Here is a 72,089-nt window from a genome sequence, read left to right as displayed (position 1 = left end):
TTCAATGCTCGTTTCAATAAACTCTTGAATAAAATCCCAACGGCCTCCAAACCAAGTGAGCAAATCAGAAGCGAGTGGTATATAACTGCCCTACCTGCCAATATAGCTATTTTCATAGACAGGGCTGGAAAACTAACTTTAGCTGAAAACATGAAAGAAGCACTTGCTGTGGAGAAACATATTAATGCTCTAGAGAAGAACGATGCTCTTGAAGATAGAAAATCCAAAAAAGTTTCTTTTAAAGATGATTCAAAGAAGAAAACCCCTAAAGATCCCTATGATATGGAAGGTCTGCAAAAAGTCCTTAACACTTTGTCAAATGAAATGGTAGAAATCAAAAAACAAGTAGCAAAAACCTCAACTAAAAGGCCCTTTAGAAATTTCAAGAAAACCGAATCAAAACCACCAAATGTTATATCTAATGCAGATTCAGACCCTGAGGAAGAAGAAGAAGAGGAAACAATTTCACCAACTGATGAAGAAGAGGAAGTTGTTGAATGCCATGGAATGTAGTATTTCATACTGCCTAATTCTAATACAGAAAATGAACAAGAAGCCTTCCTTGTCACCACTAGGAGTAAAGGTGCCCCTAAACCCGTCCAGGCAACTTCAAAGAAAAGAAGTGCAGGTGCTACTACTACAAAGGAAAAGGTATCCATAAAGAAGCCAGTTGCAACGGTTCCCCAAAACCAACCTTCAACTTCAAATATACCTTCAACATCTAAAACGTTGGTAGTATCCGGTTCAATGGATTACAATATTGTTGATGATATGAAGAAAACTAAGGCAAACATTACTATGTTTGAACTTAGTAAACTAAAACATCAGCAAAAATTGCTTCTCCAAGAATTAAATGTTGTTCCTTCTTCACCTCTTCCCAGTGCTAAAGCTGCAAATGATTCAGGACAACCACCTTCTAGCAGAATTGAAGCTACTGATACGATTCTGATTGGAGATAGATCCAATTCCCATACTCCTCCTTTCCTATTAACCTATGAGATTTATAATCGAAATCTGCACAATTGTTTCATTGACTCAGGGGCATCCTCAAATATAATGCCAGCTTCGGTTTGTTCCAAACTGAACATTGAGCCCCAAAATCTGCAATTCACATTGTGCAGTTAGATAGAACCAAGGTACAAGTTGTAGGAGAAATTAACTCTGTAACTATCAAGTTATCGGCTGATCCACGAGTAGTTCAAAGAATTGATATCTTAATCGCGGATATACCTGAATTTTATGGTTCAATCTTGAGTAGGGATTGGTCTGAGAAGCTCCATGGGCATATTTCTATCGATTGGTCCCACATGTGGCTACCCTATAAGGGAAAGCCAAATCAAATAAAAAATCAATCGGGAAAAGCACATGCCCACACTGTTACAGATTTTGAACAGGAAAATCAACCAATAGCATTTAATAACAATATATTGGGGAATTATTCATCTGAATCATTCTTTGGCAAATTCACAGCCCAATCATCTCCTTTCTCAGTAAACAATTTTACATCTCAGATCGAAAATTATTCACAAACAGATAGGTCAAGATGTTTTAATGATACTGAAAAAAATGTAAAGAAAATTGTTAATAATTCTTTATTTTGGTCACTATATTTCGATGGCTCTAAATCTAGCGAAGGCTTGGGAGCAAGATGTATCTTGGTTAGCCCTTAGGGAGAAAAAACAATGCTATCCTGTAGGTTGGAGTTTGAATGCACAAACAATACAGCTAAGTATGAAACCTTAGTCCAAGGACTATACAAAGCGATTGGCCTTAAGGTTCAATATTTAAAAGTGTTTGGCGATTCAGAAATTATTATCAAACAGGTGAGAAATACGATTCATTGTCTTTCAAACCACCTCAAACATTATCAGTCGCTGGTACAAGAACTCACCTCTCACTTTTCAGCATTCAATATTTCTTCTATCCCTAGGTCTCAAAATTCAGCAGCCGACTTGCTAGCCAATGTTGCTTCCAAACTCCTACCTTCCGAAGATTATAGCCCAGATAGATTTTCAGTAGAATTGCTTTTTAGACCATCAATTCTTGACAATGTCACTAATTGGAGAGTATTCAATCACGATGAAGACATTTTACAATTTTTGACTTCCGAAAAGTCCTACAATGATCAGATCATAGAGGAAAGTGAGCATGATCTTCAGATAAGAGAAACGCATGAGGAAAACTCATTAACGAAGCCTGTGGTGAAGCTTGATGATCTTTATGATATTAAAGACAGGTTTAAGCATGTGACCAATACAAAGCTCCAAAGTTCCACCTTAAGGTTTGAATTGATAAATCTTGGCACTGAGCAAAATCCTCAAAACATTAATCTAGGATTAGGACTTTCTGTGGAAGAAAAAATAGCATCCATTAGACTGTTAAGAAAAAATAAACATGTCTTCGCTTGGAAATATGATGATTTAAAGACATATGATACATCTATCATCTAGCATACCATTCCAATGCTTGCAGAACAAAAATCAGTTCAAAAAAAGCTGATGAAAATACATCCAAACTTAGAGAGTCAAATAAAATCAGAACTCAATAAACTCTTGAAAGCTAAGATTATTTTTCCTGTTTGGCACTCAAACTGGGTCTCCAATATGGTGCCTGTTAGGAAGAAAAATGGCGATATCGGGATTTGTATAGCTTTCAGAAATCTGAATAAGGCAAGCCTAAAAGATAATTTCCCATTACCTACTATGGAGCAGATACTCCATTCAGTAGCAGGCTCTGAGTTGATGTCCTTTTTAGATGGTTTTTCAGGATATAACCAAGTTTTTGTCCATCCTGATGACAGACTCAAAACTACATTCAGAACAAAATGGGGAACTTATGCTTATCAGAAAATGCCTTTTGGACTTATTAATGCAGGAGCCACGTTCCAAAGAGCGATGGATATAGCTTTCAAAGGATTGATCAATAAAACAGTAGTTTTCTACTTAGATGATATTACTGTATTTTCTAAGAAGAGATCCAATCATTTGCATGATTTAAACCAAATCTTTGAACACTGCAGAAGATATGGTATTTCACTCAACCCCAAAAAATCCTTCTTCGCTCTTAATCAAGGAAAGCTCTTGGGATTTATTGTTTCCACAGATGGAATTTATATTGATCCGGATAGGATTAAAGAAATCTCTGAAATCCCTTTTCCTCATAATAAAAAATCCATGTAGTCATTTTTAGGCCAAATCAATTTTGTCAAAAGATTTGTTCCAGACTTTTCTCACATCATTTTACCACTACAAACTATGATTAAGAAAAATTCATTGTTTAGATGGGGATCAACAGAAAAGGAAGCATTTGATTCAATCAAACAATCAATAATCAATGCCCCCGCTTTAAATACTCCTAATTTTTCTAATCACTTCACATTGTATACTATCGCATCTGATTCATCTTATGCAGCAATACTCACTCAGATTAATGATCACAACTTGGAAGCACCGATTTCATTTTATAGTTCAAACCTACAGGGTGCTGAACTGAATTATTCCGAAGTAGAAAAACAAGCCTTTGCTGTGTATAAAGCTGTCAAACATTACAGACCCTTCCTTTTAAAAGCCCATACAAAAGTTATAGTTCCTTTTCATGCAGTAAGGCAACTATTAATCCAAAGGGAATTAGGTGAAATAAGGGAAAACTGGGTTACAACACTTCAAGAATACGACTTGGAAATAAAGCCAACAAATATTGTTAGAGGCCAAGGTTTTTGCAGGTTATTGGCAGGAGCATCCAACATTCAAAAATCAGGTGATACCGAACATATCGAAGAAATAAACCAGATAAGTATTATTGATTCTGAATCACAATATGCAGACTTGATATTTTATTTAAAAAATGGATATGCACCTCCTAACCTGTCTTATAAAAACAAAAGGGCCATTAGATTAAAAGCAAGAAACTTCACAATCATTGATGATGTACTTTTTAGGCAAAATTATGATTCAATTTTATTAAGATGCCTAGAAAAACCTGAAGCACAAAAGGTTTTGCAGGAATTACATGATGGACCAGCAGGAGGACATTTTGGAGCTGACACAACAGCCCACAAAATCATTCATGCTAGATACTATTGGCCCACCCTATTTAGAGATGCTCATGAATATGTAAGGAAATGCAGAAATTGTCAAACTTCTAGTGGAAGACAAAGGAAGCCAGCTTTCCCTTTGCAACCAGTCAACATTGAACAACCACTTGACCAATGGGGATTGGACATCATTGGAGAAATCACTCCACATTCTTCCAAACAACATAAGTATATCCTTACTGCTACTGATTATTTTACTAGGTGGGTTGAAGAAATTCCTTTAAAGACAACAAATTCTGAGGCAATTATGGAATTCATAGATCAATTCATCATTACCAGGTTTGGTGTCCCAAATGCTCTTGTTTTTGATAATGCATCTTATTTCTCTGGAAATGCTATGTTTGATTTCGCTATTAAAAGAGGGTTTAAATTGAAATATTCTGCTAATTACTATCCCCAGGGTAACGATTTAGCAGAATCTACCAATAAAAATCTAGTTAAAAATATTAAGCGAACTATCGAACAGAATCATAAAAATTGGCACAAATCTTTAATATTCGCACTATGGGTTGATAGGATAACACAGAAGGCTTCCATAGGTTCTTCTCCATTCAATCTTGTATATGGGAAATAAGCAGTGCTACCAACAAATCTTGTCCTTCCTTCTCTAGCCCTAGTTCAGTTTATTGAAGAAAGCCCTTCTTCTTCTATTCAACTTAGACATGATCAAATCTTAAAATTAGAAGAGGAAAGAGAGAAGGCCAAAATTACTCATGAAAAACATCAGCAAATTATCAAGTCATCCTTTGATTCAACTTCATCCAGTTCAAAACAGTTGCAAGTCGGTGATCTAGTTCTGAAATGGGACAAAGCCCATGAGGATAAAGGAAAACACACCAAGTTCCAGAAAATGTGGCTTGGACCATTTCAGATCTGCGAGAAGATAGGCCATTCGACATTCATATTACAAGATTTATCAGGTAAGAGAGATTCTCTTCCTGTTAATGGCCTCATCTTAAAGAAATTCTTCAATTGAGGAGGTAACCCCTTCTCCCTTTTTAGTTTAGTAGAATTTGTAGTTTGTAGGACTATTAGGAAATAAAGTTGTAAGGTATCTTCCATTGACCTTTGCTGTATTTAAAAGTTGCTCAAAGAAGTAGTGTTGATATTTACTTTTAAATAATAGAAGCCTTAAACAAAAGGGACAATTTCTAGGAAACTAGGTATAATTGCATTCTGAAACCACATTTCAATTTTTGTGAACTCTTCTCAAGGTTTAGAAGTATTGTAAATCATTTTATGTTTTCAAATTGGTCACAAAAAAGGTTATCAATATCAAAACAGAAACTAATCCAACTTCAACATCTTCAACTCTTACCCTGTCATCCATTCTCTCTTAAGGAGAAAATTGTCCATCCCATGCATCAAAGTTTGTGATTACTCAGAGTGTAATTCTAAAATATTTGATATAAAAGATAAGGGGTCTTATTACAGGCCTGCTTACCATGATCATCGGGAAATAGTTTAACTGACATTACCAATACTGCATACAAAAACAGGGTAATGGCTTAGAATCATAAGGCAAGGGGTCTCATCACGAGCCAGTTTGTTCGGTTAGATTACTACCAATGAATGGCATTCTCAAAAAGCTGGCCACCAAACTAGGAAAATGGCTTTTTATCTTACAAAATAGCAGAAAAGTAAAAAGAAATACAAAATATGAAAGCATGTTTTGAATTCATTTTGTTAATCATACTCTAAAATGGATGGGATAATGGACAATAACATGGTTAAAAGGTATCCTTGTCGAAACTATGAACATTTGCTGGCAGCAGAGGCTCTACCTTTGACAAAGGAGTCAATTAAAAAGCTGATTTGGAAAGGTTTTCTGTTTTATCATTATCAACCAATAGAGGCCAATTTAAAACATAAAACGTATCTAATTTTAACAAGAGAAGAAATTAGAAAAGATAGTTTTTATTTTATTCGGAATACATATATACCTAGTTACATTAGAATTTTCCTCTTTGATGAGATTCCTATTTAAAGAAAGTTTAAGTATTTCAGTACTTCTCAGAGATAACTGTTTCTCCCAGCGATCACCAATTGTTGTGCTCTACAACAACCCCCCATTTCGTACAATTTTTATTTTTAAAACAATAATATGAAATGGGTCCCTTTTCATTTAATTTGGTATCAACATAGCATTATCCAAAAGGTCCGAAATGAAATAAAACATTATAAAACCTTTTTGATAAAACACTTAATTGGTCTTATAATAAAGAATGAGTAATCTTTTATTATTGCGATAAAGCGATCGCAAGATCGCATATCACAATGACAAAGGATGCATGACTTAAAATACCCATTGATTTTCCCTGATGCGACAATGCACAAATGGCTATCGGATATCGGGAAGGCAAGCGATCATAACAAAAGGCCCGTCCTCGCTCCGATGTGATATCGCTATCGGCGATCGGGGATGTACCATGCATGCATCTAAAGCCCTCGTTTAAATCTCCCAATGCGAATTGGCGATATCGCTATCGGCGATCGGGGATTCCGAAAGGACACCAGTTTAACAACTTAAGCTTTCCCCCGATTGCCGATTGCGATAAAGCTAAAGCGCAGATTTCAAAAAATATTGATAAAGCCGAGATATATTATGGTTATTTAGTATTAAAGGCCTTTCTCTTCCCAATAGCGATTCACTTACGCTCAACCACCAAAACATCAAAGCCACGCTTAAATGAATCATTCAGCCAATAAACGATATGATGAGCATTTAAAGGATTGACAGGTTTAAACGGCCATTTAATGAAACAGTAAGGCTAAAATCTCTTCAGAGATTGTATCCGCGGCCACCTTAAGTTAAATCCTCCATGATTCATTGATTATTATATCTCGTTCGTCTTTGGTTTGTGCTACCAATTCTCCACATTACGTTCATTTTCTCTCCTATGCAGAGCTCTTCCGAAGCAGAAAATTCAAGCCAAACGGGGAAGAAATCTAAGAAAACTACAACAACTTTTGCTTCAGCAGTTACAAGACAACACATTGTCGATCCAGGAGCAAGCAAAAAGGGACTGATATCTGACACCACATGCATAGGACTCAGTAAAACTACTTGACTGAGCATCTACAATCTGATTGAGGCTGAAGAGCCTGAGGTAACAATAGTGCAAGCCACAACAGACACGACTCGGAAGTCTGATGCTACTCTAAAGAAATTAACCGACTCTTACCTTCATCGGATAGCAGCCCGAGAACAAATTCTCCCATATACAGATGTGGTGAGTTGGGCAATTGAAGAAATCCCAATCACAAATAGGACATTTTGCACCATCGATGGGAGAGTCTTCGGCTCATTTCAACCTAATTATTTGAGGCAAATGTACCACTTGCCTGCACCGGAGAAGAAGTACAACAAGTCATTCTTAGAGAAATTCAGAAATGAAAACAACATTGAATCAGAACCCATACGAGATTGGAGGCAAAACCCAGCAAAACACAAGCATGAGTCTTCGGGTAAGTACTTTGTCGATTCCTTGTGTTCTCCTTATTGTTATGTCGAGGTAATGATGTGTATGTTGTGGGGGTTACATGATTCCGCAAACTTCACTATTGAGATGGTTCCTTTGATGGGGGCAACATGCAATAGTGAAATAATGGATTGGGGAAATATACTGTCTGATAAGCTAGCAACCATAGTTCTTGAATTTAGAAACAAATCCCGCATTACTGAAAGGTTCATTCCCCCATTTTACTATAGTGCCTACATCTTGGACACCCTGTGTTTTAATTACGATTTTCCTGTGTTGGGGTGGAGATGGACTCCACAAGACCCCATGCCCATTCATATATATCACCAGAAGTTATGGAAATCCCACTATAAACACCATTTATATCAAGTTTGCAATGGTTTTATGTTACCCATTCACTATGCCATTTTTGACGAACCTGCTCCTAAGATTTCCTACCAAGCGGAGATTGACTTGACAACCATAGGGAGATGGTTCGAAGAAGAAAAATTCACCTATGTAAGAGTTTTCGGCAGCCAGGCCAAGCCTCATGTCCTCCCTTTGTATATACCCGATAAATTGTTAGACCGAGAGGTAGCATATCAGATTACATCCGAAGGAGTTACACAGACTCTTAGGAATAAAAAGAAGCAGGTTTGGCCTTCTTTCCATCTAAGATGCAGTGTCTACGCTCTGCATGACATTAAACATGCAGAGAAAGAAGAAGATAAGATTAAGGAACTGAATCTCGCCACTCTTCCTAATAGGCGATTTGATCCAAACAAAGTCACCTACAATGAAATTGAACAGGCAAAACTAACTAAATTTGACCATAAAGATGATGATTTTGATGACCTGTTCTCCTCAGCCGAGTCACTATTCGAGGTTAAATCACTAGCCAGAATGAGATATAATGATGACGGGTTAGTTGAATTTAACAGACTTAGAGAACAGAGGTTGCAAACTATGCCTCTAGATCTGTTAGCAACGACCCCGATGACACAATCAGGTGAGCCTGAGGAGCGACACACTAATGAACCTCCTGCTACATCAGAAATTGCTGGAGAAATCCAGAGAAAAGAGCAGGAAGAAATCCAAAGAAAAGAGCAGGAAGAAGTGCAGACAAAAGAGTAGGAAGAAGTGTAGAGAAGAGAGCAAGAGGAAATACAGAGGAAAGAGCAGGAGCAGAGTAGCATGGACGTGAATGTAGATGCCCAGATTGACCCGAAATTGCTCCAGGAATGGCAGCAATTCGACTCAATCATAAGCAATCTTGAGAGCTCAAATGAAGCTGATACATCAAAAGCGGCTGACACACAGGATATAACATCTAAAGAGGTTCCAAGTGGAACCAGCGGCCTTCCCCTTTCTACAGGAATAGAGATAATTCCTAAGGATCCTTCAGATCAGATTGTTTTGCAAGTGGAGGAGATACCTCCATTGGATGTCTTTTACAGCCCAAAGCACAGGGCTGTAGTAAAATCACAGCGGAAAAGGAGAAGGACTGATCAACCTTCCCTATTCCCTAAACAAACATTGACAGCCAATGTGGTCTAGAAAGAGGAGTTTGATCCTTCTGATGACCTCACTAAATTGTCCCAATATGTTGGAGCCTATTCGGCGGCCACCATGGACAAAGCATCAGAAGTGACTAATCTGTTAAGATAAAAGGACCAAGCAATCGCCTCGCTACAAGTACAGTTATCGGATGCACGGCAGAAGGCAGAGCAACTTGAACAGCAGATGTCTACACAACAACAAATAAACAATCAACTGAATAAACAATTGCAGGAAGAAAAACAAATAATTGATTCAAGTGCCATTCAAAAGCAGAAGGACCTGTTGGAAGCACTGGAAAAATTGAAAGCAGTGCATGAACAGATGGGGAAATCTAAAGATGAGAAAATTGCTCAATTATCAACCCAATTAGAAAATTCCAAGAATCTTCCACAACCTGCAGAGTTCAGAGCCGAAGCATTACAGATTAACAAAGCATTGGTAACACAAATAAGGTTGTTATGTCAACAAATCGCTCAAGCAGAACCTTTATGTGACTTAACAGCATCAATAAGTGATAAATCGGCTGATGATAGAATAGACTTGGAGCAGACCGATGAGACCTTGACCAATTTTCTTGAGTGGCAAGACACTGATGAGGGATAGGCAGCTAATTTGCCAAAAATCTTAGAATCACATAAAGAGATCCTATTTATGGAATGGCAGTCCCAGTTAATGAAGGCAGAGAGAGAAGTTTCCAGATGCAAGTTAACCACAAGTAATTTGGTTGAATTGATTAATGATACTGTCTACTTATCTAACATGATCTCTCAATGTACCCCAGGTAAATTTCTATCGGCTAAAACATTGGAGCAGTCATGTTATCAAGAGCTGGAGAAGAATGGGAGATTGATTGCAGATATTAACAGTTTGACTTGGGACACCTATTGGTTGTTCCTAGTCAAACCATACAGCCAGAGAGCTGCCCTCAAGTGCCTGACAGATGCAATCGGGTGTATCATTCCTGATATACAAGATGCCACCTATGCTGCCCAACTCAATTCTCGTCTCAACCGACCACCAGAAGTGGAACCAATGCTTGCAATATGCCAACTCAGGTCGAAAAGCAAACAACCTAAGTGATGAATCATGCTGCCGACTGCCAGATTGCCGTGAGGAAGATACTCCAAATCAAGTTGTACCAATTAAGGAGGATTTTAATTTCATAGTTAGTTAGTTTTAGTCAAGTGTTTATAGACCCTTTCAATGCATTGGAAAGGGTCGTAAGTTTTTGTATATGACTTAAACCTGGTGTTGCACTACTGTACTTCAGGAATATTTTTTTTATAAAGACTGGGCCAATTATTCCAATTTTGATAACGAAGCTTTTATGTGAATGTGCACTACTGCCTTTATTTAAAAGTATTTCTGCGTCGGAAGAAGGAATTCAAATAGTGATTGATGTTGGGAATGATTTGCAGCTCATATGGTACTACTATCTATGTCTGAGTTCATTCTGTTTATGTGAATTGTTGTTTGATCGCTCTTGCTATTATCGGATATATGTGTTTCTTTTTAACAACATTCTTTACAATTTCCACTATTGGATGTTTACAAGATGCTTTTCTTTTATCATACATGTATCGGTAATATAAAAGGATAAGTGTAACAATGTTTTGTTAATCACTTTGTTCAACTACTTGAAAAAAGCAATAATTAAGTAAATGAATGTCTATGTTTATTGTGTAGAGTCATCTATATGCCTATCAATGAATAGAGATCATCAAGCATTGCACTTAAAATAATAGAAGCCTCCCGGGATAGAATAGTCATTTATGTTTTTGCTGTTAGATTAAGTCATCCATTCATTATCATTTATTAGAAACCAATCACTCATCCATCCCCTTTTATTCATTATTGGGAAACTGGTCCCATTATATCCAGTCAGAGCCACCATCCCAAACGGAAAAGGAGTTGTATTAAGGTCTGGACCGGGTGGTTATCCCCCAATGTTGATACAACGATTTTCGGGGCATCAACATAGACCTAGTGGTCAATTCTTTGAACCATTTCCTAGCGTCCCCATCTAGGATTTGGAAAAAAACTCTCATCAACATATCATCTTCACTAATATCGAGATTATCAGCATAGTTATAGAATGACTCAAGATGTTCTTCTACTATAACTCCTTCTGTCCCAGTGAACTTAGGCATGTATTTTTTATATTCCCCAGTAGGCATTGCATTCAAAGGAGTGGGTAGTACTAGTAGTCCATACCTAGCAGCTATGATTCTTTCCATTTTGGTGAGTGCTTGTGGGCCTACCATGGCTGTGTTGGATGGAAGAGTGCTGGCAGTCTAGATGATAGACAGCTGACGAGTGACTGACAAGACTAAAGGAATATGAGGGATAGGAGGTGAGGTTTCCTTTGGGCTTAAAGCAAGAGGAGAACCTAAAGAATAAGGAGCTTTATGAATCTCTAAAAAAATTTCTTCAATGCTAGTGCTAAAGGCTATATTCTCAACATGTATTTGTTCTATTACAAGCCTTTCTTTCAGAGATATGGAGGGTTGTTTATGTTTACTTGATCCTGATGCTCCTTTCTGTGATACCTTTCTTCCTTTGATAATCTTTTCAGGGTCAGGTACTCGGTCAGCTGGTGACTTCTAAGGATTTCTCTGAGTATGGCTCACGAGCTGAGATAGAACTATGATATGGAGTCGCCAAAATGTTCGGCCTCCAGTAGAGTCACTAGATAGATGATTACAACCAAAAATGTGTCCAGACCTTGTCTATCATCAAAGCTAGAATTGTGTCATTCTCCCAGGGAAGCTGAGCTTCAATCTCCTCTCCCCGGCAACGGCACCAATTATGTTAGGGCTCCAGGAAACTCTCCTAGGTTGTAGCTCAGAGATGCCTAGTAACATATAATCTTCAATATGGTTCTAGGAACTTATTGGGATGGGTGATGGTTTAGTTCAGACCAGATAACCACTTCTACTCTATTTTCACTCAAGACATGCATGAACACCCTCAGACTACAAGGCTTTAGACCACCACTGCTCAACAGTTTGGGAATTAGGTGAATAGATGAGGAATACTAACCACTCCAGTAGATGCATAAAGAATGTATGATGGCTAGCTACAACTAGTAAAGAAACCTACCAATCTAATCTATCGATGCAGAGATAAGATGACAATTATCTTGCATTAGATACAGAAGAAACTTGGGTGACCTACTTACTGATACATTCAACTTACTAATACAGAGATAAGATGACAGTTATCTAACATTAGGCATGGAATATGTCACGAATAAAGCACTTCAAGCACAAGCTTAGAACAAAGGAGAAATGGGCATTGAGAAATTAATAGGAAAAGAAGCTTGCATTGCTGAAAATGAAGATGAGACTGTGCAAGTTACAGAATATCTACAGTCTTTAGAAGTTGAACCAAAACACCATTTCCAACCCTGATTACATCTTTCTTCTGGCTATTTATAATCTATCATTACAATGGCTGTTAGCCATTTAGGGATGGAGGGTCTTAATTGACCACCAACTACCATTAACTATCTGATGGCATCTTTGAATGTAGCTACTTCCTCCACTATGAAAACCTGCTCAGTTCTGGTACTGTGCTATCCTCCAGGTGGTCATATTGATCATGGCAGTGGAGTTCCATGACTATTAATTCAGTTGCTGAGTCGTGTTGTGTCCTTTTCTCCCTAGCCATGCTCTTCTTTTAATTCAGTTCCATGGTCAGACTGTCGCCAAACTGATAGAGTCGTCCATCTTCTTCTTCATGTAACAGACAGGATGTGGGGTATGGAGTGCATGGGCAGATGAATAGTGGTGAGTGATCGTGAATGGTGGCTATCGGATCAAGGGAGGTGTGCGATGGAGATCATTCATTGGAGGCTAGCAGTCGTGGTGGGAGCAGAATATCTCTGGGCTGTTGGATCTTTAGGCAGGTGGATCAAACGGTTATCGGGTGGCGGAGATGTGTGGACGGTAACGTTCGGGGTGGTTTGATTTGAGTGAAAAAATGTTTTATCGAGAAAGCATCAGGAAATAAGCGGAAACTGTCAAAACTCACCCGATGCCATTCAGTGGATGACAAGTAGTGGTGGAGGAGAGAGAGAAACTTCCCTCATCGAGCGGGTATTCTTCGTGCTAATTATCCGCGTGATATGGGATCTGACCATTAGATCTGGCAGGGATGATGTAACGGTGGAGGAGCGTCGAACAAGTTGGTGTATCGAATGGGATGTGGATTGTTTGATTGACGAGGAGAGATCAACGGTGAAGATGTCGTGAAGGTACGAGATGTTTCTGGGAAATGTGCCGTAGGCACACAAGGCATATGGGTGAGGTTTTATGGGGCTTTTGGCTTTTGTGCTTGGGACTAAGCCCAAAGAGTTATCTTCGGGGCATGAAGGTTAAGTTAGGAAAGAGAAAGGGTAAAGTGTGAGTGGGGTAAGGGAAGAAGAGGAATAATGGCCCATGTGGGACACTTTTAAGGACAACGAAGTAAATTGAACCTTTCCTTCAACCTTCAAAAAGTCAACACTGCATCTCAAGGCTAATAGGACCTTGTTGCTTCAAACCATGGATTTCTTGCTTACTCTCGAAAAGCTCTTCCTGCAGTTCTTACCCTCTTAAATAAGGAATCTCTTCCAATTTCAAGAGTGGGCACCCTCTGGTGCTTTTTGGGGAGGATACCCTCCTAAATAAGGAATCTCAAATTGTCCATGTAATGGACCTTGTTGCCTCAAACCATGGATTTCTTGTTTTCTCTCAGAAAGCTCTTTTTGCAGTTCTTCCCCTCCTAAATAAGGAATATCTTCCAATTTTGAGAGTGGGCACCCTCTGGTGGTGATGGATTTTGGGGAGGAGCAATTATATGGAAAAGACATTCTAGTACCTCCATGAAAAATTCTTGGTGATGAAGGATAATTTACAAAAAAATCTTTGGAAAGAACACCATGAAATGACCCATTCAAATCCGAATGATGCCGGAAATCATTTCTTTCCTGGTAATGACCTGGGAATATAGATTGACAGAGAAAGCACGGAATTCTAGTCACTTCAGGTATTTTAGGTAGGGTATTATACCTACTTGATTTCTGAGGATCATGCATCCTACCAAAGTTCAACCCATTCTCCACATAATTCAGAGAGTCAGCAATATGCTAAAAATCTTCCTCGTACTCCACATCATCAAACTCAAACTGATTTTTTGCATGTTCCTTCTTAGGGAACTCTTATGAGAAATTAGTAATCGATTCACAACTAGTGGTATAAATTTGATGATCTGCCTCAAATTTAGCCTGCATACAAATTAGTTCTAGGTCACTCACTTCCTCTTCTACACCATGAAACTATGGGCTCGTCATTTCACCAATTTCTATAAGGTAAAGATCATCAGTGCAATAGTTTTTAAGAATGTGGCACACAATATAAGAATCCTTAAAGATGACTCCATCGACACAAAAAACTTCAATCTCAACATATCTGCATCATTATTTGCATCAAGCCTGTTTATATACTCTAACTCATCCTCTGAAAATGGAAGAGAAGCTTGAGGCCAATGAAACCACTCAAGGAAAGGATCCTCCAACATTTTTGGAAGGCAGAGACTGTCATCTATAGGTATAAGCTCAACAACATCACTCATTTGAGGATATCTGTGAAATTCTCTTTCCAACCTTTTTAAAAGGATGTTTCCAACATTTCTGTCAGTATTTAATATTCTTATATCTAAAATTCCTATCCTATGTATAGCAGCAACAGAGAAGTTGGATGTCCCATGGTCACTAGCATGACAATTATGTATAACAAACTGCTGAAATCAAGCAATTTTACTTTTTTACTTTTTGGGCTATTGTTTATGGTCATCCCATTGTTAATATTAAAAATTAGATGTGAAATCTTAACAAGCATAGTTGGAGGCACCTTTGCAAAATTTCTGTGATATAGAAGTTAAGCAGAAACTTCATGGACACTTGTCTCTCCCACATGAACTAAACTCTTTAGGTCACATTGCCCTAGAATCTTTCCAACGTAACCTTTAGCCGAATGACTGGAAATCATGTATTTCCGGGTAGTAACCTGGGAATGTAGATTGAGAGAGCAAACACAGAAGTCGAGTCACTTCAGGTATTTTAGGTAGGGTATTATACTTACTTTATTTCTGAGGATCATGCATCCTGCCAAAGTTCAACCCATTCTCCACATAATTCAGAGAGTCAACAACATGCTAAAAATCTTCCTCATACTCCATGTCATCAAAGTCAAACTAATTTTTTTCATGTTCCTTCTCAGGAAAGGCTTCTAAGAAATTAGTAATCGATTCACAACTAGTGGTAGACATTTGTTGATCTACCTCAAATTTAGCCTGCATACAAATTACAAATTAGTTCCAACTCACTCAATTCCTATTCTACACCATGAAACTATGGACTCATCATTTCACCAATTTCTACAAGGCAAAGACCAGCAACAGAATTTTTTTTAAGAATGTAGTGCAAAATATAAGAATCCTTAAAGATGACTCCCTTAGCATGGGAAACTTCAATATCAACATATCTACATATTTATTTGCATCAAGCATATTTATATACTCTAACTCATCCTCTAAAATTGGCAGAGAATCTTGAGGCCAATGAAGCCACTCAAAGAAAGTATCTTCCAACGTTTTTGGAAGGCAAAAACCATGTTTTATAGTTATAAGCTCAACAACATCACTCATTTGAAGATATCTGCCAAAATCTCTTTCCAGCCTTTTTACAAAGGGTGTTGCCAACATGTCTGTCAATGTTTAATATCCTTATCTATAAAATTCATATCCTATGTACAGTAGCAACGAAGAAGCTGGATGTCCCATGGTCACTGCCATCATAATTATGTATAACAAACTACTGAAATGAAGCAATTTTACATGTTTGCTTTTTGGGCTTTTGTTTATGGTCATCCCATTGTTAATATTAAAAATTGGATGTGAAACCTTAACAAGCACAGTTAGAGGCACCTTTGCAAAATTTCTGTGAGCTACATGGTAAGTAGAAACTTCTTGGACACCTGTCTCTCCCACACGAACTGAACTCTTTAGGTCAAGTTGCCTTATAATCTTTCCAACGTAACCTTTAGCTGAATGATGTTGGAAATCATTTCTTTCCTGGTAGTGACCTAGGAACGTAGATTGAGAGAGAAAGCATGGAACTCCAGGCACTTCAAGTATTTTCGGTAGGGTATTATACCTACTTGATTTCTGAGGATCATGCATCCTGCCAAAGTTCAACCCATTCTCCACATAATTCAAAGAGTCAGCAACATGCTAAAAGTATTCCTCATACTCCATTTCATCAAACTCAAACTGATTTTTTGGATGTTCCTTCTTAGGGAAGGCTTCTGAGAAATTAGTAACTGATTCATAATTAGTGGGAGACATTTATTGATCTGCCTCAAATTTAGCCTGCATACAAATTAGTTCTAGCTCACTCACTTCCTCTTCTACACCATGAAACTATGGACTCATCATTTCACCAATTTCTACAAGGTAAAGACCAGCAGTGGCAGTAGTTTTAAGATTGTGGTTCACAATATAAGAATCCTTAAAAACAACTCCCTTAGCATGGGCAACTTCAATCTCAACATATCTGCATCTTTATTTGCATCAAGCCTATTTATATACTCTAACTCATCCTCTAAAAATGGCAGATGATTACGAAGCTCTTGATGTCACAGTACCCTATACAACACTACCTTAAAGGATAAGACCTACCCTCTTGTTAGAGCCTACAAAGAGGAACTGATAAGCTTTTACCATTTTTCATTAATTGTCTCTTGACCTGCTTTGAATGAAACATTTTAAGCAAAATTAACTAGGAGAGTACACTGGGTCACATGGAATGTGATCATCTAAGCTTCTTCAAAGGCTGGTACATACTTCCCAACACCCATGGAGAGTATCAATGCATAATAGGCATGGAGTTATATTTGAGCTCTAAGCTTCATAAGCTGAAAACACAATGAATTTACTTCAAAATAAATAAATAAATCACATGATTTATGAAAAAAATGTCTTCACCAATTAGTACCCCGTTTTACCTTGGAATAAGGTATATGACTTACAACCCACCATTATTGGTCAAAAAATAAAACAATATATACACATAGCCTCTTAATATTCAAAACATTATTGATATGGACAAGCATGAAATTTTAAGTAATGGCCATGCATGATTCCAATACAAATCAATATAGCTCCACAAATACTGAACCCTAGTTTAATTAATGGTCACGCACAAATCCAATTTAAAGCAGTGAACCTCCAGAGTCCACACAAACTGAACCAAGGGAGTGGTAGCAGGGCCAAAGATATAAGATAAGGTCCTACAACAAAGCACTATATTTAAAAAGGAGAAGGAATGAGGGAGAAGGAGATTATTTAAGTGAACTTAGTTCAATGATTCAAAACATTGGTTATGGGTGATAACTTATGATATAAACTACAACAACATGGGAGGATCAACAAGTTCAAAGATGTAAGTATCTTATAATAAATCATAATGCTTTTAAGGGAGGAGTAGAAAGTCCAAAGATGTAAATATCTTACGATAAAGCATAATGTTTTTAAGGAGGAGAAGGAAGAATGAATGTATATTTTCACCCCAAAGTCTTCTTCCCGAGTGGTAAACCTTTCAGTATAGGATGGTACCAAAACCACTAGCAATATTACGACTAGATGCTGACACATCAAAATGGGGACTTGCATCCGAAAGTCTCCTTATAGATTACCATAGCTTTTGGTGCAGATGATACCTCATGAACTAGCTCTGTAAGATGGCATCAAAACTGCCAACAACGACTATATGCTAACACATCAACTTGGAGACTTGCATACCAAACTCCGCATATTAGGTATATATGTTAACACATCAAACCAGGAATTTGCATCCCAAAGTTTGGTTCTAGATTAGAATAGTTTTTGGAGCAGATAATGCCTCATAAACCAGCTCTGTAAGATGGCACCAAAATAGCCCAACAATGACTATATGTTGACACATCAACCTGGAGACTTGCATCCCAAAGTTAGTGTATTATGATTATATGCTGACACATCAAGCTAAGTATCTGCATCCCAAAGTCTTCTTCTAGATTAGCATAGCTTTTGGTGCAGATAACAACATATTTCAAGGGAGATGCATACAAATGGACATTGTTGAGCGTTACTTGTAAGTTGACTCTCAAAATTTAATGTTTTCGTCTTATTATTGCAAGAAAAATTGGCAGCTATCGAAGTCCTATGAGATGAATAAATTTGAAGGCAATTGATATGTCATGAATAAATCTAAAGGAAATTGATATATAAAATGAATATATACGTTATTCATGATCAAAGGAATTCTAATGTTGTGGACAATGTATGGATGTCATTAGATTTTTGAATCAAGTGGCTCTGCTTTGTAATGAAGGACCAAGTCAATGAAGGAAAAGCCAGTATGTGGTGCTTGCAGATCTTTATAAATTCTACTGCAAACAGTAAAACTACTATCATATGATACTTTTACATCCTTAAGGCTTCTCAGTTTGAGAATCTGTATTGTTAAGATTAGTAGCTAACAAGTTTGTAGATATGTCACTGGAAATCCAGCAAAATCCATTGGGTTCCGACGCAAAATTTCAGGAAAGTGGTGGAGATAGACAAATCCTTGTCAAAAATGACTGTGAGTACCCATTAGAATTCCCAAAGCCAAGTTACAGAAGATTCTGGGAAAGATTGAAGAGCAATTTGCATTTTAAAACAAGATGGGCAGAGGTGAATGGATCATTGGGAGACTTGGCTACATTCATTCCCATTGTAATTTCTCTCACATTGGTAAACGTAATCGATTTCAGCACCACATTAATATTCAAAGGGGTCTACAACATCATCACAGGCATGATTTTTAGAGTTCCCATGCCAATCCAGCCCATGAAGTCCATTACTACGGTGGCAATCCATGAAGGAAAACATTTGACCATTCCACAGATAATGGAAACAAGGATTTGCACCACAGGAACTATGTTGGTCTTGGGAGTCATAGGCCTTATGGGTATTACTTATAGGACCATTCATCTTCTAGTGATCTGGTGTTTAGGGATAAATTCCCCTAGGGTCTTGGTTTGATACCCTAGCAGATCGGGGGTTATCTACAAAGAAAAACAAGCATTCCACACAGCCATGATGGTAATATAATCAAACTACATGAATAGAGGTGCACCTGGGGGTCCTTCATTTGGGAAGATCCAGCCAAGGTCCAAATCCTCTTGGAGTTCCTTTTGGTCCTTCAACCTACAAAATCAATTCTAGAAAGCTCAGTAGTATATTGACCAAGCATCATAAATAAATCATCCTCATAGAATATTGAATGGTAGTTAGTTATACAATTAAAACAACCATCCATATGTGAATCATAACATTGATATCATAAACATGAAGAAGATTTATATTAGGAACAAGACAAGTGTTTCGTTTATGATAGATAACTAAAGTACAGAAAGGAATGGTTTCACCTAAGTCTTCCTTTCGTAAGCTCCAAGCGAAACCATCCTCTGGATTCATCCAGTCTCAAGCCTTCAACAAACTCCTTCCATGACTTACTCCAAGATATATCAAGTAGTGGAAAGACATCATAACTCAAGGAAACAAGGGTTTCCTGTGATGGGGGAAGTGCTGGAAGCACAAGGATCTTCAAACCTGGTCAGGGATATTCTCAGCAGAGTGATTTTTCTCTCTATTCTCTCTCCGTAGGCCTTCCCATTAAAGCCTTTTTATACTTCTCCCAAAGTAGTTTTCTAGTTGGGAATTTGTTGGGAATAGTTGGGCCACGGGCACTAATAGGTAATCAACAGTTAAAACCCATGATCTTTGCCCAAAATTAAGGAGATTTAATTTTTTTAAGTGTTTTAAGACATATACATGGGTTGGGTATACACAAACCCGTGTACACATGTGTTTAGCTCAGGGAAATGTCACGTATAGGGAGTAAGACACTGTTTTTTAAGTATTTGGACTAGGTTTGTAAGGAGGGGTTGCCCTAGGCCATGAGTGCAGCATTAGAAACATCATGAGTGAGATTTGGAGCTATAACAGATGCACCCTAATATATGAGGTCAAAAGTGGTGCATGATGGCCGAAATTTATTAATTAAGTACATGGAAGGGAAACCTATCAAAAACTGAGAAGGACATCACCAGAGTTCAGCCTACCAAACCACAAAAGGAGATAAAAAAGAAACATTGTCTGAGGCGGGCATACCCATGCTCAGAGAAAGTAAAGAATGTCTGCATATCAAGTACGAGCGGATCCACGAAGTACAAGTATAAAAGACTGGAAAATACATAATGGAACATCTGATCATGATCAAACAAGTACATGTCTGAATATCACATATAAGAATGTCAATGATGTTGAAGGATGAAGTGGATCACTGATATCAAAGACTGATCCCACAAGTACCAAATGAACATGATGGAGTAAGATGGTACTACACTGCAAACTCAGGTGCCAGCATATAGAATGTTGCCATAAATGATGGCAACATATAAGGTGAAGTGGTATCAAATAGCAGCAACAGGAGCGATTGTCAAGTGAACCAATGAATACTGATGCAACCTGAGGTCTTCACTAACCGCCGTGGTACATTTCTACACCATGGGAATAAATGACCTGAAGTCGACCATGTGAGAAATTATTTGATTACTGGTCATTGATGTATACTGTTAATAAATGCGAGACTACTCACTGATAATGATAATGAGCGTCAAGGTACCTGTATAATCTAGCAAGTGTGAATAGATGAGATGTAGTCGAACACCTATAAGAATCTATTGATCAGGAGACAATGATGGTTTCCCACTATCGATAGTGAAGGATCTGCCACTAATGACTACAAACCGCAAGGTACTTCCAAATGGACTCTAGATCTTTTCCCTAGAGTAATGAGTCGTAGTTGATAGGGAAAGATCTGCTAGAAGGAAGGCATTAAGGCATCCTTCATCAATATAGAACGAGTGTAACCTGTAGGCCAATAATGTGGAAGGAATCAGATGAAAAAAGATGTAGTAACCTAACCGGAGCACGTTTCCGGCCTACACAAGATGTGGCTAGCGCACGACAGAAACCCTCTCAACCAACCAATAATGAAAGCTGACATAGAGGCAAGGTATCCACCAATAGGGTCAAATGGAAACCAAGGTACTGCACAAATCGTAATGTGTGATTGTGTAAGCTGATGTGGAACACAAGGAAAACCACTCAGTCAAAGACCCATGATACTGATTGATGTTGAGCACAAGGTGACCTATCAATAATGAAAATAGGGCCAGGGTGCATCTCTAGGCCTGTCTTCAGAGTAATATGTCGTCGTCAATAAGGACAAGACCTGCCGGCAAGAAGTCAATGGAGACCTTCTCAAACTGGCACGAATAAATGAAAAACATAACTGATGTGATGATAGATAAGACATTGACAACCAGGGATGGCTGACTGAAAAATGAGTCAAGAGACACCACAGAGAGGCCGACTCAGGCTAACGTCCCTTGAACAATAAGCATGACTCAATGTGACTATGTGGCAGCATATGATGACTCTATATAAGTTCATCATGCAAGAGGCACGAACAAACCCTCCATATGATTGGAAGAGATAACCAATCGGGGGAGAACTGACTCAATAACAAGGTTAAGACATACCTAAGTCAAACTAAATCCCGCCTAAATGGAGGAAACTTTGTTTTGAGTGCTTTGTTCAAGGGCGACACGACTAACTCTAGCTACCAACAATAAGTGGAAATATTGTCCCGTTCTTGCTCTTTTTTGGAATATATATTTTTCTGTCATTTTCTTTAAGCTGAAAAAAGAATAAAAGAATGCTATAGTATAGTGGAAAGAACGAGTGTCGCTGAAACAGATGATCTAGTTCCTGGGATTGGAACAATCCTATGGTTAATGCAGGGAGGCAAAAATTAGTCAAAGACACTCAAAGGTGTGTTCCTTCCACGGGTCAAGGTGTGTCAAGTTGCATAAATCAAGGTCATGCAGGTTTGATTTTACAGTCGACATGGTCATAAGTTGGCTTAAACACGAGTCCAAATGAAGCTGGCTCAAGGATAAAAGGTGCAAATAGTCAAAATGCAATGCAGTAGTACAACTCAACACAAACGAGCCTCTAAGGTATAAGGCCAGAACAAAGAAAAGAAGCAAAGAGTAGTGAGTCTTCAACGCATAAGTCATGGCGGGAATAAAGAGGACTCCCGAGCCTAGGGACAAAAAATCAGCATGAGTGCCAAGTGACAACAAGGTACTAACTAGGGCACCCATGATAAGGTAGGCTCTACCACACAAGTCATGATACTTCTAAGCAATGAGAAGGTTTCGCACCATAACTTGGTGGGGTTGATCCTAAGGCCAAAATGGGAAAGGAAACTAATAAGTGCACAATGCAAGTGGAAAAAACTAACCTATATGCCAGTTTCGAGAACCAATACCTGTCAGAACGGACCAACCATAAACTTCCAAAGGATAAATCTTCAAAGTTCTGTAAACATAAATAGGAACACAAGACGAGAAGTTAATACATCCCACATATAAACTTCATATAAAATCTTGTGTTATAGAATACAAAACTTGAAAATGCATACATTATATATAAAATATGGTACAGGGAACCACGCAACCTTGTGGCTTACGTATAATAGTTCTTCTGGACAAACTACTTGCAGGGATCGGGCCAACGACTACTTTGGTAGTTAAAACTCTTAGCTTCAAAGAGTTCATCCTATGAAGGAAAAACAAGTTTTTAGAAATCATGAGAACTACAAGGATCAAATTAGAGGGAATTAAGGGGTCTTATGGGACGAATCTCTTGGTCAACTGCCAGGACCAAGTCCCAATAAGGAGGATAATAAGTCAAAAGATCCTTCTCAGAAGCATTTGAACATTGAGGATTCAATGTCACATAATTGACCCGTGTTGGGGTAGAGTCTACTTGAACGCTTGGAACAAACCAAGGGGTATTATGTAGTAAAGTCGAATTAGGGTGGTAATTATCAGATGCAAGCTTATCAATAGTGACAATATTCCCATTATGAGGAAAGCACATTACTCAGAAGAGTGAAGACACCATAGCATTCATAGCATAGACATAATCACGCCCAAGTAGCATATTAAAGTCTAAAGGGATATCAACCACCATCATATCGATTAAGACAATCTTCCCACCTAAAGTGATAGGAAATTGAGGAAGAACACCCATAGATTCACCAGGTCTTCTATCACAAGCTAACAACTGACTCTGAGCTATCAACAACTTTGCAGAACCCAAAGCTTTCCAAGTAAAAGAGGATATAATACTTGCATAGGATCCTTCATCCAACATACATCGATAGACATTTGTGGAATTAACCCCAACCTTTATTTGGAAAGGTGTAGCGGAAGGAAGATGAGGCTCAAGAAGATTATCCCAATCAAATGAAACACTCCTAGAACTTGGAGGGGGAACATTCGAAGAAACTGGAATGCCCCTATACCAGACGACTCTGTACTAGAAATCAAACAGACTCTTTTGTTAGGCACTTCACCCCCCAAAAGAGGAGTGTAATCGACCAGTGATTGCACTGGCTCTACCACATTATCAACCAATGGTTGATGAGATTGATGAGAAACCATATCATATCCAGGAGTAGAAGAACTTTCAGACTCGGACCATATCCTCTTAACCTCTGGAATACCAGGGCGTAAATGAGTAATATGGTCTCCCTTGCATATCTTACAAGGGAACTTAGGTTTAAAACTTCTACGTCCAGGTTTCTTATCAACCTCCAATCCACCAACATGACTAGCAGTGGTTTTCGGAGAGTCCTGAACATGACTTGTAGAGGTCGGTGACACTTTGCTAGTATGATCTGCAGTGACTAGATTTATGCCCTGAGCATGACTTGCAGTGGCTAAAGACTTATCTTCAACATGACTCGCAGAGTTTGGTGATGAAGTGCTAGTATGATTTGCAGTGACTAGACTCGTGCCTCCAACATGACTTGCAATAGATAAAAGCCCATCTTCAACATGACTAGCAGAGGTTGATGATGAAGGGATAGAATTATTCTTCTTCTTTGACTTCCTCTTTCTCCTCTTTTTAGATTTCTTATTACAAGAAGGAGGAGAAAAAGGAATCCTAGATTTCTCTTTGAAAGAAGATGAACAATTAGCACCCATGTGATGCCCCTGAAATAAAGCATTCATCTGAGAATCTTCAAGAACATCAGGAATATTCAGAGTGGACCATAGCCAAATGGGTAGTCCAACATTCAGCCCAGGAATATTCAAAGTGGCCATCAAGGGATTACATTTGTTTCGAAAGAAAGGAGAAGCAGAAGGATCCCATTTTGGAAGGGTACCTTGGTTGGTTTCTACAGGAATATTGGCCATATCTAACTAATTCACAGACCCTTCCCTTACGGGAATGTAGAAATGACTTTTCAAGGAAGATAAACACATAATCAAGACCTTTTCCCTTGTGGAGGAAACTCCACAACTTCTGAAAGAATGACCAAAAGCCTTTCAAGATAGGTGGAGTGGTAAGTTAGTCACTCAGAATACCAAGTCCAAAAAGTGACTAGACAAAAATACCTAAAACCAACTATATACAAGGAGCAAAGAACACTCAACTATAAAAGTCCCTAAAATAAGTCAGCCAATCAAACAACTTTCAAGTATTTCCTCTCTGGGTGATGAGGATTAGACACCAAAATACAAGAAAATGAAGTAAGGGGCCTTCCAAATATAGTCTAGGATAATGACGGCCCAGTCCTACCAGCGAAGGTAACAGAGGAAGTTACGCTGACCTCCTAACAACAGCATGCACCGGTGCAAGCCCCCAAGCTTCCCAAGGGTGCCCTCCAATAGTACCATTGAGAGTGATACAACATCGACCTGAGGTGCCACGGGATTCCCCTCCACAGCCACCTATGTAGATCCCTAGGAGAAGCAACTAAGGTTAGCAACTCGTGTCAGAAGCTAGGTGGAAGAGTCTTGAGGTAAGATCTGATAAGTAGGAGAGGGGATATCTCTCTTCCTTATCTTCAAAAACCCTCGTTCTTAACTCCTAGATCCGGAGATTTCCTGGTCTTCCTAATGCTATTGGATTTTTACTCACTATTCAGACTCATATGTTTGACAGTTTAAATGGCTTTGGAGAGTTTTCTCTCCACTCGCCTAATCCAAGGCCCTAAAATATCCTAAAACTTGTTGGTGTGTCTAAATTGACAATTATAAAAAAGTTCTAGTGTATTTTAGTTAGCGCTTGTTTTTAAATGGGCTATTCTTTAAGTTAAGGGATAAGCGGAAGTGAAACTTTTGGTGTTTTGATGCAAAAGAAATTAATAAAAACCAAACGATATGCAAATGCACTTGTTTTGTTCTTCGATTAAAGAAATTTCTACTAGGTTCTAAGGAACTTGTAAGAAAGCAATAAATTCTTCTTTTCTTTTCTTTTACTCAAGCTTCACACTCACAAAAATTAACAAAACTATGGATGCCCTAAAAGATGAAAAAATTTATCCTAATGCAATGAGTACATGCTGATGGAAGACTTAAGACTACTCTAAATCAAAGAATGAAAGTAACTTGTTTATCAATTGTAATTTTCCACTTAAGATGTTTAGATAGAATATAAATTTCTAATGCTCATTTTCGTCCAAACATTAAAAGCAAGTTTCAAGACAAACAAAAATGCACTTTCACCCACGAAAAGGAAACTAGATCCAAACAAGGCCAAAGAAAGCAAAAACCAAGTTTTCAAGAAGTTTTCTTCAAAAGAAAAAAAAAATGACTTTTCAAAAGTGCTCCAACTAAGACTTACAAAACAGGAAACAAAACACTTTGCAAGTTTACAACACAAAACCGGTGAAAACTCAATAGAAAGTGTGTTTCAAGATACTCTTAACAATTAGAAAGCAGCCCAAAAAGATTGGTGACAACGATCAAAAGATTAAGAAAGACAACTCTCAAAACTGTCACACAACAACTTTCAAAAAGCAAGAAAAGTAAATGGTCACAAAGATGTAGTTTTGACATGCAAACAAAAATATCACCAAAACAAGATTTGCCACAAAGATTGAGACCAATCTTTCTGTCCTGGAAGACCAGAACAGCCAAGATTCCTAGAAAGAAATCTTGTGTGTTTAAACAAAAAGTGATAATGCTTGCAACAAAATAAAACAAGACCAATACTTTCTACAACCAGAGAGAATTTGAAATCACAAACTTGCTATAGAAATAAACACTGACATATAAAAGTAACTGTTCAAGAAAGACTCAGACCAGCAGGCAGATCTTTAGAAACAAAAATATTTGAAAAACCTTGAAATTTTATGGTATACGCGACTGTGTTGATGCACAGCTACATGTATACGCTATTTAGCCTAAGTAAACCTGTGTATACACAGGTTCACTTAAGGAAACTTGCGTATATATGCTTCTGTAAACTGGAAAAACAGCGTATATAAAAGATCACAAGGAGAAACAAAAAAGTGTCTGAAGAAACTGATCAAACTTATAGTTCAAGTTCCTACAGGAACAAACTACATAGTCACAGCAAGCAAATAAACAGTTGAGCCCTGATTGGCTTGAACAAACCCAAACTAGGAACAACAATACTGTTGTCCCTAGTGGAGTCACCAATTCTGTTTAGGGATAAATTCCCCTAGGGTCTTGGGTTGATACCCTAGTAGATTGGGGGTTATCTACAAAGAAAAACAAGCATTCCACACAGCCATGATGCTAATATAATCAAACTACATGAAGAGAGGTGCACCTGGGGGTCCTTCGTTTGGGAAGATCCAGCCAAGGTCCAAACCCTCTTGGAGTTCCTATTGGTCCTTCAACCTGCAAAACAATCAATTCGAGAAAACACAGTAGTATATCGACCAAGCATCATAAAGAAATCATATTCATAGCATATTGAAAGGTAGCTAGTTATACAATTAAAACAACCATCCATATGTGAATCATAACATTGATATCATAAACATGAAGAAAATTTATATCGGGAACAAGACAAGTGTTTCTTTTATTATAGATAACTAAAGTTCAGAAAGGAATGATTTCACCTGAGTCTTCCTTTTGTAGGCTCCAAGTGGAACCGTCCTTCAAATTTGTCTAGTCTCAAGCCTTCAATAAACTCCTTCCATGACTTACTCCAAGATATCTCAAGTAGTGGAAAGACATCATAACTCAAGGAAACAAGGGTTTCTTGTGATGGGGGAAGTGCTAGAAGCACAAGGATCTTCAGACCTAGTCAGCGATAGTCTTAGTAGAGTGATTTTTCGCTCTATTCTCTCTCCTTAGGCCTTCCCATTGAAGCCTTTTTATACTTCTCCCAAAGTAGTTTTTTAGTTGGGAATTCATTGGGAACATTTGGGCCATGGGCACTAATAGGTAATCAATAGGGAAAACCCATGATCTCTGCCAGAAATTAAGGAGATTTAATTTTTTTAAGTTTTTTAAGACATATACGCTAGTTGGGTATACATAGACCCATGTACACACACGTTTAGCTTAGGGAAATGTCGCGTATAGGGAGTAAAACACTGTTTTTTAAGTATTTGGACCAAGTCTGGAAGGAGGGGTTTCCCTAGGCCATGAGTGCAGCATCACAAACATCAAGAGTGAGATTTGGAGCTATAACATCTAGGGTGTGCAACTATCATAGGGATTGTCGTTTGCATTCATTACAGTGAAATACATAAGGAATTGTTGGGCATGGAATCCCCCAACAACATGTTTTGGGGCTCAAAGTCCAAGTTTTGGTCAAAAGTTTTGTAAGACTCCGCGAATTGTGGGTGTGGAGCGCAAAGTAGAGGTTATGTCATAGGGCTATTGGCCCTAAAGTAATGTAATGTAATGCAAATTCATGTCGGCCTACCCATGATTCGCAGACCATGGGATTGTATAAATAGAGCGAGGCTCTAACTTGTAAAGGGAGTAGATGATGGAGTGAGTAGCGAAGGAATGGTTCGAGCTTAGAGTAGGATTCTAAGTGTCTTGGGTTGTAATGGTAGGAAGAGGCTCTACAGCTGAGTGCGTAGAGGCCTAGTAGAGTCCACAACTGAGTGTGTGGACCCCTGCAGCTGAGTGCGCAGGGCAGTGTCAAGTCTACAATTGGGATTGAAGCCTAATAAAGAGAAGTTGATTCTTATTTTTGTGTATTTTTTTTGCATTATCGTCTTTATGTTTTTTTATGTATCGCACGCACTGATATGATTGTTGAATATGTTGTAATAACCATAAATCTTACACACACAAGTTAAGTAATCAGTTAATTAGCAAGGGACTTGGGTAGTATATGGGTCATGCCCTGAGCAGGGCTGCATGGAAACAACAACATGGGTTGCAAAGGAATAGCAAGTGCGCATAGCGACAGGTCATACCGCAAACCTCCAAAATCTCATTAGACATCCCTAGGGTGTGGAAACCTAGTTCTAGCACCCTCCCATACTACTTTGGGTGAGACCTCAATTCGTGCTCCATGGACTGTTGCCAAAAGGGCTAGTAGTACTGGGATTTTCTTTGCTAAATCACCTCTGAACCAGGTTCGGGCCCATACAAGCCAACAAGAATAATTAGGACTTGGCAAAGAATAAGTTTGGCAATGCAAGGCCTTAGTTGGGTTTGGATGGAATTTTTTTGGCTTTGACATGTTTGTGCTTCAGTGTTCTCGTCAATGGCTCTAGTGATGATTCAAGGCAAAGGATTGAAGAGAATCCAAATTCTTCAATCCCTTCAAGTGTTGCTGTGCCAAGAAAAGATACCCTTGACACAATAAAATCACTCTGGAATTTGAGAATTCTGTATGCGCTACCATCTACTCTCGTTGTTTTTGTTCTCAGCATTGTTTTTTGCAATTTTGCACAAGCCCAGTGTTCTCAGACATCTAGAATTAGGCCCATCCAAGCCCCAACTAATCTGGATTTCAATGCATGATTGGAAAATAGGCTTTGTCTGAGCTGCAATACCCCAAATCCCTCTCTCCATTCTTAGTTCTGTGATTTTTGTCTGCAAATTGTCATCTGACCTATTTCACAACAAGGAAGTGACTATAATTACTGTGTCTGTGAGTTTGGGGATAATGAATTTAGTGGGGTGTTGGTTCGGGGCAATGCCTATTTGCCATGGAGCAGGTGGCCTTGCTGGGAAATATAAGTTTGGGGCCAGGAGTGGGGCATCTGTAGCAATCCTTGGAACTGGAAAACTGGTTTTGGAGTTGATTCTAGGAAGCAAATTGGTGAAAATCCTAAGTTGGTTCCCAATTGGGCTATTGGGTGTATTGCTGCTCTTTTCTGGTATTGATTTGCCTATGGCTTGTAGGGACATGAATTCTAAGCTAGCCTCATTTGTCATGCTCATGTGTATTGTTGATTCACTCACTGGTTCCATTGTTTCCCTGCGATTTGGTTTAAATATTGTTCTATATGTGATTCTCAGATTCAGAGACAAGGACTTTCCCAATTGCATAAACATATTCAAAGCATTGTTGAACAGAGGAAAACTCTTTGACAAAACCTAAACAGAAATTCCATGGATACAAGGGAACTTTCTTATGATTCAAATCCATTGCCCCTTTTTGTCACATATTCTAGCTTTCTATATATATTGCAAACGTTTACCTTTCCTCTGTTGTTTTATAGTCTGACCACAAGTCAAATGGTTGGGATAGTTTATGTAAATACATGGATACATAAATTTAAGAATACGTGAGAGTGAAACCTAAGATTGATCAAGGGAGAAGTTTTATCTTCATGACAACAGGCTAATAATATTACTAAATGCATGTCTTGAAGATGTATTAGGTGTGTTATGAAATTGTTGGGAAAAAAAATAAGGATTTAAGGATTTAGGCTCTTGTAATTGATATGCCAACTTCAGATTGCTTCATGGTATTACATATTCAGATGATGCAGATCGATCAGTCTGGCAAGTCTCAACTCTTGTAATAATAATCCCTTTGCTTTGGATATTGTGTTTTCTCAATGGATTTTATAGAAAGTTTTTTTAATAATCTATGTTATATATATCTAGCAGTGCTTTTCAACAATATCGGTATGTTGAATATATTTTAATAGGGAGAAATAATTTTATGAGATCATCTAGCTACTGTAATTTATTATTTTGCTGGAATAATGAATTTTGTTTAGATCCATAGAAAATACTCTTGGAATTTGCATTGATAGGTCATAGCCAAAGGTAGGTAAGTTTTCTTGTGCCTTAATGTGTAGAGGTAGACTTGGAGAAAGTTTTGTTTAAAACAATTAAATTAACTTCAGATAATTGCAACCATATTCAAAAATTAGATTATGAATAGCTTTTTTCCAAGTGCAAGAGCAACAAGAAAAAACCTAATAAAAAAAATAAAAAGATCTTCAAATCCTCTTGGATCTTCAACACCCTTGTATTTAGCAGCTCATTTTGGAAAATCCATTCCTATGACTAATGTATTCAAGGTTTTATTCCAATCACATCCTTTTATCTCTATCTCCATGAGGGAAGCATTATTGTCTTACAATCAATTCTAATCAGAAATCATTCAAAAGCATAAGCCAATGTCTGCTCATCTTCAAAATGCCCCATCTAAATCTCTTATTAAAACCTATGCACCTCCAAAATCCAACCCCAAATATTCCACTCAAAATCCTTCTAACTCAGCTACAATCCCCTTCTCTAAATCTCAATTAGTTGTTAGAAATATTGAGGGGAAGGAAGGGGGTGTTGAGTTAGTATTTCATGCGGGATGGGGACGGGGGTAGGGGGGTTAATTAGTGTTCCATTCCAAATCAAATTTTTCTTATTTTATGCTTTCATTTCAAATTTATCTAATCCATTATTTCATTCACAACATAATGTGTTGTAGATCTAGGCATATCCAGTTAACCATGAGAAACATTAAACATAAGAGCATATAAACCACAAGAATGCAACACATCATCAACACATAGGGACACCAGATTTTTAGGTGGAAACCCCATATGAGAGAAGCCATCATTGTGGTTGTTTTGTCTTCTTCTTTTATTAAGAAAATATTCTCACATCTTGCATTGGTGCGGACTCTTACCAATGTGCAGACTCCTACTCGCTGGAGGCTGCCACCTCCTCTTTTCTCCAGCTATGACTGGAAGGAAGCTACTACTCCCTAACAAATTTTATCGACCACCACCAGAATGAAGCTACCGCTTCATCAGTAAAGGCTCCAACCCTTAGTCCCCTTATGGACCTTGTTTCAAAATATTCCACACTGGATCCACCTAGCTCAATCACAAATCAAACCCTGTAGGCCACGTTTCAATCACAAATCAAAGCATAATGTTTTTAAGGAGGAGAAGGAAGAATGAATGTATATTTTCACCCCAAATTCTGCTTCTCGAGTGGCAAAGCTTTTAGTATAGGATGGTACCAAAACCGCTAGCAATATTAGGACTAGATGCTGACACATCAAACTGGGGATTTGCATCCCAAGTTCTACATCTAGATCACCATAGCTTTTGGTGCAGATGATACCTCATAAACTAGCTCTGTAAGATGGCATCAAAACTGCCAACAATGACTATATGCTGGCACATCAACTTGGATACTTGCATACCAAAGTCTGCATATTAGTTATATATGTTAACACATCAAACGGGAACTTGCATCCCAAAGTTTGCTTCTAGATTAGAATAGTTTTTGGAGCAGATAATGCATCATAAACCAGCTCTATAAGATGGCACCAAAACAACCTAACAATGACTATATGCTGACACATCAACCTGGAGACTTACATCCCAAAGTCAACATACTATGACTATATGCTGACACATCAATCTAGTGACTTGCATCCCAAAGTTCGCTTCTAGATTAGCATTGCTTTTGGTGCAAATAACACCTCATAAACCATCTTTATAAGATGGCACCAAAACAACCAGAAATGACACATTAACCTGAACACATAAACATGTTGACTTGCATTCCTAACTTTGCATATTAGGACTATATGTTGACACATCAAACTGGGGAATTGCATCTCAATGTCTGCTTCTAGATTAGCATAGATTTTGGTGCAGATAATGTCTCATAAACCATCTTTATAAGTTGGAACCAAAACAACCAACAATAACTATATGCTAACAGACACATCAACCTGGAGACTTGCATTAACGTGCATATGAGGACTATATGCTGACATATCAAACTAGGGACTTGCATCCCAAAGCCTACCTTTAGATTAGCATAGCTTTTGGTGCAAATAATAAATCATAAATCAACTCTGTAAGATGGGACCAAAACAACTAGAAATAACTATATGCTGACATATCAACCTGGAGACTATACCAAAGTCCTCTTCTACATTAGCACACCTTTTAGTGTAGATAATTCCTCATAAACCAGATCTGTAAGATGGCACCAAAACAACCAGAAAGGTTAGTAGCAGAGACCTGCAAACACATCAAACCGGAAAATTGTACTCCAAAGTGTACTTCTAGAGTAACAAATCTTTTGACATGGCTAATCCCTCGTAAACCAACTCTGCCTCACAATTGTTATCTGGTGTGGGATTATAAACAAAGACACAAGAACAATTCAAAGAAAAAGGCTTGCATTCTACTATGGTGGATAGATTCCCATGTAAAGAAATTATGATATAGTAGTACAAAGAAAACGACCCAACATGATAACCCCATAGCAGGATGGCATGATAACACCATGGCAGAATGGATAACATCATGTAGAAATACAAAGGAACCACCCTTTGATAAACACTTCAATTTAAGCAACACATCATGAGTGATCCTCGATGCTAGCAATAGTTTCAGATTAAGTAATTAACCAAGAAGTTAAACTATCAGCATACCAACCATGTCAATCTATCATACCCTCATATCTTCGCAACTTCAGAAGCCATTTTGTCAGGGTCAGTGACATTTGAACCAAAGGCATTGATGAGCTTCCCAAAGAATGTGAGCTTAGTTTCTTCAAGGAAACTACTTCTCAGGACAAGAAAGTGTCTATTTCTGATTACATTGGATTGGTATTATGATTTTGGAGAACCCCTTGTTAGTAGACAAGCTATTATCATCTAAGGTATTATGAAGGGAGTTCATTCCGTTTTGCAACTTTTCATCTCCTAGATTCATTTTATCTATTGCATTAACAATTTTAGAAACACTTTATATGCTTCATTCTATTGGAATCAAAGTGTTTGCATTTGATTCTCTAATTTGCAATAGTGGTAGTCAACTTTTATATACAGCTGGTTACAATTCATATTCATATTCACTCATATATCCAAGATCTAGACTATGATTCTCATATTGATTAACACCGTGGTGAAGAAGGACTGAGGAAAAGCATGAAAATTTGGAGAGATCCAAAGAATTCTCAGTTCCTAGTGAAATATCTTGGAGCATATGACTTCCATTGCTTGACTTATAAAGCCAAGAAAATATCCACTGTAAGTTTCAATTCTAGATATCATTTTCAATGGCTGGTGCATGTTTTATGAGTGTGATCCAACATCTTGAAAATAAAAATAAAAATTGGTTGTTGATTTAGGCACTTCTTTACTGGTTCCAATTTGATGACATTAATACCCAATTGTAAACAATTAGAATGGAGTACATGAACTAGCTTTATTTATGCTAGATATTAGGGATCCATGACAACTATTAGTAGGATAAAAACAAGATTCAGGACTATCATTGAATGTTAACTAGTCTTGTTAGTTTGTTAACATTTTACTTGTGTACTATTTTTCCAGGCTCCCAAAGTAGATGAATTGAGGTGGAAACTAAGAATGAGAGGTTTGAGATGACATGTGGCTTATGCTCAAAAATTTTCCTAGCTATGTGTGATGCCTCTTCATGCTTCGAGATATCAAGCTTTAAGGTGATAAAATTGAAGACAACTCTTTTGCCTCTGAATTTAATTTGATGATTTTTGACATATTACTAATCCTTCACCAAAATTTTCCACAATAACATATTGTATTCTTAAAATAGTGAAAACTATTACATCCCTCAAAATAATCATATAATGACTCCTCAAACAATCCTGGATACAAACTTTGTGGCACAATGACAATCACTACAAATATCAAATTCAAAGCCTGTTGGTTATGTGAATAGATGACCTATAGCTATTAAACCAAAAAAAAATGACTAAGTTCTAACTTTGGTTTCAAAATATATGCTTCTTGTCACAGTCCTTCATCATTGAATGCAACGTAAAGTTCTTGTCCATTATATTACCTTCATCATTCATTAATTGGGCCAAGCTCTCTAAAACCATGCATATTTTCTATGACTGTGGGTGTGATCTAGCTACTTCAATAGATGCACAGACCCTCTTATTGATCTCAATCCAACTGCACCCTAGATTTTTTTTTAACCCCCTGTGGTTTAATATTGTTCTCACTTTGACTACATCAACCCATCTTCCAGCTGCAACAGAGAGGTTTCATACCAATACATAGTTTCCTACATTTTTGGAGCCTAGCTCAAAACTCCATTATGATGCCCATTCTCCTAGCTCCACATTGCAATGAATGTTGCAAGCACCAAGTGAGGAGTTCCATATGGTAGAATTAGGTTCTATTGACACCATACTTATAAAATTTTGATCCTCATAAATATGTTCAACACAACCAAGAATGTCAACCATGCATGCATATTGTTCTACCCTATGGGTAATGCCATAATCTTGACTAAAGAAATGAAAACATTTCCAACCCAATTCCACTAGGCTTGCATGACATGTGTACAAAAGGAAAGTAAAAGTGATATGAGATGTTTTAACTCCCATCTATTGCATTTGGTTGAAACAACGAAGGCATCCTCACAACCATGATTCCATACCCATCAATCAGCATGTTCCATGAAACCAAATATTTTTCAGACATATTGTCGAACATCTAGTGAGCTATATATATGCTTCCACACTTGCAGTATATGGATATCTCAATAATATCTAGGGAAACATCCAATTCAATTCCATTTTTGATAATAAAATCATGATTAGACTTACCATGTTGAAGAGTTGCTAGATACACACATCCATGGCGAACACCCAAGTTTATCACTCAGTTAGGTTTCATATCTCTCAATTTAAACTCATTAAAAAATGTCAATGCCTCACTAGCATGTCCATTCTACATGTATGTTGAGATCATGTTTCTCATTGAGATAATATCCCTTTAGGCATTTTGTTAAAGAATTGGTGTGCATCTGCACAATTTCCACACTTTTCATACATTTCCAGAACATAGACATCAAACTCAAATCATTCTCCCTTTCTCTTAGAAAAGACAAGTTGAGAGCACAAGAAAAAATGATTATATTTGGTTGTACACACACTCCATACATTTGGTAATATGGAAAGGTCAGATCCTCATAAAGACCACTTCCTACATGGCATTTAATTGTTTCTTCCACAAGGAAACATTTCTAATACTAATGTTGTCAAAAACGTTATTTGGATTCTCCATGCTATTGAACATGGCATACATAATCACAAGCTTGGGAATAATGTTTTGATCGAACTTAATCCTAATAATCTAGGCATAAATCCATTAATCATCTTGCAAAACCCCTAAGTTTGCGCACACTCGCAACATGCTAACCATGACAACATCATGGCTCACTCTTTCTGGCCTCAAGATCTTGTTGACATCTTCACTCTGAGCATAAGAAAAAATCATGGTACCCCATGAGATGGCATCTATTTCATCCCATTGGTCACACAATTGGCGTGAAAACTCCAAATTCCCATATTTGGCATACATTATAATAGGTGAATTATCCATTGATGTATTTGACTCAACCGTTTTTGAGCAAATGGGTGTGAATCTTCTTCCCCTCTAGAAGAACATGGAGCTTAATACATGTCTTGAATAAAAAAAGAAATGTAACTAATTGGTCATTTGTACTAGTGTTATATACTTAACCAAGTTCATGCATTCGAAAACGAAATGGTGTTGCAAATAAAATGACAAGGATTAAACATCACACCTCATATTATTTGTTTTCACAAGTTATCTAGAACTTGAGATTTTTAGCATGTAACTTAGATGGCATGATTGTGCCTAAGCTTTCACTAAACGTTGAATACTAAGTTATTAAGGTGTTATTTTATATGGTGACATTTCATTTTCTTTGTTTATACAGGTCATTTGACCATATTATAGTGGCCACTAATGTCCAAATGAAGAAAACTTGTTCGAGTTTCTTGCTTGTATGGGGAAAAATGGCTTTGACATTGCTGATGTTGAGGTATATGTCGTATAAAATCTTTATAGTATACTTTAGTTTATATTATAGTGTTCATTCTATTTCATGTCTTACACGTTGCACTATACCTTCTTTTGTAGCAGGAATTGAAGAAAGAGGCTCAAAGAAATAACACTGAAGTGACAAATGCAAAGAGAGAGAGAGAGAGAAGATAACTGATCTAGTGATATCCCACATAAGACACACACATAGAGACTGATGGTCAAGTCTCCAGAGTTGGTGAATTCACCTGCAATGCCTTGGAAACATAATAATAATGTTTTGATGTGTAAATTGTAGTCCAACCAATATTAAGTTGGAAACTCATAATGTAATACTTAAACATTTCATATAATACAATTTACGTGGTTGAAATTATTTATAGTTTCACTTTATATTGTTTAGTATTATAATTAACATATGCAACTTTGTGTTTTCATATAAGATGAATATGCACATTGTATACCATTTTTTAAATTTACTAGCAAAAACATACTAACTAATTTATGTTGATTAATAATGAACACATAAAACCAATTTAAAACTACGAAATTAGTATTTTATACTGATTAATGATGAACACAAATAAAATGAATATATCACTAAATTAGTCATTTATAATGATTATTAATGAAAATAAATGAATGAATATAAACTACTAAATTAGTCGTTTATATAATGAATATGAAACTACCAAAACAAGATAAATGACTACTACAAATGATAAATTTGTGATTACGAATGAGGACTAAATTTTGCATATATACGACTATTAGTAGCCAATTTATAGTATCTTATAACACGACCAAAATTTAGTCACATTTCTCCGATCATTAATTGGTTTCAAACGATGACTAAAATTTGCATATATATGACTATTAGTAGCTAATTTATAGTATCTTATAACATGACCAACATTTTGGTCATATTTCTTTGGTAATTTATTGTTTTGTATATTTGGTCATTAATTGTGGAAATTAATAACTAAATTTATGACTAAATATACTACTAGAAGATAAAATTGAAACAACCAATAAATGACTAAGCTAAAAACGGCTAAAAATTGGTCGCGTTATAAGATACTGTAAATTATATGCAAATTTTAGTACTTTTTTTAGTAATTAATTAGCGATTTTGTACTAGTGTTTGGAGCAGCGAAACCCCAGAATCCAAAGCTCTAAGACCAAAAGTTATGTAACTAGCTCACAAAATAGAACAAAAGATAGATCAACGACTTCAAAATAAGCCTCTTTGAGGGAGAAACCTCCTTTACATTACAAAATTGAATTATTAGATGATACAAACAACAATACCTCCTTTCTATATATAGGTGTCTAAGGGGTCCTAATACAATCAGAGCCTACATAACAATAATATTGTAGGGGCACAAAAATAATAATAATGGGCTTCTATGGGGCATAATAATAACAACATGGCGACTATATGGACACAATAATATAATAAGGGGGCTTCACTAATAACAATAAGGGGTTACACTAGTAGTATAGGGACGTAACAATTTCAAGATCCATATTTAAGATCTCTTTATATATGAAAAAACCCAAATCAACTAATTTTGTCTTCAAGAATGAACACTTCTTCAAATTAATGAGAAATTTTGCAACTTTTCTAAAACATACCTCAGATGCCTTAATTTCCTTCTTTAGACTGATTATACACTAAATTCTATCTAGGGATACAATCACAAATTTCCATATGACTTCCTTTAACACCTCATTCATCAATCTCATGATGGTGCTTGGCACATTAGACAATCCAATTATCATAACCAACCATTCTTACAACCTGTAATTGGTTTTAAATGTTGTATTTCAATCATATCCTTGTTTAATCTTGATCTAATGGTACCCACTCTTCAAATTGATCTTAGAGAAACAACTAGCACCACTTAAACAAACCAATAAATCATTTATATGGGGTAAACAAATTTTATACTTGTTTGTAATTTTATTCAATACCCTAGAGTTTGGATACATCTTCTAACCACCATATTTCTTAGGGCTCAACATTATCAACACTGCATATAGACTAAGGTTCTCTCTGATCATTACCTTATCTAACAACTCCTACACTTTCTTTCTTGTCTCTTCATCCTCATGAGGAGTCATTTTGTATGTGTCCTTTTTTGATAGAAGTTTTCCCAGTACCAGGTCAATATGATGAGCTACACCCCTCATAGGAAGAGACTCATTAAGAAGGTCATCTACTACAATATTATTATATTCATTCAACATATCTTGAATTTCAAAAGGTATGTATGTCATAGTAGTTGATGTAGGAATTACTCTAGGTTTATAAACCAAAGAAAAATGTACCTCATTGTCCTCCATCTACTGCAAAAAAAATTCCCCCTCATCAGTAATGCCTTTGAATCATTTTTCTCTAATGTTCCCTTTCCTTCAGTTGAAAAAAATTATGGCTTATGCCATCCTTCTAAAATATGTAAGTGTTCTTTTTCCCATCATGCATAATACTTCTATGAAACTGCCAAAATATTCCCAATAGAATGTGGCACGCATCCATGAGCATGAAATCATAAAGGATTTTATCCCTATAGCTTCCTATCTACATCTCTACCTCACTTTTTTCATTAAATAATAATTGATGACCCTTTTGTAACCATGACAACTTATAGGGTGTTGGATGCGTCATCCTCTTCAAAATCAACTTCTCTACCACTTTTGTAGACACCAAATTGTTTGTCTTGCCACTATCAATCACCATTTTGCAACATTTTCCCTAGAACTTGAAAACAATCCTCAATAAAGATTTCTTTTGAGTTGGTTCAATAATTTCCTTCTCTAGTTTCAACAATACTTCTTAAGAAATAGAGACTCTCCTATCTCTAGTGCATTTTATTCCTCTTGTACCTTTGCATCCCCTTCTTCTATTGGAGAAACAATACCGCTCCTCTATCATACATCTCTATTCTTTTGACATTTAGATGCCATATGCACATATGCACATATGTAGCATTGAATATCCTTTGCCTCTTCCTCATCTCTGGAAAATGATATTCAACTTATGAAGTCTCCCTCTTGTTGTAATTATGGGCTTCAAATATGTGTTCCTTCTTTATTTGTTGTAGATATTCCTTTTTTTTATTATTGTCCTTTTCCTCTAGCAATACCTCTTCCTCTACCAGATTTCTTTCTTACAAGCTTATGCTCGACCTTTAACGCTAGTTGGTATTCTTCTTCCATAGTTTTGGGAGATAACACACTAATCTCATCCTACATATCCAGCCTAAGTCTGGTTGTCTTCTCTATATACTCATATACATATCTAGACATGTTATTCACCTTATAAAACTCCTATATATAATCCCTTACAGAAATCAACCTTTGTCTAAGGTTTTTCATGTACCTAAATAAAGTGAGTTGATAATTATTTGGAAAAAAAAAATCCTTTAAGATTCATGATCATTATGTCCCATCTCTTCATCTTCTTCTTTTTGTTTCTTCTCCTTTCAACCTACACATCATCCCACCATAGAGATATGTGTCCCTTCAATATGGTGGAAACAAATTTAACTTTCTTCTCCTCTTACATCTCCTTGTATTCAAAAAAATTATCCATCTTTGTGATTCATTCTACAAGATATTTTGGATTCATACGAGTAGCACAGGTGGATATTTCAAGCTTATGATTTCAAATAGATCCTAAAATGACTTTTAATACTTTAACCTCTATAGACTCCTCAACTACTTCTCCTTTTGAAAATTCTTCTTCTTCCTCGCTCACATATCTAGATTCAGGATCTCTATATCTACCGGTTTCTATGGTTTCCAACCACTACATAGCTCACTTCACTTCAACGTTGGCTACAGGCCTTTATCCCCTCTCTAGCCTCCTCTTCCACCTTATCTAACTTTGTGATCTATCTTTTTTCCCATAGAAGATAAAGAATAATTTATAATACAAAACTAATGTAGGCTATGGGGAGATTCCTTCTTTATTAAACAAGGCCAAAGGTCATAAAAAAAAAACAAATGAGCTCAAGGCTTACCTTATGTATATATTTGTGCAGTTAAATATGAAGTTAAGCCCATTTTTTATCCAAAACCATCATAGCCAAGCATGTGTGTGTGTATATATATATATATATATATATATATATATAACAAGTGGGAGGAGCGTTATGGGGTTAAAACCACTGGATCCAAGCATTTATATGATAGCCACCAGAGCTAAGCTTTTAACAATCACAAGGAAAATCCCTTTTCATTCCCTCTTAACTAACCTTATAATATATATGACGCGACCAATTCTTGTTAGCTCCAACAGTAAGAAATAGTATCCATAAGACCTTTTATCATGATATGGGACCCTCGAACCCAAGACCCATAAATTTTTTGAGCGAGAACAAATGGCTTGGGTTGAAAATCTCTAGGGAGATAGAACCTAGGATATGAATGTTCCCGTCAACCAAAAACCCAAAATATTTGTCTTACAATTCTTTCAGCCTTGTAACTTTTTGTTGCACACACATATGCTAGTCTTTGTGCCTCCAAGGAGAAAAACCCCAGGGAATGGAAAAGGTCTTCATCAATAGTCATCCCTGACTCGCATTTTTTATCGTCCACACTCCTTTAGACCTCAGAACTTTCTCAAAGCACTCCACTTAAACCCTTAGGGAGACAGAACCCGGGGAATGGGAAAATTCTTATCTCCATCTCTTGACGATCTATTGATACTTTGTAAAACTACGTTACCCTGTGCTTTTTGAGGCATTGACATGTCCTCCCTATCTCTCTACATAAACCATCTTCTACATCACCCTAACTCTACATCATTCTGACATTTTGGAGATCAACTAATGATAGAAATTCTAGGGAATATTTTGTAGGGAATCTCTATCTATTAATTGCATTCTCTTAACATAACTCTAGTTTTGTTTCCCCATCTCCTATCAATTGTTGCACTCTCATTGAAAGGTTGAATAAAACTAAATCTCGGCCTCTATTCACGCTCTTTCTTGCAACACTCTATTTTGACTTATACTTTCTTGGTTTTGAAGACTTTTGCGGGTTATATATTAGTACCCTGTGGTTCAACTCTCATCACATCCACTTAATTCATATGGAAAAAAAAACATTAAATTACACAAGAATCATAGAGGCACAATGTAGTATCTCGTTTAACTTCGAATCCTCTCTCACTCCCACACTTCTTCTCTACTTGTATTAATTAAAACTTTAAATAAATGCATATGTGTGTCATTGTTCCAAATCCTTGAAAGCATGATCGGATAAGCCCAAACTTGGCATACAAACCAACAATTATAACAAATCGTTATTTTCAATATATTACAAAGTAATAAAAAAAACTTATATCCTAACCTCTCTAACAAATCCCATACATTCAAGAACCAATTTCTTTGGAGAAAGACTTTGACCTCCTCGGCCAATGATGTTTTACTATACTCCCCTGCATCGCTACTTTAGCTTAGGAAGAGAAGACATTTATTAGTTGGATGGCTAAGAATATTGCACAAAGCATAAGGGTCTTATATTTAGTTATTTTTCAATAAAATATAATAAAATATGCTTAGAAAAATGTGATAATGCCATGTGTCAGAGCTTAGGGTAGGTATATATTTCAAGACTTGTTTCTAATAATGTAATGTTTCCATGTGGTATAATATGATATGTTTGTACATCAACATTATTAACATCATCATCACGACATGGAAATTTTTTAGCTTGCAACCTCGCCTTTAATTAATGCCCTAGCCTTGGTACACTAACCACATGGAACCATCTCCTTCCTCCACAAAACCTAATCTGATTTAGTATTTGATTTAATTAATTATTAGGTCTTTGTGGGACTCTTAGCATGGTGCAAAGTATAAAGTCCCCTATCCAATTAGATTTTCAAATTTTGAAATTATGCAGACAAACAAAATAGTAATTTAATTAGTTTGAATTTTGGCTCTAAAATCATTATTTAATGAAATTAAATAATATGTTGAGTTTAAATAGAGGTTTGTATAATAATAAATAAAAAAATGAACCCACAATTGTATTAAATCTTATAATTTTAAATTACAACATAAAGATGAATCACAAATTTGAAATCTAGTTGAAATCTCTTAATTTAGTGAACCTGAATAGCTTGATTTATTTTTTCCTTTTACAATTCCAAAAAATTAAATTTGAATTATTTATTTTATAAATTTAAAATATTAAAAGTTGATAATTGTTAAATATGGAAAATTGTTTAAAACTTATAAATTTGAAAGTAGATAAAATGTATGGTTCATTTGAATTAATAGATACGAAAATTTTATAAAGAATATATAATAATATTAAAATTTCCATAATAATTTTGCTTTACATCTACTATTTTTAAAATCTAGTACTACATAGAATAATTTATATTTCCATAAATATGAATAATTATAGATTTGTATGTATATAAAAGATCAAGTTTAAAATTAGTAAGGATGAAAAGACTTGTCCGGGAGCTGGGCGGGAATGGAGAAGGTTAGGGTTTCGATCCTTGGGCAGTGGGCGGAACCGCGCACAGGCCTCGGTTAGGTGAACGAGGTTAGAAGCCCTGCACAGCTGCCGACGCGGGGAACTTCCTTGCAGCTTCGTTTAACTGGCAGGTGGAGGTTTCACGAGGTTTTGGCATATGTTTACGTTTTGAAAGTTAAACTCTATACTGTTACCTTCATTCGCCTGTTTGTCCGTTTCCAACAACAAGTTTACCGTGAAGGTTACCTTGATTGACTGTCGGTTGCATTGAAACGGGTCCAACCATGGTAAACCCCGCCGAGTTTTTAGCCCTGGACCCAGAGGTAGAAGACCTCCTCTCCATGTGGGGGAAGGATGTCACTGAACACAACGTGGAACATTATTTTGGCCCCTTTGAACTTTCTAGTCTGGAGGCGTTATCACAGGTGGAAAATCAACAGTTTTTGTCTCATGGGAAGGAGTCAGGTCATGGGGTACATATCTCTGGTTCAGAGGGAGCATCCACACCAGCCGCGAAAGCAATAGTGCCGGGAGGATCGAATGTGGGTGGTCTGTCTACTGACCCAAAAGGAAAATCTTTGTTTGGGCGGTTTATAGCCCACAAGGGTTTGGAAAACATTTCCCACTTAGGGCTTTCAGCTGGTAAGGTACATTCTCAGGCTCAAGGAGGTATTACTTCACTTTCGAGGGTTTCCCTTCCAAGAGATCCTCAAAACCACATAGATAATGCAGCAAGGGATCCCGGGGTTTCTACTGTAGGGGGGCTGGCAGTCTCTGATGGGCAGGGGTCGGACTTCTTCCCCTCTGGGAATGACGAATCGGGGTCTTTGGGCCAGATCCTGGCTCAGCCGGAGACAGATCCCCTTTTGGGCACGGCACAGCTAACCCCTGCGAGGAACGAGGGTCGAAAGGGCATAAGAACGCCGAAGGAAGAGTGTAGATACAAAGGAGAGAAGAGAAAGCCGCAAAGACCCATAGGATCCCAGGCGATTGCTGACAATTTGATCCTTGGGATGGAGGTGTCCATGATAGAAGCCCTAGCTGTAGCAGATTGCACCTTGGTCGGCAGGGCCAGAGGTAAGAAACTCACATCTGATTTTTTACAAGAATGGGGGGAGAAATGCTTTGTATCAGATAACTCACTACAGTTTGAAGCATTAGTACTTGTTAAGGGATGGTTTAAGCTTCGATTCAAAGATAGAGAATCGGCAGACTGGGTACTTCAGCGGAATTGGCACATAGGGAACATTCCAGCTCTGCTAAAGAAATGGACCCCTCTTTTTGATGCAATTAAGGAGCGAACGGACGAGTTTCCAGTCTGGGTGCGAGCTCCGGGATTACCTTCTTTCCTATGGACAGAGGAAGTATTCAAAACTATTGGTAACATATTGGGGGTTTATATGGAAGTGGATATGTCATTTTTGACAACAAAGAACAGGGAAATAGCTCGCATACTTGTAATGCTCAACCCGAGTGGAGGATTGGCACAAAAAATCAACCTACAATTTGATGACTATGTATACGAGCAGATACTAGATTATGAGTACCTGCCATTCAGATGCCATTGGTGCCATGAGTATGGGCACTTGGCAAAAGATTGCCCACAGATGAGAAGAAGGCGACATTTCCGAAGGACTACAGCTAATAGAGATAATGCACAAGCAGAGGTTCAGAGGCCGATGGAGCACGAAGTGCTGGAAACACAAGTACCAAGGAATATGGAGACATAGGAGAATGTAAAGGAGACGGCGGACGAAGGATATCAATCTCAGGAGGCTGCTGTGGTAAATGACATGATTCCGGAGGTAGCTGCGGAGGAGACCAATACAGAAGCGGTAGCGGTGGAAGGGCTCGCTGAGGAAGAAAATGCAAATCCTGATCAAAACATCGAATCGGAAAAGGGTATGTCTGCCGGGACTCCTATTCCTTCTCTTATTCCTCCTGAACAAAAATCTGTTAATGTAAATACTGCTTCTTTATCAAATCAAGAGAAAGTTAATTTTAATGATGATATTATGGATCATACAATGACATGTCCGAGTGTGGAAACTATAGCCGAAGCTTTACCGTCTTTGAATATAAATTGTGAAGATAAATGGCCTCCTCTTTCCCTTCCTGTAACCCGACCACTTTTCCCTTATAACCTGAGATCATCGGGAGGGAACCTTGAGGATCGGGGGTCTGTAGGGGGTTTGGGACCAATACATTTACATAACAGTTCCAAAAACAAACAAGGAAGGAAATCTGATATGTCAAAGGCAAAACTTAAAGCCAAATTGGATGTGGCAGATGGAAAACAACATTCAATCACGGGGGTTCTTAGAGCAGTTCTTCCCCCAGAGGGTGTTATAAAATGATCTTGACATCTTGGAATTGCAGAGGTTTGGCCAGTAAACCGAAAAAACTGGCCTTGAAAGAATGGATAACTAATTCTAAACTAGATGTTATCTTTCTGCAAGAAACTTTGGGGAAGGCTTCTGAGATTGAACCTATGCTTAAAACCCTACTCCCAGGGTGGGTTTTCACTGCTATGGATGCCTCTGGCCATTCGGGGGGCATCGCAATTGGGTACAGAGAAGGGAGGGTTAAAGCCATCAACCGCTGGGGGATGAAAAATGTATTGGGCATGGAGATTATATCCCCAGACTTCTCTTTTCCCATCACCCTTGTAAATATCTATGGGCCATGTCAAGAAAGGGAATCTTTCTGGGAAGAATTGATGACAAAAACCATTATGAATTCACAGCTGATGATCATGGGAGGTGACTTAAACTTTTCTATGGGTAGAGCTGAAGCTTGGGGCCCTTCTGCGAGAGAAGACCCCCTTACTGATTTTTTCTATAACCTCATCATGGAGAAGAATCTAATTGATCCTTCCCCAATTAAGCTGAAACCTACTTGGAGAAATCGCAGAGTAGGAGAAGGAAGGATTGCCAAAAGGATAGACCGCTTTCTTTTAACGGAGTCTTTATCTTCTAAAGCTCCTCTGATCAGACAGTGGGTGGAGGAAATAGGGAATTCAGATCATTTCCCAATTTTCTTAGACATATCTATTCCCCCTCACAAACCACCGGCTCCTTTTAAATTCAATCCTGCTTGGCTTCAAGACCCCACATATGGCAACCTGTTTAAAGAAACTTGGGATCACCCTGATCCCAATGATGGAGAGGATAAATGTTTTTTATTCATGGAGAATTTAAAAAGATTGAAGAAAGCTACAATTTCCTGGGCTAAAGACAACAAATTAAAACAAAATGAGGAGTTGATCAGTATAAGGGAGGAGCTGAAGCAGTTGGAGAGTATGGACACAGATGGATACACCTCACAGGTTTCAAAGGACAGAATCTTTCAATTGGAAAAACAACAAAACAAAATTCTGTTGGATAGGGAGGAAGAGTGGAGGATTAAAAGTAGGGCAATTTGGCTAAAATCTGGAGATGAGAACACTAGGTTTTTCCATAATTATGCAAAAGGAAGGAAATCTTCAAATACTATCTGGCACCTTAAAGATGAAGAAGGGAGAGAAGTCAGATCCTTTCCAGAGCTTTCTGGCTTAGGAAAAAGACATTTTCAAAAGATCTTTGCAGATCCGGGAGAGGCTACTATCGCAGAAGTTTTCAAAACTGTGCAATGTTTTCCTAGATTCATTGAGGAAGATGAAGCAGAAGACCTCTCAGTTCCGGTCACTAAGGAGAAGATTGAAACAGCTATGAAGCTTATGGGCAAAGACAAAAGCCCAGGCCCTGATGGCTGGACCATAGAATTGTTTCTCCATTTTTTTGAACAGATTGGAACAGAGATAACTGATGTAGTTGAAGAATCCAGATTGAAAGGAGTTGTCTACAGACCCTATAACTCAACTTTTATCGCCCTTATTCCCAAGAAGGATGAGCCGGACAGTTTTGAAGACTTTAGACCTATCTCTTTATGTAATTGTATTTACAAGATTATTTCAAAGGTTATAGCACTCAGAATAGCACCAATCCTGTCAAGAAACATATCAATGGAACAATTTGGGTTCCTGGATGGCAGACAGATCCATGAAGCCATTGGGGTTGCCCAGGAGGTTATCCACGGTATCAAAATGAAGAAAAAGAAGGGAGCTGTTCTTAAAATTGACCTTTCCAAAGCATATGATAGAATCAGCTGGCTATATCTAAGGATGCTACTAACACATGTGGGCTTCAGCTATCCTTTCGTCAGTTGGATCATGGGGTGCATCACAAATGTTAGCTTTGCAGTTCTGGTCAACGGAGCAGCCTCCCCCTTCTTCAACAGCCAGAGAGGCCTCAGACAAGGGTGTCCATTGCCCCCCCTCCTGTTCCTCCTTGTGGTAGAAGGGCTCAGTAGACTAATTCACAAAGCCAGAAGAGAGGGAAAGGTAAAAGGTATCGAGGTTTCAATTAATCTCTTCATCACTCACCTTCTTTTCGTTGATGATATTTTGATTTTCACTAATGGTACTGGTAGTGAATTAAAGGAGTTAAAATGTATCTTTGATATATTTCTAAAAGCAACAGGAATGCAGATTAATTCTGGGAAATCACAAGTTTGTATGGCAGATTTTGAAAGAAGGAGAAGGAATCAAATGGCTGAACTATTTCCTTTCCCTAGTCAACCTCTGGAAGTTCCATTCAAATATCTGGGCTTTTGGCTAAAGCCTGATGCCTATAAAAAAGATGATTGGAACTGGCTCATAGCAAAGATAGAAACCCGAATATCTCACTGGAGCTTTAGATGGTTGTCCAGAGCTGGTAGATTGGCCCTTCTTAAATCAGTCCTATTAGCTATCCCAGTGTATTGGGCAGCCCTAACTTGGATCCCCAAAGGAGTAATGGAGAAAATTAGAAGAATTTGTTGCAGATTCCTATGGGTAGGCAACAAGGATTCATCGGGTTTACCTTGGGTGGCTTGGGACAAAGTCGCCAGACCTAAAGAATGGGGAGGATGGGGGATAAAAAGACTCCCTGAGTTCAGCATCTCATTAGCAGCAAAATCAGGGTGGAGGCTAATAACCATGGAAAATCTGTGGACCAGGGTGGTGAAAAGGAAGTATATAGACCCAATGCCTTTGGAAGATTGGATCCGGAGTCAAAACAAGAAGGTAAAAAATTCTTCAGTAGTCTGGAAGGCCACGGTGGAAGCCTTTTCAGTGATTGAGCAAGGATTAGCTTGGAAAGTGGGAGATGGGAGACAGGTCAGGATTGGCAGGGACCCTTGGATAGGATGCAATGAAGCTTATGCCTTATCCCCAGGGCTTCTTCGACACCTTGATTCAAAAGGTATTTCATCACTAAATCAGGTGGAAAAAGTGGGTCAGTCCACGATCTGGGGACAGGCTTGGAAGGATGATGAAGAACTTGGGTTAAACATTAGATGGAAGAATGAATGGGCGGGGTTCATTAAAGAATTGCAAAGATCCAATATCAGGATTAAGGATGAACCTGATTGCTTGTTATGGGCACATAGCAATTCTGGGGAGTATTCTCCTAAAGATGGTTATTCTTTTCTAATGGGAAAGAAAGGCTGGGGAGTTCCGGATTGGTGGGCAAAAGATATATGGAAATTAAAATGCCCTGCCAAGTCTAGGCTCTTTCTTTGGTGCATACTAAAAAGGAAGGTTCCAACATGGGAAACATTACAGAAAAGGTTTTTATTTGGGCCAGGGCGATGCCCCTTATGTAAATCTGATGAGGAAACCACCAATCATCTCTTCACCACCTGTGTTCTCTCAAGGAAGATCTGGGAGGAGGTCACTGCTCTTCTTAAGGTTAAAGCTCAGTGGGGGCAAGACCCTTTGGATGATGCTTGGAGGAAATGGTGGAAATCCTATCCGGAAGGGAATATGAGGAATCTGCCACTTATTTTCTGTTGGGGAGTTTGGCTCGCTAGAAACAAGAGTCTGTTTCATGATAAGGATACACCTTCCTCTGTCACAGCCACTAATATCTCAACCATTTATTCAGCTTTGCCTCCTCCCGAGGACAAAAATTCCAAAACAAAACAAAAACATATCAATATTCAGGAGGGTATTCCGTGTGGCTATTTTGATGGGGCCTCCCAAAATAATAGAGCTGGAGCAGGACTGTATATCCACATCAATCCGGAACATTCTTTAAAAGCTTCTGTTGGTTTGGGTACTGGCACAAACAACTTCGCTGAACTCTCGGCCTTGAGATACCTCTTATGCTGGCTTCATCACAGAAACATAAACACCATACAAATTTTTGGAGACTCACAAAATGTCATAAATTGGGTCAATGGATATGCAAATTGTCAAAACCAGATTTTGAAAACAATTGTTGAAGAAATTTCTTATCTGAAGTCTTATTTTAACAGGTTTTCAATTTGCCATATATACAGGGACAGGAATGAGGAGGCAGATCAGCTATCTAAGGCTGGTCTCCAACAGGATCCAGGCAGCTGGGCGATAGAAGAAACCAGACAGGGGCAGTCTTTCAGAACAGATCAGCCCCCTTATGCACAGGCTCTTTGATCTCTGTAAATATCTACATTTTTGACAGCTTTTTTCTCAGATTTTGTATATCGGCTTTTGTCTTTGTATATACTTTTTCCTTTACCTTCTTCAGTACCGGCTTATAGCATATAGATATCAGACTATATTTATAACTTTTTGTTTATATTAGCACTGGACGACAGACATTTACAGTTTTTGGTTTATTTGGGGTTGTTTATCCTTCTGAGAAGGTGACCCCAGGATTCCTTATGTCATGTTGTTATACTGTTTTTACATCCTCCCGGGAGGAAGACTCCATCAGTTTTTACATATCTCAGCAGAATAGCTCCCTATGGGTTGAGCAGAATGTGTTCTTATTGAGCCACTTCATGGCTTTTGAACAATATGTATAAAAACTTTTTACAGTATTAATAAAAAGTTGTGCTTTTTTCCTCGGAAAAAAAAAAAGATCAAGTTTAAAAAACATTATCATACAGATGTGACAATATCATATTCTATTATACATAAAAGTTGATTTATGAACTTGGGTTCAATGTACTAAGAAGTTTATCAATGACATGATTGTCATTATTAATTATATTTGCATAGATTGTTAAATAAAACATTATGTTAGTGAATAAATCATGATAAATCACCAGCGTTTATAACAAAATGGAATATGGGATAATGAAGGTTTTGATGAACAACCAACATTTCCACGTGAATGTGTGTGCTTTTTATTATATTATGAATATTAATTACATCTATAATTATTTACCACATACATTATTAAAGCATCATAAAAAAATATTTTAATTTATTTTTATAAATTTATATTTTTAATAAAGAATGAATACACATACAAATTCATAAATATGAACTATATTTCTCGTTGTATAAGAATTTTAAATTTTATTTTGAGAGATGAGTTAATGATAATACAAGTCACAATGCCCTATGTTGATATTTTGTTAGCATATTTTATTTTTGTAAGCTTTGCAGGACTACACTTTTTTCATGTTCAATATATCACTTTGTTTGGGGCAGTGAATTAAACCAATGACTTCACATCAAGATGTCTATTCAAGACCCCATGGATGATATTCCATTAGCATATTACTAGCATACCTTTCAAATAAATAAAGGGACTCTAGGGATATATATGTTTCAGAAGGAAATAATGAGTTTTGTTGGGATGGTTGGCCTTGCTATTATACATTACTTCACAATTAGTAAATATTTATTCCAAGTAACATAAATAAGGTTTTCACATGGTTATTTGATAGTGAAATATTGTTTATGGATGTTTTTTCATCTACTATTAACATAATACAAGAATACTTTTCAAACAAGAAAAGGGGTTCTAGAAATAATTAAGTTGCATGAGGATAGCAAGAGAGTTTTGTTGGTATGATATGGTATGATAAGACTCATTACCATGAATTCATTCATAATTGATCCATTTGTACTCCCAAAGGCCTAAATGTGGTTTCCACATGGTTATTTGATAATGGATGTAGTGTTCATGCATCTTATTTGCATGAATTATGTTCACCATTTTTCAAACATCAAAATTAGATAAAAGCTTATTTTTAATATTTTGGTCCAATGGTCCAAGTATATTTTACATCTTATTACTTAATAAAATTAAATTTTTATCTCCAAGTATATTTTACATCTTATTACTTAATAAAATTAAATTTTTATCTCCACATTTGTGATTCCAATTTGAATGGACATGTTATATTTTATAGCATGATTTCTTCAATAGGCCCAAACTTCAAGTTTGTTATAATTTATATTTCTCTACATGTATCAACGAATCATGCATTATTAACATCATCATACACATGTGAGATATGATTTTTCAAAAACCCTTTCTCATGTTATCAATTATGTAATCATGGATGATGTTTTTTGTGGCTTGATGCAACCATGATATTGAGTTGTTACAAAAATTCTAGGACATGGACTCCATGCAATAACTTTTTTGTATTTAAAATAATATATGACCTAGTAAGAAGGTATGGAGATTTCATAGGAATATTTGTGTATCATGAACATAAAGAAAATTAAATGAAATTAATTTAAATTTTATATCGCTTTAGACTTAATGGAAAACGAAAATAAACAAAGTTATGAGTTATCTATGATTCCTTTATGAAATATTTTAGAAGAGAATCCTATCATATGATAACTTTGAAGAGACCCTTATGGAAGAAGAGGCAAAGAAATAATGTACAATATTTTCAACCTTATGGATTGTATAAATTATCAAATAGTGCTTGATTGATCTAAATTTTGAATTTGAGTGAAAAAAATCTAATAAATATCTAAAGCCAAAATCTATTTAATTTTGTTAATTTCCTCATTAACTCTATGTGTAGGTCTTTGGAATGTAAATATAAGGATATTAGTTTTGTTGGGGTGGTCAATTTGGTTATAGAATAAGCCCATGAGGCTTTGGATTGATAGTGAATGGGTGTATTGTTAAGGAACTCTTTCCAATAGGTCACTACTTCGAATTGCCTTGATAGTATTAGCTTATAAAGTAAAAAGACAAAAAGGGGAAAAAAGTACAATAGAATAATGTTTCCTCACAAGCTAAGTTTGTATAACATCTTGTGTAGTTTTAGAAATACGAAGATTAAAATTTGTCTACCCAAAATAATTGAAATACTATTAAGTTATGGTTATAAGAAGCGTTAGGCTCATTTTGCACTCATACAGATTAAAAAATCATATTATTAAGTACACTTGATAACATTTAATTCCAAATCTCAATACTTATTTGGCTTTAAACAATGAAATAATTCAATTTCCAAACATTCAAATGTAATATGGCACTCTTATATCCCTTGATGTATACTAATGGTTCATTATTTCTTGAAACAACCATGCACATGTAATAATATATTATTTGTCGACTCATTCTTGATATCACTTATGAATACATCATCATGGATGAAATTATGATGCCTTAGAATGCCACTTGTCTTGATCTTGTGTATTGGTTGAAATATTAAGGCTTGTGAGCTTTATGCCATAAAATTTCAAATTATTGTCGGACCCAAAATATAACATGATATAGTTATAAGGTGCACTAGTTGCATAAGAATAGTTATGTAGAATGAAAACAAAGAATCTTGATTTTCCTCAATCCCAAACATGAAATAGTTATAAAAGTTAGTTGGATACAACTTGAGAATGAGGGTTTCATGATTATTAATTTTGGATGAGGACCCTACAATACTTAGCTATGTGTAATAAGTACTGTTGTGCGAAACTGACATATTTAGCTAATTGAAATGTGTGAATACTTGGATGGCGTCATGGGATTATGAAAATTTCTAGTTGTTAGGTTTTTGTGTGCCGACAAATCCAAACTTCAAAATATCCTTTGATGTGTTTTGGTAAGTTGTTAGCTCCATAAGGCGAAATATATTTCAAGTTATGTGCATTATAGGGAATGAATTTTCATCAAAAAACACAATATATTATTAAATTAAATTTGATAAACCTTTTATGTTTATGAATATGAGTGCATTTTAGTATTCATGATTTCCCATTGATGTGGATCTTAGTATAGACATGCGACCCTAAAACTCAACATAATTTAAAGTCTTGAAAAATCTAGGATTTTTTCAAATTATAATGGTTATGCTCACAATAAACGAATCTTCAAATTTAAAACAACTTTACGACCTTATCATGTCTATAAGGAATACATGTTAAAAATTAAATAATAGAGCAATGGAACACATAAAATATTGTAGAAACACAAATATAGAAACACAAAACAATAGAGACACAAATATATATGGTTCACCCAATTTGGGCTACATCCATGAATAAACAACCAGTTCTTAATTTATATTATCTAGCAAACTGAAGGAAACAACATAAATCAAATCCATTGTAACTTCTTCTTTTCTCTCACACAATCTCCTCTCTTTTTCTCACACATAATAATACAGAATTGCAATACAATTCCCTCATATAAACTGAGGGTTTCTATCTGGGGAAAAAAATCCCTCATTTAACATAACTTCTATCGTCAGATCTTCTACCTAATAAAAAACCTAGATTGACTACAAAATTAAAATATTTTACAAGGTAATTTTTTTGAATCCCCCCACCCTCCCACGCCTCTGGCGACAATAGTGGGGTTGCAAGCCCCCCCACACCCGCTGTCAAATACTAGGATCTAGCCATAGCTGAAACAAAAAACCTCTGAACAATAAGGAAGATAATTAGCCTCCCCACCCAACAATCTCCCACTTGGAAATTGATTATATCAACCATTGTAGCTTCACTTGTTGGACAATGCTTCCACATGGACCTGTTTATTTCTCATCTTCACCATAGTACTTTAGGTCTAATTGAAAATTAGCAAAAACTTAGTTTCTCCCTGGTTACAACCTTTGTTAACATATATGTAGGATTTTGGCTAGTGTGCATCTTTTCCAGCTTCAACTATCCATCATCCAAAAATGATCATATGAAATGTTACTTGAGTCGTATATGTGTAGTCTTCAAATGAAATGTTGAGTTCTTCAAAAGATGAATGGTATTCTAGTTCTCACTCTATAATCTTCCAAGCTCCTTCTTCTTTCCCAATTCATCCATAAACCTTTGTAACCATATCATTTCTTAACTATCCTTTGTAGTGGCAACGTACTCTGCTTCCATTTGTTGACAATGCAACAATGTGTTGCTTTTTTTAAACCCAACTAACAAGTGTTCCACCTATAGTAAACACATACCCTATGGTGGTACTCCATTATTTCATCAACATATCCCTGTAGAATAGTGTTTGAACCTCTAAAACATAATTCTTGATTAGTGCTACCTCCACTTCATGACCATCCAATTATATTTTCCTAGATTGTTCATATACCTGCTCACAAGTCCCTCTGCATGTGCAGTATCAAGCCTTGCGCACACCATTGCATACATTAAGCTTCCAACTGTTGATTCCTATGGAAATTTAGACATATAATCCATCTCTTCATATGTCATAAGACACATCTCTTTAGCTTGAAATGACTAGCCAAAGGTGTATTAACAAGTTTTTCATTCTGCATATTAAATCTTTTGAACACCTTTTCTACGCACTCACTATGAGAGAATGTAATTTGTGATTTTTCTTGTCTCTAGTTATTCTCATATCAAGGATTTTCTTTGTAGCACCCAAATCCTTAATTGTGAATGAATTAGTGAATTTTGTTTTGAGCACATTTATTTTTTCACGTTAGATCTTGCAACAAGCATGTCATCTACATACAATATAAATTCCATCATCTTGTTTCTTAAGGTAAACATAGTGGTCCAAATGACCTTGTTTAGACATAAACCTATCAAATTTTAGATACCACTTCCTTGGAGCTTGTTTTAAGTGATATAGGCTCTTCTTCAACTTGCACACTAATTTCTCCTTCCCTTTGACCTCATACCCTTTTGGTTATTGCATATATATCTCTTCCTCCAAATCCCCACGGAGAAGGTCTATATTTACATCTAATTGTCCAATATGCAAATATTATGTTACCACTAGGATTAAAATGGTTCTGATTGAATTCATTTTAACAAAAGGAGAAAATTATTCATCAAAGTCTATACCTTTATTTTGTGCAAACACCTTCACCACAAGTCTATCCTTATACCTATATTTTCCTCCATCTTCTTCCTTCAACCTGTAAACCCATTTATTCTGCAATTTTGTTTTAGTTAAGGGCAACCTGACTAAGTCCCAAGTCTAGTTATGTACCAAGGAGTCCATCTCTTATTTAATGGCTTGCTATCACTTCTTCCAACTTTCTAATTGAATTTCTTCTTCATATCCTTCTAGTTCACTATAGTTAGTTAACAATACATATCATAACAAAGGATAATATCATTTAGGGGGTTTTCTTAACGTGGTAAATATTCTAACAATACTAGCAGGAGTTAGATGTTCCTACTAATGTTGTTGTTGTTGCTACTATTGTTATTGTTGCTATTGTTGATCATTATGATTTCCTGGCACCCTTGAAATTACTTTTTTTTGTGATCTCATCAAGCACTGTGTATTATGTGTTTTCTTTTCCATGTTTCTTTCCATGCAACTAATCTTTGCACAAGACCCTTTCTTTGAATACCACAATTCTATACTTAAGGATTTTATGGTTTTCATAAGCATATAAGTGATAACCAAAATCATTAACACCATATCCAATAAATGTACACTTCTTTGATTTTTCCTCAAGCATTGTTATGTTTTCTTTATTAATGTGGATAAATGCTTCACAAGTGAAAGTCTTTAGAAATGAATAATTTACCTTCTTACTTGTCCATGCCTCCTCTATAATACTACCATCCAAGGAACTTGAAGGCCCTATGTTTATTATATAAGAAACAATATCTACAACATCTACCCAAAATTGTAAGGGTAACCCTACATGCAATCTCATACACCTGATGCTCCATGATTGTTCTATTCATGCTTTTTGACACAACATTTTCTTGTGGTGTTCCTAGAATTGTCTTCTCTCTCTGAATTCCATGGTCTGAACAGTAATTATCAAACTTCTTGCTGCAGTATTCACCTCCATTATATTATCTGAGACACTTCAACTTATTTATTATCTCATTCTCAACCAAATGTTTCCATTACTTAAAAGTATCAAAGACGTCAAATTTATCCTGAATACAATAAATCCAAGTTTTCCTAGTCGCGTCATCAATAAAAGTAACATAATAGTGAGAGCCATCGAGAGATGATACCTAAGAAAGCCCCCATACATTTATATCCACAAGCTCTAATTTTTCTCTCTTCTTTCCTTTCTCAACTTTGAGAAATATGACTCTCTTTTGTTTTCCATAACACAATTCTCACATAAATCCAAATCAATATGCTTCAAACCTGGCAACAATTTTCTTGAGTGAAGAATTTGCATCCCCTTCTCACTCATTTCCCAAGCCTATGATGTCACAATGCCATATCTACTCTTGTTGAGGTTAAAGAATTAACATAATTATAAATACCATTGCATATATTCAATGTACCAACATTTTCTCCTTTTTCTATTACTAGGGCTCCTTTAGTGACCTTCCAGGTTCAATGTGCAAATATAGCTACACACCCTTCACCTCCCAACTTCCCTATCGAAATTAGATTTTTCTTTAGATATGGAACATGCCTTGCCTCCTTTAAGAACCATTGTTTTCCATTTCAATTCTTTATAAAAACCTTATCCATTCCAATTATTTTACATGGTTTATCATAACCCTGAAAAACATGTCTAAAATATCCTTGAACATAGTCATGAAAATTCTTCCTGACAGTTATAGCATGGAATGAAGCCTATGTATATACCACCCAAGAATCAATAATATTTTCTAATGAAAGAATCATATCATTTTGAAATATATCATTTATTACATTCACTTTCTGTTTTTTCTCTTGATGTATATTTCCATCTTTTCCCTTCCAAGATTTACATTCTTTCTTCAAGTGTCCTTTCTTCCCACATTTCCAACATACTATCCTCAATATAGATTTGGATTTGCCTTTCCTTGACTTATTGTGATGTCTCAGACTCTTTCCTCTCTCTAGTTTTCTTCACCTAGTCTTTACAATAAAATAATTACTTGTTGTCTCACCTGAGTTTTTCTATCACATTTCCTCACTAAGGATAGCACCAACAACATCATCAAACTATAAAGTTCTAGAAATAGAGAAAGAATTAATAATGGACATGACTAATCCATTCCATCTTTCTGGAAATGAGAAAAGAGGCAAAAAATCCCTAAATTCATCATCAAAATTTACCTATACAGAACTTAACCCAATAGTAATTATGTTAATTCATTTCAATGATCAACAACAAATCCATCTTTTGACATCTTCATATTAAACAAGCGCTTCATATGAAATACCTTGTTTAAGGCTGAACGATTTTCATATAGGTTGACTAATTCCTTCATTAGATGCTCTATTTTCATTTCCTTTGAAATTCTTAAGTTCATCGACGCTGTCGAGAATAGTCATATTGTTCTTAGTACCTTTCTGTCAAGAATTTCACATTCTTCATGTATCATACTTGTCGACTTCTTTTTTTCTACTCAATGGCAGGTAAAGATATTTATCATACAAATAATCCTCCACTTGTATCTTCCATAGTTTTTTTTTTGTCCATTGAATTTCAGAAGCCTAAACCTACCATCTTCTTCCATTGCTCCCACTTCAACTAGTAACCCTTCTTTCCAGTGTGTTTATCAACCAAATAGACCTTCAGCTCTAATATTAGTTGTTAGAAATTAAATAATAGAGAAATGGAATACATAAAATATTGCATAAACATAAATACAAAAAAACATAAAACAAGAGAGACACATATATATGTGGTTCAGCCAATTTGGGCTATGTCCACAGAGAAACAGCCAATCCTTCCTTCATATTATCTAAAAAACTAAAGTGATACATCCTACAAAAAATCCGTTGTAACTTCCTCTATTCTTTCACACGGACTCATCTCTTTTTCTCACACAGAATAATACAAAGTCACAATACAATTCCCTCATATAAACCAAGGGCTGCCTTCCAGTGAAAAAATCCCTAAATTAATATAACTTCTACCATCATATCTTCCACCTAATGAATGGCCCAAAAGGACTATAAAATTCAAATATTTTACAAGACAATTTTCTAACCCCTCCAACATCAATAGTGGGGGGAAGGCCCCTTCACACCCCCTTATCAAGGACTAGGAGCCAACCACAGCTGAACCAAAAATCTTTGAACGATGAGGAACATAATTAGGCTCCACACCCAACAATAGAAAGGTTGAGGTGGAGAAAATAACAAGGACACAAACACAATACACCAATAAATTAAAAATTGCCATGTTTTAGAGAATTCCATGTAATAAGCTTATAAAGTGTCACATAGCTAGATCATTTAAAAAAAATATATCCAAATATCCAAACCATTAGACTTGAAACAAGTTTGTGTGAGCTTCATAAAACCCTATAGTTTATTTTTTGAGGTAGACTATCGGTACTTTGTTTTCTTCACTTGCATAAGTTTTTTATGGACTTAATGATTGACTTAGTTACATTATATAATATTTCAATCTTCGGACTTAATGATTGACTTAGTTACATTATATAATATTTCAATCTTCAAATCATAAGTATATATGAAATTTCGTACCAAGGTACACACAAGACTTAATATATTCTTGGACCCATAAGATATGTTCAAGTACAAATTCATTTATCACGCCATCTAGTTAACAAAAATAGAAAAGATTGGTCCTAACCAATTGTATATTGACATGTATACATGATGCTATAAGAAAAGTGTGACTAGATAAGACACATGGAAGGCCATGAGTGCCATGTGGCACAATAATTTTGGATGCTTAAAGGTTTTCATTTAAATATTCATTTAAATGCCAAGCACATATTTGAAATATATTTTGGTTCCATGAGTCCACTAAGATTTTTATTCCATGGTATTTATCCTATATAAGTCCATTCATGGCCTTTGACTATTGTAATGTCATTGTTTGATAAACTTTTTAGGTTTAGGACCCATAATAGATTCTAGACCAAACAAAGCTTGATTTATTTAATCTATAATTTTCTCTTTATGCATTTATTAATTACAATGAGATAATTTTAAGTTTATGGGTTGGATGAATCTAGAAGAATTAGAAAAAAGATTTAATACATGCGAAGATTCCTTCATAGGGTCAACCTTAAAATTAAAATAAATGTATGACACTTTTAATTATGTTGTGAAAGGTAGAAGTTTATGCTAGAAAAATAACAAGGACACTAGAATTTAGAAATTTCAAATGTGACCTTGTGGCTATATCAAAGAGTTTCAAGTGGAAATATGAGAACTTTCCACACGTCTAGTTAATTTTATTGAAACATTTCCAAGCATTTGAGCCCCTTAAGCTTGAGTAACATTTAAATTATTTTTATAAAACTCTTTGGTCATGGACCTTAGGTAGATTTTTGGTCCTTCCTTTTCTCCACTTGCATAATGGACTTGACAACTAAAGAAATTAAATTATATAATTATTTTTCTTTAGGTTCATGCTTAGATTTTGAAAGTTGATAATGGTCTAAAAAGTCTAATATATGGTTGAATTCACATGATATTGATACATGGATATTTAATCATGCAAAACATCAACTATGGTGATGTTATCAATGACAACATGGAGGAGTAATGACCAATCATATCTTTTTACAATGAATGATGATGACAAAAAGTCTAAGTTAGCAAGAGACATTGGGGGCTACCTAAGTGCCACATAATATTGATACTATGAGCATTTGAATTGTTCCTTTTCACTATTCATCCAAGTCTCAGGGAGAAACTCAATATATTATTAATTTTTTTTTATAAAACCTTCAAGTTCATGAACCTAGTAAAATTTTGAATTCCATGTTCATTGTCCTACATAAGTCCATTCAAGAACTCAATTGTTGAATAAATATATTTGATAACCCGTTAAATTTTATACCCTCTTATAGATTATCAACCTTATATTTCTTGACTTACATGAGCTCTTATTTGGACCTAGTGCACCATTAGTTGAAATTTGTAATACTTTAGGTTCACAAGCCCAAAGAGATTTACACCCTTATATATTTGGATTGAATTAATTCCTCTTAAGACCCAAGGTTTATTTAATGAAATTTAATAAATCTCAAGCCCAAGAACAATAAAAGGTATTAAGGCTCTATCATTTTTTCTTTTGTTAAAACCAATGCTAAAATAAGTATCATATATGGTGGTTCCCATTACCATTTGGCAACTAATGTTGGTCCATGCAATTGCCAATTGAGGTTAACTAACACCTACATGACCTTGAAATGGTTGACATGGTTTTTTTTTGTCAATCAATGGATTTCGTTAATTCATAAATAGATTACATCATTTTTTCAACTTTGTTAATTTGTTGTAGCCTCACTCTAACTAGATTTTTTGGCTAGCATTACAAACAAAAAGTTTAGGATAACATCAAAGAAAATTATAGGTCCACATATCAACATCCCATAAGGCCCAAAACTGAGCAAAATACAAAATTAACCAGTCCTCTTCATCATTCATAATGATTATTTGGGTCGAAAGCTACATTGTTACCCTCTCCTTGGTGGTGGAAATCATCATGCATGTGAGACTTCATATGCACCATACACCCTTCAAAGTTATCCGTTATATCCCGAAGGTGTTTCTGGGCTCTACGGAGGGAATCTTAGTGGTCCATGATATGCCACTAGTTGTGTTGGATGTTTTTGAGAAAACGAATCACCTCATTGTGTTCATAATGTCATTGTTGAGCTTTTTTCTCCATACTTTCCTTGATACCCTGAATTGGGGATTACAACAAGTCAATTGGTGACAGTAAATCTACACGCTCAGAAGATTCCCCTTATGGTTGGTAAATGTCCCCCGCATCAGTTGGTGAGTCTGTTGGTGGGTGATTTCCATGGCCACGCTATTGTTGGGTGATTTAATTGAGAGTTAAATCCCTGTAATTAGTTGTCAACCAGAGGTTTGTAGAACTGACGAGGTATACTTGTACTATATGTACTAGATCATTATTTATCACAATAGATTAATCTAATGCAATTGAAAATAATTTCATAAATTAAATTAAATCAATCTAATCCAACCAAACCAAACCAAACATAAAGAAATTGAAATCACACTTGCTTCAAAATGAAATCACACCACACTTATTGAATTGAAATCACACTCATGCATGCTGAAATGAAATCACACTCATACCTGCTTAAATGAAATCACACTTTCTAAAAGGAAAATCACACTTGTATAAAATGAAAAAAAAACTTATAGAAAAGAAATAAAATAACATAACTATACTATGTTACAAATATGTACAATTATGTGCAAACTGTGGTTCATGGGGGCCCTCCATTCCTTAGCAAGCACATTGAACAACTATCACATCATGGAGATAAAAGTGGTAGTATGTATTTCATAAAATGAAGTTACAAGATATTACAAGAATTCTCTCTCCTCACTTTAGAAATCACATCTTGGATGGAACTTGGAACCTCAAACTAACAACTAGAAACTAGCTACTAATGACTAATTAGTTAACAACTGACAACCCTTTCTATGGAGGGTGCACTCCTATTTATAAAAAAATTGAGGATAACTATACAATAAATATCGATCCTTATATCTCTCCCTAAATCCGCATTTATCTCTTGTTGTTACAACCAAACTCCTAAAAATGTAAGATAAATATCCTCTCAAAACCCTCTCATCCATGATTCTTCTCCTTTGGATGTGCATAGTTAATGATCCACATCTTCTACAATTATTCCACAAATCCTCATGAGTTGGAATTTGAAATTAGAATTTGTGGTTGAATTACCAAGTATGACCCTTATAGAATCTCCAAGTAGGCCTACAATATCACAAAACTCATAACACTTATAAAACCTAAAATCAATGACTTGGAAAATAATAATGATAAACCCATGTAATGATGGAAATGGTTACTTAATGTAAGGTTATGGGGCTATAGAGTTACATAATTAGGGTAAAATTATGGAAATTAAGGTGAAGGTGGATGACATTTTGGAGACTCAACATCTACCCACCCTGATGGTGTGGGTGGCCCTATTAATGCAACGTAATAGTGACAATCCCAACACTAAAAATGTTTTCCGTCAAATGGATAGAACCCATAAACCAAAACACTCCCTTGAAAAACCAAAGGTTTGCCTTGCCAGGCCATGGAGGGTTGATCCACCTTGCCATTTTATTCAAATATTGGGGAAGATAGGAGGGCGGCCCAATGCCTAGGAGCGAACCACCACCAGGGGCTCAAGCACAGACTAGAGTCGATTGAAATACCCAAGGGTGTCCTCTATAAATCACACCACAACTAGAAACAATTAACAAGTGAAATATGGCCCAACATCGAGTGGTTGGAACTTGGATAACCCTCGCACATGTTAGTGTCAGTCTTGTTTTCCTGTCACCAGTGATCAAATATGCTTTTACCAAATCTGTCAAGGGTCTCAAAGTCAAATTTTTACCATGTCACTAGGTTTATAGAGTAAAATTTGGTTACTGGTTAGTTGGTCTAGGAATGAGTTTAGTATTTTGGGAAAGTCACATATGCTAGTCACATATCTCATTCAGATGAAGGTGTCATAATAAAAGCAAGTTTTTCCTTATATCAATCATTATCATCATTCAATTCAGTTTCAAGTTTTTCATTAGGTTATTAGGGTTTTCAAGGTCCATCATTATCATGTGTAAATCCAGCATTGAATAAAGCATGAAAACCAACTCTTTGACATTAACTCTTTGAGTTTTCACAAGTTCAACATGATTTCAGTTTGAAAGGCTCTAAGAGAAGCAGTTCCAGTGTTCAAAAATTGAAAATATAACCCGGGTTTTAGCTCTCCAAAGTGACTTAGTTTTAAAGGTGAAAAATCAACTTTTCAAAAGGTTTGTGGGGCCCATTTATTTTCAAATAGAAAATTAACTTGCCTATATAAATCAAAAAGCCCCAAAATCATTTTATTTACCTCTTATTCCTATTTGTGCATCGAGCTCTCCCTTCCATTAGTGAGAAAAAATCAGGTTTTAAGGAAAAATTAGCAAAGAACTCCAGGCACTGCACTTCCAGACACTGTGTTGCGCTTCTGAGGCTGGTGTTGCGCTTCTAGACACTACGTTGCGCTTCCAAAGACTTCGCTTTGCTTGAGCCAAAGCAGCTCAAAATCGCCTAGAACTCACCCAAATTAAAATCTAAATCTTGCAAATTGTTCTTCTTGCAAACCTAGACTCATCTACAAGTAAGTACATGATCTTACTCACCTTTTTATCTTGCAAGATGAATTCAAGGCTAAATATTTCTTCATTTATGGTTTCTAGTGAATTTGTCATGAAACGATGCTAGGGTTGATGATAGTCATCTATTTTTCATAAGTTTAATCATGTAAAACCTCATCCTCCACCTCTACACATGTTTAATATACATCATGAACCACTTAACTAACTACAAACCACTAAATTACTTCACCAAAATTGAAACCGTAGCCAATTAATTCACTAAATTACTTCACCAGATATGAACCATCCAACTGCAATGAGATCAATGCATCACCCTTTATCAAACAGTGCTTCAAAGATGTGAATTGTCTATATTTTTTCAAAAGGGTGTCTGAAGTGGGTTTGCATGAACATTTGACAGATTGGGTTGCTACTCATTTGAAAGGAGGAAGTGCCATTATTTCTCGTGTTGATTTCACATTTTCAGTGGCTTCTATTTCACTTGCCACAGAGATACCAGATCATGGTGAATACTGGTTTAAGGGGATGAATTTGGATCTTGTACATTATAGGTCCTTCTTGAAAACACCATACAGGGAAACCCATATACATATCGTACCTTTGAGGTACCTATTGGAGAAGTATGCTCCATTGATGAAAGTTGTCATGAAATTATTCACATGTGAAGGAAGGTTCTCTAGACTATATGTCTATCACATCCAACTTCTAATGCACTTTACAGCTCAAAAACCTCTAAATATGTGCAAATATCTATGTAGGAGCCTTTCCAACATGTTAGAGAAGGTACAGGTGAAGAACAAAGAACATTATCCTAGTCTCTTTCATCATAGTCTGATCAAGATTGTAGTGCTTCATCAACTTGTAGAGAAGAACATGACATGGGATTCTTTCTTGGAGATAGCTTTGAAATGGCATGAATCAAATGTGTCAGTTCAAAATTCTAGCATGCCTACATAGTAAATGGAGATTGGGTCCTCGAGAAAATAAGTGGAAATTCCTAAAGCACCTAAACCTATGGTGACTAGGATGTACAAAAGAGGAAAAAGGCTTGTGTTTACTTCTCATTGTGAGAAAGGGACCAAGCCTTCTACATCAACAAAACAGGGGTCACCGGTGCAAGATAAAATCTTGATTGAGCATGAGTTTGAGTTGGTTTACTTGGAAAAAAAAAATGAGCCTTCAAACATGTATCCGATAATCAAAGAAAAGGATTCTTGAATCAAAGAACTCATGGATAACATGGCAAGGGCAAGGTTTTTCATTTCATTCTTAGAACAAGAAAATAGTCAACTGAAGGCAAAACAACTAATCATGGAAAAGGAGGAAGCTAAACTATTGCAGGAAGCAGACAAGGAAAAAGCAGTCTTGGAAATCAATGAGTGTGAAGGAACTCAAGAATAAGGTAAGAAAAAGAGGCCAAGAACCAAAGGGATTAAGAAGGAATTAAAAGAGGAGGAAAAACACATCTTACTGGATGAGGAACTAGAGTTAGAAGATAGAATTGTCTTAGAAGTCAATCAAGACATAGAGTAATAGTTAGACAAGGTAAATGACCACTTGTAGAAGCTTATAAACAAGGCTAGTAGAGACCAACCTTAGTCTTGCACTTAGTTCCTTGCTTGGTTCCTCTCCCTTCTGACAGATCCTTACCACTTTTCCTTTCTCTACCCAGCTTCAAAGAGCACATGCAGAATCAAAGCAGCATAATACTATCGAAGAACAGAGATATACAATCATAAACAATATAGGACCAGATATATATTTACCATACAAATGCATATATCATCAAACATATAAGAATCTGGAGGAAAACTTGAATAGCTTTATTAATATCAAGAATAGCAAAGAGGATTACAACCAATTGTTCTGACCCACCGTCATCCTCTCAGCATGAAAGCCATTCTTCACCTCATGAAAAGCTTAGATCACCCAACACTATGATGTTCCACCAAGAAACCAATAGCACTTCCTTACAAGATACAAAATTCCAGCCTCTGGATCTCTGGGATGAGGGATCCATATATAGATGATTGCAGGGGGGTGAGTCAGCTTTTGGGATTTTGATTAGTGTCCTCTCTAATAGTTCTTGATTCCACTTAGAGATTGATGATCTCTTACTCATACCTAGGTGCATTCAGAGAGGCAAGTGTCACAGGAGAAGTTTCTGGAAGATTCCATGACAATCCACCTTGCAAACTATCTTTGCCATTTGTCTACTCTCGCCCATAACACCCTACAGAAGGTCTTTCCAGTATGCATCGCACCCTTTACACTGGGAAGGTGAGATGCATCGCACCCTCTGCACTGGGTAGTCTGTATGGTCCAACTTTGACCAGTTTGAGCAGTTTTATGTGGAGAACTTCTGGGAGATGATGTAATCAGTTGACCTTGTTCCTTTAGGGTGTGAAGCAACACTTTTAGGGACTTAGGAGCCCTTGGTTTATGGACATGTATGATTGGGGTTGCAGTGCCAAAAATTGTCTATAACAGTTTCCCCATAAAGAATGAGGTCGTTAATCTTTTGATGTCGGGTGAAATGCTTTATCATGAGGATCCAAAGTTTTTTCGAGCTGGAAGGCGACCTGTAATAAGATATAATTCAATACATTATCTTCATAATATTTTTCATGATCTAGCTGATGCAGGCATTCCCATGCTCAGCTTTATAAATTCATTTTCATGTACATAAGATAGACAACTGTCTGTGTGGCAGACTAATGATTCTGATAGAGTCATCATCCTTTGATTTGGATGATCATCTGTGCAACAATGATTTACATTTGATGTCTTTATTTTCCTGAATATATAGCAGCCCGGATGTATGAAACTAGATCTGGGGTCTTAAAACTCATCCAATCTTCACTCGGAGTACAAGTCGATCCATGTGAAAGATGTTCTGGAGTCGAATATGGAAAGACATCGCCTGATTACCAGCCAATGATGTAAGCTATTAATAGGCGTGAGAGGAATCACTGATAATGATGATGACCCTCAAGGTACTACAATAAAATTCATGTAGTGTGAAAAGGGACTTGGCGTCGAACACCACGCAAAGTCTTTCGGTTGAAGGCCATTGATGTAAACTTGTCGCCGAAAGTGAGAAACTTGCCATTGAGGTATGCAAGCTTCAAAGTACTGAAAGGGTTGTTCCTAAGTCGACTTCTTGGATAATGAGCTGATGTCGACAAGAAGCGACCCGTCGTAGGAGGGCCTTAATGAATCTCACATCTACGACACGGAATGGAGTAAATGATTTTGGAGGTGAAAACGATTTGATGATACAGGGTTCAGGGTGGCGGTCATGAAAGAATGGAGCGTGAATGTATTGCAGTAGATGAGACACAGGTGAATTCTCTGAGCGACTTCTCTTGAACATACCAATGACACTGACATGGATTGGTGGCGTTAACCCCAAATATGGATGGTGCGATGAACCAATGGTGATATGACCGGTGAATGGAATAACCCAACCTGATTCGAATGTGGAGTGAAAGTGTCATGTTCAAGAGTGACTTGCTACCAATAAAGTTTCTTCAAGTTTTCTTCCCAATTTTTCCCCAGTCACTGCTGACTAGTACCTCTTTATTTTTATCAAGCTTGAGGAGGATAACATATGCTTGTTCTATAATTTTCCCTTCAGGCCAACTCGTCGCTATGTTTTAACGAGCCTAGCGATAGTGAAACTCATTCTTGTCTATATGGACAAGTTTGTCGCTATTTGGTTTTAACGAGTTTAACAACAAAGATAACTCGGTCCTTTTCAATTTTAGAGAGTTTGAAATGGATGTAAAGGAAACTCCAATAATCCTTTTTCTTCATATAATCCCTTAAGTCTGAAAAAGTATAAAATAATACGAAAGGGATGAATTTTTGGTAATTTTAACGAGCCGAAAAAAACAAGCGCTCGATCTTTTTGTGTAATAGTCCCTCAGGTCCAAAAAGATTAAAATCTAGAGGAGGGATAGCACTCTCGGTAGCTTTAATGAGATGGAGAGGCCAATTTCTTGGAAATCTTTTCATATTTTATGAGTCAGATGAAAAGAGCTTAAAGGAGACTCATTTTTTGAGGAATGAGTGATAATTTCAGGTAGCATCTAATTCCAGGTAAGGTTTGGAATTTTCCAATCATGGCAGTGTCACAAGGATGGCTAATAGGATCACTCTTCACAGTTGTTCCTCAAAAGGGATAAAAAATCAAATGGAGGTGAATGATCGGCTAAAACAGAGTGGAGGTGATGGTAAGAACATGACCAGGGCTCAAAAGCTAATGATAACACATTCACAATGGTTATTTACCGGGGATTGGTTCATTTTTTAATGAGTTTAAACTCTGGGGGAAACATTTGCTCATTGCTAAGGTTTAATTTTTAACGAGCTTGAACTTCACATAGAAACTACTCATGCCAGTCGTATAATAAGGATGTCTCATCGATAGGTTCAATTTTTAGGGAGCTTGCACCATTCGAAACTTTGCTCTAGATCCTTTAATTATGCAAGCTAGGAACGACCAATCCTGCGAGTTTAAAGGGTTGAGAAACTACAAACTAAGAAAATAAATGGAAACTCTTTACTTTCAGGAAAAAAGGTTTGCATGCCCCCAGGCATAGCGAAGTAGAGTTTCTAGGTTACCATATGAAAGCTCTAGCATATGCAAGATTGCTCCATCTGCATTGTAGACAAAACACTTCCTTGGTGATGTCTACCGAAATAGACAAAGGTGAGTGGCGCGGTCGCCTCCACTCACATAACTTTGACGAGGGAATCTTATTCTAGTCTAATCCCATTTTCCTAAATGGACTGGTGTGTCAGACTAGTCATATATCCTCCACAGAAACCTACCCTATACCCAAGGTTTTCCTACTGAAACAGACCAGGGTGCATGCCCCCTGGGTTTCAGTCATGTCCTCCTGAATCACTCGCGCTCTTCAGGTGGATGGACTGGAGATTGATGAGACATTCCTTGCGTGAAAATACCATTTAGGGATGGCATTTGACTATTAGCGATGTGTGAGCCGAGGAACGAAAGCTGGTCTATGAGCTTGAACACTCGGCCTTCATGCGGAAAACACATTACTCTAAAGAGTGAGGAGACAATGGCTCCCATGCTATAAATATAGTTGCGCCCAAGGAGTAGATTATAATCTAGAGGTCCTTGGACTACCATTATGTTCATATAAACGGTTTTCCTTCTCAACATTATGGGCACATTGGGAAGGATCCCTAACGATCGACTGGTTCCTTTGTCGAAGCCTATCAGATTTCTCTTCTCAGGCAGAAGCGATGGCGAACCAAGCGCTTCCCAAGTAGTTGAGGAAAGGATACTCACAGATGCCCCTTCATCTATGATGGTACTGACCATGATCATTTTGTAAGCTTGTACAATGATTCGGAATGGTACATTAGCCGGTAAACGGGGTCTGCCTAGTAGATTCCAATCGAAGGAAACAACTAGGTTGCTTGGAGGTGGGACCGAATAGATAGCCAGATCTGACTCTAAAAAACTTCCTTCCTATGGTAAAGGAATGGGTAGATTTCCCCCATATTCATCGGAGTCTGTGTTTACGAAAAGAATTTGAACAGTGGCATTCTCATTCTCTTCTGTGGTTGTATCATCTGAAGATGGACCTTCCGAAGAAAAGACCGGGTCGACCGCTGCCTCAACATTTTGACTTTCATCTGGTATGGATTCAGCGGGTTTATCTTCAAGAATAGATGCTTCGACCGACCACAATGGTGTGTCGGTCAGATTTTCAACTAGTAATGGAATTGGAAAGAGTTTCTTATATCCAGGAGGAAGCCGTAGCGGTGAAACAAGATGGTTATCCAAGACTCTTTTAGCTTCATCTAGGAAGGGACAACAATGGACGACGTGATCGCCTTCACACAGTTTACAAGGAAATTTACATTTCCTTTTCTGTCCAGATGCTTCACTTTCACTAGTTGATGGTGCACTTTCAACGTGATCTTCAGAGGTTGATGACACCAGATTGTGCAAACGAGGAGACTAGTCCCTTAATATCTGAGGGATGTAAGGACAATCTCGATGATAGTGGTCTCCTTTGGAAATGACACATGGAGATTTAGGCTTCGACGGTGCAGTGTGTGGATTTTCACTAGACGATGCCCAGTTACCCCTTTTCGCCTTTGGCTCCTTCTTCTTCTTCTCTTTCTTCTCCTTCCCCTTCTTCTCCTTCTTAGTTACTTGGATTTTGGCTTTACCAACTTTATCAAGTGAAGAGGAAGGAGGAGAGGGAGAATCGGACGAAGTAGAAGGTTGGGGCGTAGCTTTAGTATCATCCAGTTGATGACTCGATTGTTCAAGAATCACAGTGTTCTGAATGACGGAGGTCAAGAAGAGCCATATTGGCAAGCCAATCGTCAATCCTAGAAGTGGCAATGTGGCCATATGAGGTGCACCAACATCTCCCCAAGAGGAGAAAGGACTAGGATTTCCTCCAAGGGGAAATCCTTGGTTGGTGGACTCCATTTTTCTCAACCTAAGACCAACGCGAGAATGGTGATATTATTCTGATTAAAATAAATTTTAGATGCTTTGGCACAACTTGTTTTTTCAATTTTTAAGAGTTGGGAAAAAACAAAATATGACTCTAGTCGCCTTCGATTTTTAATGAGCCTGAAGTGATAAGTGCTCAGATGGACCTTTTCCTTTAAGGATTCTGAAAAGGAATAAAAGAGACTACTCTGGAAATCTAGATAGACGGATTACCAAACCAATTGCAAAACTGCAGAATACTTTTTACGGTACGGCAGTCAATCTTCCTGAATTTTATGTTCAGTGCATTCCGATCGATAGGGTGGCAGACACAGCTTCCTATGGATAAAGGATATAGCCTATTATGGTCTCCCAATATATACTCAACCGTACGTGGGAACACAAGTCCGTACTGGCACTTTTCGTCTTCAAAGAGGAGGAATCACCCAACCAATAGTGAAAGTGATATTTACCAGGCTTTACGATGCCAGAATACGTCTCTAGCCTAGACTTCTAGATGTCATGCGTTAGGTTCCAAAGTGTTTTTAGGTTCATTAAATTTATTTTATAGTTGATATTTCTTAAGAAATTTTCCTTTCAGGTTCACTGCGTGATGTAGATTTACAATTCCTAAAATGCAATCTAAGATGATAAACAATCGTTTAATCTTCTTTTTGCAATGAAAATCCTAGCTACTAAAGAAAGAGAGATGATATTCTTTCAACATTGTTATAGACATTTTTGTGCCTTACAGCTTTGAGCATGAAAAGTCCATAATCCAAGGAACAAGGTCAACCAATGACAGCTTCTCCCAGAAGTTCTCCACCAAAAACCACTCAGAACTAGTCAAATCAGGATCAATTCAGAAGCTCCACTAGCTGCCTGCATTTCAAAGCACCCAAATACACTAGCTAGGTGCGTTGCAATGCACTTGAATGCACTACCCAGGTGCATTGAGCGGGAAATGACAAGTGGCAGAGGCATTCAACGAGGTGGAGAGACAATGGAAGCTTCCAGAATCTTCTCCAATGACACTTGCCTCACTGAATTTGACCAGTGATGAGTAAGAGGCTCTCAGTCTCCAAGTGGAAGTAAGAACTGACAGAGAGAAGCCACAAGTCAAAACATAAGCTGACTCATCCTCTCTGCTTACATCTATATATGGATTCGTCATCCCAGAGATCCAGGAGGCTGGAATTTTGGTACTTTGCAGAGAATTGTTGTTGGTTTGAGATTGAGATTAGTACATTGGGTGATTTATGCTTTGTTGGAGGTGAGGAAGGGATTCCTTTGCTGGGAGGTAGATGCTGGATCGGGACTCACTTGGTTGTATCTCCTCTTGGACTTTCTTATCATATCAATAAAACTATTTGAGTTTCTTCTACATGCTTGTATATCAGTGATGTTTTGTTATATTTGCATGTTTAGCTTAATCTGATCTTGAGCTTTTTATGAATGTAAATCTATATCTTCGTGTAGTTTCTCTCTTCTGTGATCTTGCAGGAATTTAGTGAAGCTGGGCCAGTAAGGGAGCAGGCAGCGGGAAGCGAACAAAGGGAAGAGCGATTGGATCAACAAACTAGCGAAAGACACAGGTTAGTTACATCCTTCCTCTTCATTTACATTTCATAAAGAAGAATACTCAAGCAGTTTTCCTTGTTTGTTGCTAAGGCACTGTCACACCTTAGAGTGGGATAGGGGCGTTCTGAATAGATACTTTTCCCAAAAACAGAATGGTGACTCCACTGGGGAACGTATCTAGTTAGTTTATTTACAAATGCAAAGTAGAGATCTGCTACTCTAGTCCATTCGCTGGGCCTGTTTATGATCTGAACAGCTGATCCAAAAATGCTCTGACTTCCCTTTGTGATAGATCTTAGTCCTCGTTTAAATCATCCCTCTAATTGTACCTTACTAATAGCTTTTATCCGGCCAAAAACCATAGATTAAACTGCAAACCGTGACCCAGAACCCAGAGAAAATTCTCGTTTCTGCTTCAGCGCAGGCTCTGTGAAGAGGTTCTGCATTTCAACGCAGGTCCCGAGAGGGCTACCTGCGCTGCAATTCAATTTCTCTATGCAACAGGTGCGTTGATCAGCCTTTGCCCTGTGCAGCTGTGGTTCTTTGCTTCATTTTGTTCAGTTTTATCTCTGATTTTTGCAGCCTGTTATCAGTGTGTGTACCTATCTGAAAACCCCTTTTCTTTGCCTTAATTCTGCCTCAGTTGTACAAAAAGACTGTAGGTGTTCTTTTTGTATTTGTTACATCATTTACAGTTTTCCATTGAAAAGTGAAATAGTTATACTGTCGTCCTTAGATTTAGATCTGTCGTAAGTGTCGATTTTGATCTTAGGAGAAATTTCCTTTGCTGTTGACAGTTGATTATACTTTTTACTTTT

General features: G+C 36.9%; 1 protein-coding gene and 2 pseudogenes across 1 annotated transcript; 2 read left to right on the top strand and 1 right to left on the bottom strand.

Moving 5' to 3' along the window:
• Nucleotides 1–14,317: 14,317 nt before the first annotated feature.
• On the bottom strand, nucleotides 14,318–16,338 carry LOC149152164 (phosphatidylinositol 4-kinase gamma 6 pseudogene; annotated as a pseudogene).
• Nucleotides 16,339–18,690: 2,352 nt separating this feature from the next.
• On the top strand, nucleotides 18,691–29,661 carry LOC149152163 (molybdate transporter 2 pseudogene; annotated as a pseudogene).
• A 15,760-nt stretch (nucleotides 29,662–45,421) lies between these two features.
• Nucleotides 45,422–49,387, top strand: LOC149152162 (uncharacterized). The gene is made up of 2 exons (XM_089443398.1): nucleotides 45,422–46,820; nucleotides 47,454–49,387. The coding sequence occupies exons 1-2, from the start codon at nucleotides 45,422–45,424 to the stop codon at nucleotides 49,385–49,387; spliced, it is 3,333 nt and encodes a 1,110-aa protein (XP_089299524.1).
• The last annotated feature ends 22,702 nt before the right edge of the window (nucleotides 49,388–72,089 follow it).

This window comes from Pinus tabuliformis, chromosome 9 (genome assembly GCF_031772625.1).
Source record: "Pinus tabuliformis cultivar Carrire ecotype Pingquan chromosome 9, CPIR1, whole genome shotgun sequence".
Taxonomy (NCBI): Eukaryota; Viridiplantae; Streptophyta; class Pinopsida; order Pinales; family Pinaceae; genus Pinus; species Pinus tabuliformis.
Note: the sequence above shows the minus strand (reverse complement) of the source record. Positions and strands in the feature narration are given on the sequence as shown.

What these genes read in the sequence shown, in the direction of transcription:
- LOC149152162 (XM_089443398.1), top strand. Translation starts at nt 45,422, where the DNA reads ATGGATGCCTCTGGCCATTCGGGGGGCATCGCAATTGGGTACAGAGAA. An exon ending in CTTTAGACCTATCTCTTTAT is followed by an intron (nt 46,821 to 47,453) that starts GTAATTGTATTT and finishes TTTGTATGGCAG; the next exon opens with ATTTTGAAAGAAGGAGAAGG.